The following is a 70,969-nucleotide window of genomic DNA, read 5'->3' on the forward strand; positions in this document are numbered from 1 at the left end:
CCTACCCTTCCCAGGAGCATCAGCTGCCTCCTACTTATTGAAGCAATTCTTTAATGTAAATCACCTGGGGGCTCAGCTCCAGCCCATGACCCAGGCAGTGGGGTTGTAAAACCTAAGAGAGAGTAAGGGATGCTCTTTCAGAGATCTTCTCTCCACCCTTAGGAGCGGGATGTGAGGTCTAAAGCCCTCCTGCAACGGGTTCACTTGTACAGATGCTGCTGTGGGCGTGGGAGCTGGCTTGCTCAGTGGCTGGTGCTTGCCAGCAGCCGTGTGCCAGAACTGGTTGGGAAAAACTTTCTTGTTGGCAGCAGAGTTAAGGATCAAGGCATGAACGAAAGGAAAAGCAGGTTTTTGACGAAGTCAGCAGGGCTCGCTGTAGCAGGCCCTGCCCAGGGTAGAAATCAAGCCCTTTTGTCATGCTGTAAGGACACCATGGTGACATGCAGAAGGAATAATGCTATCTGCAAAGCAGTGGCACATGAAATAGGGGCAAAGTGACATGACCAAGGCACTCAGGAGGTTTGTGGCAGGCTCAAGTCCACCCTGCTCCCTGCCACCAGCACCCCAATCCTTGTGTGAAATTACTTAGGTGTGGCTTTGACATGGCCACAAGCCCAGGAAAACCTCTGCCCTGCTACTGTGTCCTCCATGGCATTGTCTGTTCAAGGGAGCTTTCAACCAGTGGTGGACAGCTACCGTGGGTATTCTCAAGCCTCTGAGGTGGGGGGAGATGGAAACCCAGAGCTGTTACTGGAAGAGGCTGACCTGTAGCTGTGCTCTCATTTTTAGGGAAAGGAGATGCCCCAGGTCTCCTTTACCAGGATGTGCCAGCACTTTACACGGTGCATGTGGGAGTGTGCCAGTGGAGAAGATTTCTACCGGGGAGGGGGCTGGGGGAGGTGACAAAGGGCACTGCTGGACAGATTAAGCCCACACAGCAGAGCTTAAATCTGCTTAAAGCCTTTAAGGGAGGATCTGAGCTCATTCTCATTTTTCATGCCGATATTCGCCTGCGAAACCAAGCTGAGAGGTGGATGAGGTGCTCGGCCAGAGGGGAACAGCTGACCTCGAGGATGGGTTTCAGGCTGTGGGGATGTCCCCTAGGTCTTATACCAGCCCATACAGTGGGGCACTTTATGTCTGGACTTTGTGCTAGGTTTAGGGATTGAATCATATTGGGATAGCCTAGACTGAGGGTTCGGGGCTGTTTTGGTCCTGGATGCCTCTGGGAGTGTTGCAAAAAAAGCAATGGGAAACAGGCAAAGGGTGTTTGTGGGACATGGGTATGGAAGAGTTAACATGGAAGGACCAGGCTCTTCGATCTGGTGCTTGAGAGGGATTAACTCAGCCTGGAGCAGGTGCAGGGAAAAGGGCTCTGAAGCTGCTCAGAGGGATGGAGAGCTATTATACAAGGCTATAAAAGCCCAGTGAAACAAAGGCAGAGAGGGGATGTGCTTGCTGACTACAAATACATCCTACGGGTGAACTCCAGGCAGGCAGAAGAGCGATTTAAACTGGGGGCTGTGTTGGTGCTGGGGTGTGAATTCATTCAGTTTAGCTTAGGAGGCTTATCTAGAGGCTCTGCAACTGTGTCACATCAGAGGAGGGTAGGAGAGTGTGAATTAGAGCACATCACCTCTCTTGCAAGGTGCTTGGCTGTGATATAAGGAGGTCTTAACGTTTGTCAGTGTAGGAGGCCGGGACTCTGTGGTCCAGACACCCTGTCCTGGTGTCTCCTTTGGGAAGGGCTGTGTTAGCCAAGCAGATCTCACCATCTTCCTGATGTGGGACCAGACCAGCCATGAAGCAGATGAAGCCCAGCTGAGATAATTTTTTGTCTTTGATTATGCCTCAAAAAACTGAATCCATCTCTCCCTTGCCCGGTTGCTGCGTGGATTAATAACAAAGCATCCACACTTTAAAGAAGGCTTTGGCTCTGATCCCAAGAGGAGATTTAGACAGTGTTCGTGCTGGGGTATGATGTTACGGAGAACGGGTGCATCCTCTAAATCTGCTCACGCTTGTGCATTAATTATTGGATATTTTTGGCTGCCCAGAGATGCCAAGATTCCTCTCCTAATGCTTTCTCCAAGCAGGGCAGCATCAGGTTAATACAGAGAGAAGGAGAAGGATGCAGCTGTGCCTTGAAGGCTGGGATCAGGCGCTCCTTCTCTTCCTCCTCACTAATCTCCAGAGGTGTCAAGTCCTTTCTCTGCAGGTGTCCAGAGGTGAAACCCCTTCCACAGAGAAGCCTCCTCAGCCCACACAGAGGTGTTTGTTGTCCTCTGCTCGTGCTGTGGTGGTGCGGGGCACACTTGGGCACCATTTACTCCCTTATGTCTTCACCTTCACCTGCTCTTCTGAGGGGCTGTGGGGCACAAAGACTCAACTCTGGGCTTGCACTGACCTGCTCCAGGCCAGACGGTGCTCCTGCATCTCCCAGCCCCACAGGCAGTGTCATGGGTGGGGAATGAGGGGCGGTGATTACTCCAGCTCTGCTCACTTCCAGTTGATTACCCAGGGAGAAAGGGCCAGGCTCTGGGCACTGCAGAAAATGGACACAGACCCAGTGGCTTCATGGAAGCTACATTTTTCACCAGTCAAGCATCTGTCTGGCTGTGTTAACCCTTTACCTGCTCTGAGCTTTCCCCTTCACACCATAGAGACTTTTCACCCATAGCTTATTCCTACTAAATTGGCTTACACTTTAGGAGGCACCTCTTCGACATAGGGGTGACTTCTTGAGGTCATGGAGGGGAATAGGAATGGTTGCCATTGAGTTTTTCACCCTCTCTGGGAAAAAATCCTTTCTGTTCCACACTCTGTGGCCAAGAAGACTTCACAGTTTTTACTCTTCTGCATGATGCATTAGTTTTTCAGCCAATATTGCAGATCCTCATGCTTTGGGGATCTTCCTGGACTGGAGATGTGACAGATGATACCCCTGCAAAGCCGTGCTGGGAGCCCGCGGGGTTTGCAGCATCTAGGTCAGAGACTGGCTCCTTTGGGCCTGGTCCAGCCCTTCAGAGGGGCTGGACTGAGCTCCTCAGCCCCTGCCTGCAGTTTTGTGTCCCAGTTCAATAACACTTTGATGCATTTTGCCTTAAAATACTCCTCTGGCAGAGAAAAGCTCTCCCCGCCCCTTGGTTTGCCCTTGTGCAAAAATGACCAGTTTTAGTCCTCCCACCATCCATCTGAGCATCATCTCTGTTCCCTCCTGTCCTGTGACTTCAATCCATTGGGAATGAAGGTTAAAGGGAGAGGGGACTATAAAGCATCCCAACCACCTTAAGTCTGCCCCGTGCTGGGAGGCTGGAGACCTTATGTGAAGCTCTGAAATGCTATGTGGGAGAGGGCTCCTTCTCCCTACCATGCAGGGGCTTTCTCAGCTTATCAGAGCCCCCAGCAGAAGACAGATGGGTTGGAAAGACACCAGAAGAGGCCATGAGGGTGGTCAGAGGGCTGGAGCACCTCCACTATGAAAACAGGCTTAGGGAGTTGGAGTTGTTCAGCCTGGAGGAGAGAAGGCTTCAAGGAGACCTCAGAGCACCTTCCAGTGCCTAAAGGGGCTGCAAGAGAGCAGAGACATTTTAAAGGGCGTGGTGTGATAGGGGGAATAGCTTCACACTGTCAGAGGGTGGTTAAGATTAAATGTTAGAAAGAAATTATTTCCTCTGAGGGTGGTGAGGCACTGGCACAGGCTGCGCAGAGAAGCTGTGGATGCCCCATCCCTGGAAGTGTTTAACGCCAGGTTTGATGGGGCTTTGAGCAACTTGGTCTAGTGAAAGATGTCTCGTGGCAGAGGGGCTGGAACTAGATCATCTGTAAGGTCCTTTCCAACCCAAACCATTTTATGGTTCTATGATTCTATGAAATTTGCCCCTTGCCTGTCTGCAGCTCATCCTTACGTGAGGGAGCCTGCAGCCCTGGTTGATTCCTTCAAGGTTTATCCTGCAATCTGGACATAGCTATCAAACAAGGCTGCAGCAGACCAGGGCAGGGCTGTGCTGTGCTTTTATCATCAGGGAAAGGGACACAGAATATTGCTTCCTGTGTAGCTACAGCATGACAGGCAGCAGCAGGTCTCCCTGAGCTCCAGGTGAAAAGGGCAAAGCTCCAGCTCTGCTCCTGCCTGACCTTCCCTTAAACCACGATGCACTGTGTTTTTGTGGTTGTAGCTGGGGTGGTTTTGTTACATCTCCAAATAATCCATACAGTGATTTCTCTGGGTGACAAAAGGCATCCCTCCCTTGCAGCAAGCACCCTCCATCCCAGTTTTCATCACATTTTGACTGGTTCGAGCTTCCGTGCCTCCATGGCGCAGGATGCAGGTGGCTCTGGTTGACTCAATCCCTTTACAGCCCCTCCTGGGCTGTTCCACCATTTTTTCCAGTCCTGTATAGAGATGAAGGATGCATGTCTGTTTGTCTCTCAGGGTTTGGGGTTCATTTGTTTTATTTTTTCTGAGGCGCACCCTAGTAATCAAAAGCTTCATATGAAGTGTTTGCAGGCTTGTTGCTCCCAAATCCTTGAAGAGCTGGTCCTACCAGTTGTCTGAGCATATGTAAATACTGTGAGGATAGCTTAGGGGTGATTAAGGGAGGTGATTTCTCTGCTGAACAAAGGGAAGCCTTGATTTGATAAAAGCTGCAGCTGCAAACTCTACTTTTTCAGAGCCAGACCACCGCTGCTGCATGAGTGCAGGGTGGGGATGGGGATGGTTGCTGCTGGCTGCTTGCCCAGTAATTGGTGCCTTTGGCTTCCTGGCAGGTCTTCATGCAGGAGCAGGAGAGTGATGATTTGTTGCATCTAACACGGGGCTGTGTCAGGTTCCTGTCCCATGCAGGGGAGTGGAACTCCTCCCTGTGTCACAAGGTACATCTCATGCATACTCTGTGACTCGCTGCTCCAGCTCAGAGCTGCTGCAGCATGAGGGAATCTAAAAGGATACAAGAGCTGTAAAAGAGCAAGGACTTGCAGCAGGGTAATGTCTGGGAGACGAGGAGGGGTCTTAATCCTGATCCCAGAGTGCTGTGCTCAGCCCACAGTCTCCTGCTTGCTGCTCAACATGCATTAGGAACATGCTCTGAGCCACCTCCTGAAGACAAGCCAGACCTGCTTCGTGCAGAGAATCCAGACAGACATCAGAGCAGTGATGGACATTTTTATTCACGTGAGAGCAGGGTGATGGATCTGGCTGCCAGCTGTGGTAGCAGGAGCAAGCACCAGCCATGCTGGACTGCAGCAAAGCAGTAGGTCTCCAAAAGAGGAGGAGTCCTCATCTCAAAAGTGAGAGGTGTACCTGTCCACAGCAGAGGGTGTTGGACTTCATGACCTTTAAGATCCCCTCCAACCCAAACCATTCCATGACTTTATGATCTGGAACACTGAGTGGAGAAAATGTGCAGTGCTCAGCATCTCATCCATCTCCCCGGAGCGGGAGGAAAGCTCATGCCTAGTCCCTGCCTGCAGAAAGAAGCAGCCTTTCTGCTCCAAGGGTTGTATGGCAAACTCTTACCTCTGTGTTTAGAGAAGAGCAACACTGCTCAAATGTAGGAATAATGGGGGGGAAAGCTGGCTGGGAGGTTGGGGGAGTTGCAGCATCCAAGGCAGAAACACAGTTTGAAGAGCTCAAATTAAGACAGTGGGAACTTACATTCCAACCTTTCCGCTTGTAAGAGCCAAGTGGATCCAGTAACAAGGATTTCTAATAAATCTCACAGATTTGAGGTGGTCCAATCTGCCTGAGAGAGGCTACCCTGTTCAAAAGCACTAACACTATCAGTTGCTACAAGCCTTTAAATATGACTTTGGTGCTCATGATGCTTTAGACTAGTCACAGAAAGAAAAATTCATTTAAGACAGAGAGGGAAAAGGAGGTAAAATTAAATTTTAAAAAATCAGATTTGCTGGGCGATCCTGAAAGTTTTACAGACAAGGAGAATGTTCTTATCAGTCTGTACTCAGGTGTTGTCTGATATTTGCTGTTGTGGCTTTGGAATTTATAGGATATGGGTTCCAGGAAGGGACTGGCAAGTGGGTTGAGGGCCTATCAAAGAGAAAACTGAACATGGAGGACCCAAGTCAGAAGTGGACCAGAGTGTCTTGGTTCTTCTTTTCAGGTTTGGGTCAAGCAAAGAGAAAATTGTAAGATGTTTCAGGTTTATTAACCAAAGTTGTGAGTCTTGGCAGAGGTTTGAGACCTGACTTGAGGCCAGCAGCTGTAGGGCTGGGGCAAAGCTTGTGGTGTGGAGCCTGTTGTTAGAGGCAGTGGGGTGTCCCCATCATCTGGAATTGCAGGAGATGATCATATCCCACTTGAAGTGGAACTGGTCAAGGGATACATTCCTGGAATGGCCAGGAGCCTCTCAAGAGGAGACCTGAAGGACTTGGTTGTACCTCCAGGCCTCTGTGGGGATGGAGTTTTGGGCTCTGCCTGCAGCAAGGGGTGAAGGTGATGGAGAGAGAAGAAACCCATTGCCTTGGGGATGGTGTTGTTGTAGAATCACAGAATGGTTTGGGTTGGAAGGGTCCTTGAAGACCATCTCATTCAGCACCCTGCCATGAGCAGGGACACCTCCCACTAGACCAGCTTGCTCAAAACCCCATCCGTCCTCACCTTGAACACTCCCAGAGAGAGATAGGGCTTGTTATGAAGTGATCAGGGCTGAAGCTGCAAGAAGGATGCTCTGGATCAGCCAGAAGGGCAAACATCACAGCTCGCCTGGGAGGGATGATGTTGAAGGATCCAGCTGCCTCTCCTCACTCCTCTACAGAGTAGCTGCAGCCCTGTTATCTCTTCTGCTCCTCCTGCATGTGTCTGTGTGCTTCGTTTGAAGTTCAATTGCTTTAATCATCCCAGAGGCTGCGGAAGCTATTGAAGGCAGAGCATTTGCATGGAGACGTGCTGCATTTTATCTGCATTAATGATGAGTTTTCTGAATGGATTTTCCAGTTCCTCAGCCTCTTCAGTACGCACCTCTGTGACCTAACATGGCCAAGAAAAAGGCTCACATGGTGATGTCAAGCACTACCCTGTGACTCTTCTGTCCTTCCCTCTGTCCACCTTATAAAGGTACAGGCCTGCCTTTACACCATGGTTTTTTTGCCCAGCTGGCAAGAAAACCAGCGTGAGTGTATTGATGTGGTGCAAGGCTTCCAGTGGAGTCAGTGTGACTGGATTTAAAAGGAGCTGGTCTAGCTGTTCAATTAGAAACACTGAATAGATAATAGAAATACATGCTCAGTCGGGTCCTGCAAAGATAGCATCCTCTCCTCTCCTCTCCTCTCCTCTCCTCTCCTCTCCTCTCCTCTCCTCTCCTCTCCTCTCCTCTCCTCTCCTCTCCTCTCCTCTCCTCTCCTCTCCTCTCCTCTCCTCTCCTCTCCTCTCCTCTCCTCTCCTCTCCATCCAAATGGATGCTGAGAAGGGCACAGCTCTGTAACTTCATGGGGTGTGTGGTTTGTGTTCAACATGATCCTCATGTGGGGTGGCAGCCCTCTTGGGCTAAGCAGGAGCCGTGTGGCTGGATGACCATAGGTACAGGTGGCTTGATTCTGTATGTGTGAATCTGCTCTTCCTAGGTTGTATTTTTCCAGTGCCTGAAAACCTTCTCTGCGTGAGCAGTGTCATGTGTTGGACAAGGTTCCTGCCTTCTCCTGCACAAAGGTGTTTTTCTGGAGGCTGCATTGGCTGCTGAGTGAGCTTGGGAGTGCTTTGGTGTTGCTGGCACTCTGTGCTGCTCCTTAAAATTATTAACCAGGGTCAGGGTGTGCTGAGGCGTGAGGGGTTAGTGAAGTCATGGCTGTCTCCAGGGACTTGGCATTGGCAAAGCCCATTAATTTACCTTTTGTTGATTGTCTTGCAACTCCTGCTGATCTCCAAGGGTTTTTAACCCTGCTGTAGCCTGGGAAACAAACCTAAAATAACACAACCAGTAATGCTGGCTCAGGGACCAAACAGCATGTGGAAGGTACCAAAAACTTAGTGTCTCTGTTCTCCCCAAACCATGAGTGGATTGGGATGAGCTGGACCCTGAGTGGTGAATATATTCAGCCCATCTCTGCTTTCCCTCAGCCAAGGCTGCCTGCCTGGTGGCATGTTACTGCCTTGCTCTTTCCACTGCTTTTGGGGCTTTCTGTTGTTGCATCCCTCTCCCTGCTATTCCTGCATCCCTCCAGCCTCCTGCATTTTCTGATCTAGTGAGAGATGCTGCCACCAGCTTTGCTTTGAGCTTGTTACTCCTTCCTGTGCCAGGATGCCTTCAGACATGTGTCCTGGTCCCACCTGATCTTAAGAGTCTGTGCTGAGGGAAGGGCCAGTCTGGCTGGTGCCACAAGCCCGGTTTGTGTGCACCGCTCTGGCCAGGCAGAGCTGGAGCCAGCACAGGGTTATGAGAGTGTTCCCAGTGTGGGGCTGCCTTTTCTTCCTGCAGCTCCAACATCTGACTCTGTTTGCAAGCGGTGACTCATATCTGCAAGGAATGAGGAACTCCCGAGTCAAAGGCCTCTGTCCCAGCATGAGTCATCCAAGCAGAAAGGGAGCTCCTGGTCAGCACACCCAGCTGGTTCCTGAAGGAGATGGGTATTCAAGGATGCCCAGACCCTCCTGTTAACCCTGGCCTTCCCAGGAAAAAAAAATCCCAATCCTGTACATACATGCAGACCTGCTAGCTGGCTGTGTCTCTCCTTGTGCTGTCATCTTGCTGTTAAGCAATAAAGGAGTGATACTCTGGAGGAAAAAAATCCAGAGGAGATAAAGCAAGTATGATAAAAATTACTGGGCATTGCCAGAAACACCCTCCAAATGTGACATCTTGTATCCAGTTGATTTTGTGCAGGTGCTGACAGCCAGGTGTGTTTTGATATTACAGAGTCACTTGCAGAAGCTTTCTGCCAGGATATGTGACCCCGCCCTTTCCCTGGCCCCGGATGCAACTGCACTTTTTAATGAAAGATTGCTCTGGATTCACAGAACCATAGAATTGTTTGGGTTAGAAGTACCTTGAAGACCTTCTAGTTCCAACCTCCTGCCATGGGCAGGGACACCTTTCACTAGACCAGGGTGCTCAGAGCCCCATCCAGCCTGGCCTGGAACACTTCCAGGGATGGGCATCCACAGCTTCACTGGGCAGCCTCTGCCAGTGCCTCACTACCCTCGCAGGGAAGAATTTCTTCCTGATATAAAATCTAAACCTACTCCCTTTCAGTTTAAAGCCATTCCAGATTGTCCTATCACTACATGCCCTTGTCAAAAGGACACTTCTTTTGAGTTTATTTTCAGTAATAGCCAGCTGTTAGACAGCACCTTTCTTTGTAGATGTTGGAGTGCTTTGCAGAAGGGACCAGGATCTCTGCAGAAGGAGAGTGATGCTTCTTCCTGCTCCATAGAGGAGGAGGATTCATCAGGGAGCATTTGCTGTACTTATATGCTTGCAAAAAGCCATGTTGATGCAGAGGGTTTACTCACTTAGAACAAACAGCCCCCAACCCCATCAGGATGTTTTTTGGGGCTAAATCCACCTCACTGAGTTTCTGAGGGGGAACAGCTTGTCCCTGTGTGAGCTCATGTAAGATTAACCCTCAGGCTGAAAGGTGGCATGTTAAGGTGTCCTGATTTGGATGCCATCTGTCCTGCAGCAAATCTCTGATTAAAATCAGAGCTTGACATAAACATAATTAAGAGTAAAAATTATTATTTCACCTTTAGCCTAGTGGAGCTTTTAGCTCTTAAGTGAGAACAGAGATATGACCTGATGAAGAAAAGAGATAAAGGCCAGAAGGGGACATTCAGTGCTCTGTTCTTCATCAGTTTTATTTCAGCAAGTAACCACTGTAAATGTTCAGTAATTTGCATTTGGTCTGTAAAGATGTCCAACTGTGCTCAAAAACATCTGGAGCTGAACTACCTGTAACTTCCCACGGGAATTAGCTTCCCTGGTTAACCGCAGTCAATTTGAGAAGAAATGATGTCTTGTTTTCTAATTGCCATCAGTGCGGTTTCAGCTTCCACTCCTTGTGGACATTGCTAATGCAGGGTGCTGCACTGTGCTGCTGGCTCTGGGCCATGCCATTTGGGGTCCAAAGCTAAGCTACGGTGCATGCACAGCTGGGAGTGGGAAAGGGCTTTGGGAATGGCTCAGGTTTCCCAGAGGAGCTGCATGACCAGGCTTGGAACTAGACAGTCTTGAAGGTCCTTTCCAATCCAAAGCATTCTATGATTCGAAGACAGCTTCAGGCTTTTTTTTGTTCATGGTTGGCCAAGAGGTGTGGAGTGCTTATCTTGTGTTCTGGGTAAACAGTGACAATTCAAGTCCTCCTTCTTCCCTGGGTCCTGGAGAAACAGTGTGTAAAGCTCTCCTTGCATCGACAGGGATGAATTCCTTTGCTGAGCTGGACTTTTGTGTTGGTAGGTGTAAGGATAACCCTGGTGTTGCCCCATGTCTGTCAATAGAAACACCCAAGGAGGCTGTAAAAAATTGTTTAAATAACATATTAAGAAAAAGCCTGGTGGCTGCTCTGAACACCCTGCTGCTGAGCCCCATAACATTGCACCTGGTTGAGGATTGGGCAATCTGGTTCCTGCTTCATCTTCTCCTTGGCTGATCCTGCGCCCTTACAATGTGATATGGAAGCCCTCTCCTGTTTGGTGAGAGTGGAGCTGAAGGACAGCAGATCCTGTCCTTTAGAACAAAGTGTTTTGTCTGACCTGGAGGCAGACAACTGTAGGATCTAGAAGTAAGGAGGCTTTGCTCCTGGCCAGGCTGCAGCCTTGTGGTAACACAGGTGTGGTGAGCCCCTGCCAGCTACCCAAGGTGCAGGAGCCTCTGAGCTGGAAGGCAACGAGAGGAAGATGTTTGTAGGGGAGGAAGGAAGCTTCTTTCCGCAAGTATTTTGTCCTGGCCAATGCAAAGGCTTTCAATTCTTCTCCCTGTTACAGTCCTTAGAGCCGTGATTGTTACCAGCTGGCAGGAGCTGGAGCACTTGGATGATGCTAGAGGTGAAAAAGGGAGTCCACAACACCCCTGAGTCATAAGTCTGGCTCAGTCTTCCAACAAAATAGTTTCTTTAAACTCCTTCGTGGCAGGACTGAGGTTGGGATCAGACCACTGTTCCTAAAAACTCAGCTCTGCTAAGAGTGGTGAGTGCAGATTCCCCTCCCTGCTCACATGCAAACACATGCATATGCAGGTGTAGGGTTGTTAATTCAAATCAGGCATGAAAACACCCAGTTCTTGTGCTCCTGGAGCGTTTGAGCTTGGTGCAAGAAGGCAAAGAGTAATTAGACAGCCTTTGGGCATTTTAAGGTGGCAGAGGTAGAGTTCAGCCTGGTGAGCATGAAATGCTGCAAATTAGAGAGAGTAATGTATTTGAACACTGCCCTAAGAACATTCCCTCTGCCACTTCCTTTTAATTATTTAGCAAGGTGGGGTTTTTTTGTTTGTTTTTCTAAATGATCCTGAGCAGTATCCCTTCCTTTGTAACTCAAATCCATCTACACGCTGTCATGTGAGAGTAGCCCTGCAGCGAGGACAGATGGCTGGCAAGGTGACAGTCACTGTGGGGTGGGATAGCAGGGCAAAATTCAGGCAAATTTGGGTATCAGAAAGGCTGGAACTCCTTGGCTGAGATGACTGCGGTCCTGTTCTCATAGGGATGGACATTGCTCAGGGTCTCTTGTGAAAATCGGTGTTGCAGGGATCATTGGAAAGCACGGCTCCAAGCTGCAGGGTGTAGCAGTAATTTTATGAATGAGCAGCCAAGTGCCAGCCCTTGGCCATGGTACAGGCTGCAGAGCAGCATCGAGCAGCATCCAGCATCTCCTACATCAAACCCAAAACTCCTGCCTTTAACTCGAGCGTGGCTTTTAGGAAGGCTCCAGACCTCCTTCCTCCCCTCCTTTCCAGGCTCCCTCCCTAATCTCGCTGGTTCTTCCTGCACAACCTGCCAAGGAAATATCCTTTCCTGTCTGTCAGCCCACTTCATGCACCAGTCCAAGCCATTCACCTTGCATGTCAGCCAGCAGCATCTTCCTCCTCTCTCAGCCTGTTGTATTCCTGCAGAAGGCAGTTGCCAGCCATCCTTTCCCAGCACTGCTGCTTTCCCTGTGTCTCTCTGTAGCAATGAGTTCTATCACTGTGAAAGTCTTGCCTGATTGTCACTCAAAAGGAGCTCATTCAGTGCTCAGATGTCCCCATGACCTCCCTGGGTACATCTCCCTTATTTTTCACCCCTTCCTCTGCTGGAGATCTGAAGGCCAGCACCTTCCTTGGCCCTCTTAGCAGGGTGTATAGGACTACTGGCTGCATTCCCTGCCTGCTCAAAGGCCGACAGCCTTTCCACAAGTAGTAAATTTGGTGTATTATTTGGGGGTTTATAGCAGGCCATTTATTTTTAAGGCTTTTCTGAGGGCCGGTGATGCACTTGGGCCTCTTTGCAGCATCTGGGGTCTACAGAGCATCTGGTACTGATGGCAGGGAGAAAATCCCCACAAACTGCATTAGCAACTCCTCCTCAGAAGCAGAGACCTGTGGAGCAGCCAGCAAGGGGATTATTTTGGGTTCACTTAAGCTCTGAGTGATGAGCACTTGTGCTGCTAATCAAGCTGATAAATGCTGTCAATTAAAACCTGTGCTTTGCTCTTCAGCTTTCCAGAAGTGAAGTGGTTTCATCTCTCCCAGAGGAGAGAAGGCTGGCTGGGTGGGCAGTGCTCCTGGAGCATCAGAATGGGCATTAGTTGAGCTCTCAGACACCTACTTTCCTTTAGCTAATCCTAGTGGTTCATAAACAAGGGATGTGACACTGCTACTTAAATTGGTGCCAACTGTAACTGATCATATAATCCTTGAGATTTTGGATGTTTACAAATTAGCAGCTTCCAATTAGCCATTATCGCAACTTCATTATCCCACCACGTGTGATAATACCACAGCAAGCATAGGGTTTCTGTGTGTCTCACTAGGAGGGATGAGAGGTCGGCTTGCTGGATGCATCCACCCACTGCATGGGGCACCCTTAGTTTTACCATGTTGGAGATGAAAGCTGGGATTATGCCACTTAGGGACATGCTTTAGTGGAGGACTTGGCAGTCCTGGGTTAACAATTGGAATAGGTGGTCTTAGAGGTCTTTTCCAACCTGAATGATTCCATGATTCTGTGGTTACGTGGCACACGCGTTCCCATTTCTTTAGGAAAACATACTAGACATTTCCAGACTGAGGTCGCTAATGGCCAGCTTTTGAAAAAGGACATCCCGTTTTGGGGAGAGATAAGGATTGTACATGGCTGTTACAAATAAATACAGAGAAACTTTAGGGAAGGAGTTTTGGAAAAAGTCTGATTAAGTAGTGGGGAACTATTCAGAGCACCCATTTTCCTTGTGCCTGAGCAAAGGGGTTGGTACCCAGTGACCAAAAGGCAGGGGTGATGGACAGGTGCTGATCTCTCTCTGGGGGGCAATTGAGCAATGGTTTCCTGCTGTTGTCTGGGTTGCTAAATTCACATCTCTGCCCTGGAAGCGAGACACTTGTCAGGAAAGAATAATTAATCCAGAAACACGTGGTGCTCTGCCAGGAGACTTTGTTTAAAATTAAAACCAGATCTGATAAAGTTTGCTGAGAAATTGGCGTCTCTGACAAAATCATGAACTGCATGATTTTGTGAGTTGAGGCTCTGTGGTGGGGGTGCTCTGGGTAGGACTCAGCCCCCACAGCTGTGCACACCCATCTTGCAGGGGGTGTCTTTCCCTCCTTTGCCTCTGAGGGCTGTGTTTTTCCCACATGAGTTACAAATTTTTTAAGAAGCAGGACACCAGTTATCATCTACTACTATGCCTGGCTTGGTGTTGTTTGGCCAGCCTGAGGGGTAAATGGGAGTCCCTGTCCAGGGGGATCAGCAAGGTACACTTGGGCTCAGAGGTGGTTATCTTCAGCCACGATGTCTTGGTCCTGGCACGGAGATGTTGCAGAGGAGGATTGAGCATCCCTGGCCAGACCCTGCCCCATCTCATTGCTGCTCTGCCTGTCCTCCAGAGCCGCTGGGGAAGGATGTTTTCCTCGGTGAAGCCGTACGAGAACCAGCGCTATGCCTCTCTGAAGAAGGAGTGCCAGCGGCGGAAGCAGCTCTTTGAGGACCCGCTTTTCCCCGCCAATGATGACTCGCTCTTCTACAAGTCAAGGATTCAGGGCATCCAGTGGAAACGACCCAAAGTAAGTGCACCCATCCCCTTCCCCCTCCACACTGCTTTCTGCCATCTCTGCTCTCAGGTGTTCCTAAAAATGCACAGTGCACCCTTCACTAAGGCTGTCAAGCCCCAGTTAACATCTCTTCTCCCCGACAGCATTTATTGGCCCAGACCTGATATTGAGACCTTCTAGGGTGCCAGGAAGACCTGCTGCACTCAGGTCCAGACTTTTCTGCATCCTGTGAGGACCAAGAGCAAAGGAAGCTGTTCTGTGACTCAGTTTCCCCATGTATGAACCAGAGAGATGGTTTGCAGCTGGGTTGGTGTTGTGTACTCCTGTAAGGCTGGTGGGTCCAGCAAGGCAGAGTGTTACCTCTGAATCACTGGATGGTTTGAGTTGGAAGGGACCTTTAAGATCATCTATTTCCAACCTCCTGCCAAGGGCAGGGATACCTTCCACTAGAATACTCTTGGTGGTCCATTTGGAAAGGAAAAAGAATATTTGAGTAGGTGAGGTTGTTATGGAATCTTTAGGGAAGGGGGTGGTCATACCATCCTTCCTCTTCTGTGCAAAAACCATGTCCTCGGGAAAATGCTCTCTGCCTCTCCTCCGTGCTTTTGTGTTTGTCATGAAGGCAAGTTGTGGGAGGCTGGGATAACACTGTCTGTCCACAGTGTTGCCAGCCCCTCTTCTGCTGTCCTCAGTGCCAGCCCAAAGGATGCACATCAGGACCTCAGGGCACTATGGGGAATTTGTATGTCCTGTTATGGCCATCTGCTTGGAGTTGACCATGAGACCAGTGCTCTGACTGCCATGAAGCACAAGGAGTCCCAGGTAGCAGTGATAATTGTGGTTGGGGAGTGGCTGTATCCCAGCATCTCACACACCTGAGGTTACATCCTTCCCCGTGGGGAGCAGCAGCCCTCTCTGCCCAGCCCGTGCTTTTCCACACGTGACTTGGTGGCATTTCAGTGTTGTAGGGTTGCCTGAGCCGCCGTCATCGTCTTCGCCCTCGCTGACAGCCCAGAAAATCAGCTGGCCTTCCACAAGACAAGGCTGTGTCTGTCTGGATGAAGGCAGTCTGGAGAGGGGTGGACAAAAAGGCTTTGTGCAGAGGGAGAGATGGAACTGAACTGACTCTTATTGTGTGGCCAGAGGGGCTGAGCCCCCAGCATCCCGCTGGGCTCCTTGCGGGGGGAGGTCTCTCTTCCCTCTGCTCTGCCTTTGTCTCTTCCACACCAGCTCTGCCTGGACACTGGATTTGTGCAAAGTCCTGTGTATGTTTTAGTTTATTCCCCTTGTCTGCTGGAAGGAAAGGAGGCTCTGTGCCTTCTGAAGACAGGGCTGACCATGGTTTGGTCTCACTGTGGGGGCTGACATGAGCACACCTTGCATATCCTGTTTATACAGCCAGCAGGTGATGGCTGTGTGTTTCTAAACAACTTTCTCTGGGACTAAAAGGTGGGGATGTATTTGAGACCCCCTTGCTGGTTTTCAGTCAGGTCACACACATTAATTCAGCCCCATGTTTAAAGACAGAGGGTTGGGTCCCTTTGTAGAGGGACAAAGATTGCTTGTGTTCTGCTGAGCATCTCAGAGTTTTTCTCCATGTGCTTTTCAGGCTTTCATCTCGCAGCCCTTGGTGTTCAGGCAGGTATTATCTTCTTGCTGGCCTTGCTCTGTAGAGCATGAGGTCTTTCTTAGACAGCTTTCTGAACCTCACCTGCAAAGTGTCATGCTCACCTAGTCCAAACCCATCCCTGCTGAAGCATGGAGTGAATTCAGACTTTTTCAGACACCCAGCTCTGCAGTTTTGTAGGATCATAGAACTGTTTAGGTAGGAAGGGACCCTTAGAGTTAAAGTAATTATCATAGAATGCTGAACCAGGGCTCTTTCTGGCATGGGCTGTCAGTGGGAATGGGGGCTGGAAATGGGTCCCATGTGCCAGCAAGGTCCTGTAGCTTAACAAGGCATAGAGGTGGTCCTTGTTTTGCTGCCTCTGCACCAGACAAAGGAACTTTGCCAGCAGTTTGGGCACCAGAAGGAATGCATGCTGAGCAGTAGCAGACTCATGATGCCACTGTCTGGTAGGATTCTTTGATCAGACCTACTCAGCTGCCTTGACCACAAAATCACCATTAAAAAAAGAATTTGAACTCACACCTGCCCTGTTTACTGCTGAAGTTTCCAGAAACCTCTTTCTCAAAAGCATTTCTCTAGGTTCTTAATTGTTCATTTCAGCAAAAGTAACTAAATTTCATGGGGAGAATTGCTTTGTGCCAGCAGACAATGCAAAATGACACTTTTAGTTCTGGACCTGAATTCAGACCGGCTTTCTAAGGGAGAGAGTCCAGGAAAAATCCCAGCAAATTCTGCAGGAAAGCAATCACTATCGGCTTTCCCAAGCTAATGCAGGATTCAGTAGGGTCCAAAATGTCCATGAAGTTTAAATGAACTGTTCTGCTTGTGTGCTAGTGAATGGCATGGTGCAGTTATTAAACCACAGCATCTTGTTTCTATTACAACCAGCAATTCTTGTCTTAGGCAAAATCTTAGGCAGTTAAACATTTTTCAGGAAAAAAGCAAGTAGTGTTACTCCCAGCTTTTGGCAGATGCTGTTTTGGGGATTTCCTTACCCAGAAATGGAGTCCCCAGTCCCAGGGATACTGTCTGCAGGGAAGGGATGGTGTGTACATGCTTTTATCTCTCAGGGCCATGGCCGTGGGTTGTTTTGGAGAGTTTCAGCTAAAATTGTGATAAAACGTAAGAGCTCATGGTGTCTCTAGCTTTGTTGTGAGAACAGAGTGGGTGGAGAACGGAAATAAAATCTGTCCACTATTAAAAACAACCACTTGCATTCTCGGAAAAGTTGTCACTTGTGATCTATGAGAAGAAATCAGACATATGAGATAAGTCATGCCCTGAAAAGCTGTAGCTGCCTTATCCCTGGAAGTGTTCAAGGCCGGGTTGGATGGGCTTTGAGCAACGTGGTCTAGTGGAAGGTGTTCCTGGCCACAGTAGGGGAGTTGGAACCAGGTGATCTTGAAGGTCCTTCCAAGCCAAACCATTCTGTGATGTTTCAGATAAAGCACTTGCATGTGAAAAGTAACCCTAGTGAACTCACTGGGGTGCTGGGAATGTGCTTTGGCAGAGGCAGGATCTTATTTCCGTGTACTTACATGGTGCTGGTATGGATCTAAACAGCCCATCCTCTGTCTGTGCATCTCTACTTTCCCAGCTATTCTTCTGGCATCCTTTCTGTTTCTCCATGCACTCCCAAAGCTTGAGGCTGCTTTGGCAAAAAAACCCCAACAAAACAACAAAACCCCCAATCTCTGCAGTGCTTCCCCTTTCGCTTGAGGTTTTTCTGGGCAGAGGGGAAAAGGAGAGGCTGAGGAGCAGCTCTGGTCCCTTCCCTGGTCAGGCTGTTTAGCTTCAACTTCCTTCTGCATCCGGCACTGCAGCCTTTCCTGGAATGGGCTCAGCCTTATTATTTCCAGCAGGGTGTCCTCCCTCCCTCTCTGCTTTCCTTGGCCTCCAGCCCTGCTCTGGATGCCAGATCTTTGCAGAGGGAGCAGCTGTTTGAGCCCTCTAATCGTGTTTTGGCTCCGGTGGTTGTTTGCTGGATGTCTTCGTGATGCAGCCCCACAAAGCCAGAAAGCCAATTACTGGAGTGCTTCGGAGGGAGGGAAGCCACAGCATCAGCCTGAGCAGGGAAGGGGGTCCTGAAGAGCCCTGTTTAGTGAATCCACTTAAAAACAAAGCTGGCTGCTTGTTGCCTAGCCAAAGCAGATTTTGGAGCTCACTCAGGAAGCATCAGCGGCTCCTTTTGGCAGCAGCACTCAGCTGTTGCATTAGAAATTAAACAGAACTTTTGAGCTTAGCCCAAATCCCAACACCTTGCTTGAAACTTCTTTCCCTTGTGCTCTGTGTGCTGCCATGTGAAGGAGAGGGAGATCTGTATCCAGGCAAGTAGGACCACTTTTCCCAGTGGAAATCTTGGCCTGATCCTGAAGCTCTGAAGCTCTGAGTTTTGCCCTCCCTTTTTGGGACAGGAATGCTGGCAGTACACCTTAGAATCAGGAGGTTTGGTCTGTGCATTGGGTGAGCTGGTCTGGGTGTTTGGGTGGAGGGTAAATAAGGAGGGGTGGCACAAAGATGAGTAGAAGGGGATGGATGAGGTGCAGGATGGATGGCAAAACTAAGGAGAGATCTGGGGCATCTGCTGTGTCTGTTGATCCCCTGTAGAAAAAGCAATGATGGTCTAAGGTAGAAGAGGCTCATCTACCCTTTGGGAAAAAGAGTTCATCTCTTCTAATTATCCCAGTCCTAAGCTCTCTTCTTGGGTACAGATTGCTTCCAATGATGCCATGGCATTCGTACAGACTTCAATTAGGGTCTGTCTTTAATACCTCTGGGCCTTACCCAGGGCTTGTTGTCTCTCGGCAGCAAGGGGGCCACTTGGTTCAGGTTCAGCCTGCCAAGCTATGACCTGCTGCTGGGACAGGTCACCAGCCAGGACAAATTTGGGCATCACTGCACCTGTGGGAAGCAAATGAAGCCTGGTGAGAGGCTTACATAATGCACAGGTGCGATGTTGAACCACATAAGCTGCATGCTCTGATCCTTCAGCTCTTCCCAGAGAGCAAGGTTGAGCGTGGAGACAGTTTTTTCCTCCCTTTTCTGGGAGGCAGGTGGGCTGCTGTGTGCTGAGTGTATTCCTGTCCACAGCAGTGTGCTGCAGGACATTGCAGGAGCACCTCATGGTCATCCCTAAGATGCTGAGCGGCTGGGACATGAGATCCCAAAGATGCTTGGAGAGCTCCAGGTGGGATCTCAGTGCCAAGCTGAGCCAAAAGTGCTGTGATGAGAAGCTGTGACAAACACAAGGGTTTCCAAACTGGCTGTTGTCACAGTGACTGTGTGGCTCAAGGTGATATGTGGTTGTTGTTGAACCTGAGCTGCATCCCTGCTCTGTGAGTTCGAGCCTGGATGGTTGCAACCACCAGAGAAACGCTCTTGGATGAAGTCTACACCCTCCCATCTTCAGGGAAAGAGTTTTTCCCTCCATCCCTGTTTCTCAGTATTTTTATCTCTCTCCAGTATTTACTTGCAAGCGCTGAATTATCTCTGCAGGAATTAATTGTCAGGGGATATTGTCACTGATTAAAGAACATAAAAGTAGATTCTTGCTAAATGGTGATATTATTTTATCTGGATGAAGGCAATGTCATTTGAAGGGGAAAGCCTGAGAGAGTAGTTTTGGGGGAGAGAGACAGGCCAGATGTTTTGGGAAGGGTTGTAGAAGTAGGAGATCTTAGGGCACTAGAACCATGGCATTTTCAGGCCTACTATGGCACTGGGGAGACATGCTCTCAGTCACAGTCCTGAGTTTTTTTTCCCAGACATTCAAGGGAAATCTTGTTTCAGAAACCTAGAAAATAGGATTTTTCAATAGCCATTCCCTGCTGTCCTGGTATATATCTACCCTGACTTTTGTATAGGGGTTTTGCCCACTCACAGAACCATAGAATGGTTTGGGGTTGGAAGGGATCCTAAAGATGCTCTAGTTCCATGGGCAGGGACACCTTCCACTATCCCAGGTTGCTCAGAGCCCCATCCAACCTGGCCTTGAACACTTCCAGGGATGGGGCATCCATGGCTTCTCTGGGCAACCTGTGCCAGTGCCTCACCACCCTCACAGGGAAGAATTTCTTCCTAATATCCAATCTGAATCTACCCTATTTCACCTTAAAGCCATTCTCCCTTGCCCTATCATGCAGGATACATTATGTCCATTGTCTCCTGAATGGGATGTTGTTGTCTTTGGAGAAGGTGTTGCAGGATGGGAGAGCATCTCTTAGCTCCACTTTTTTTTACATTATTAAGCACTTAGCTCTTTTCTCTTGCTGAGTGAGGATTATACAGTCAATCCCCATGGGGGTTTCCTGGAAGGGGAAAGGAGTCAGTGAACTAATTCACTAAAAGCAGGACCAGCACTTCCCTGCTCACAAGTTTCTGCATTAAAAGGTCTTTTCCCCAGTGTGTAGTGCAGGCTGGGAAGCTGGCAAAAACACAAGAGTGAAGATAATGGGGAAGACAGAGGTTAAGTTCTTGCAGTTCTTTGCTCTCTGAAGCTCACCAAGAATTTAGCAGGGAGACACTTACATTGGCAATGGCCACTGGCTGCAGAAATCTTCTGGTGTCCCACTTGGAGGTTTTTCTTCCAGAATGAGTAAAATACTAACTTCTGTGCTCCAGGGGTGTCTTTGCTGAGCTTTTTGCAGTGACTTGGCCTGTCTCTCTCAGTTTTGGTTTCTCCTAAAGAATGCTTGGAGTTAGTGTTGGTGCTGGGGCTCCTCTGTGCTGCTGGATGGACTGAGGGGTCGTCTCCTCTGAACAGAGTGAACAGACTGTCTGGGATCCATCACAGGGGTTGAAATCCTTCCAGACCTTTGCATTTCTTGGCTTAAGAATTTATGAGCCACTTGCCTGTTAATTTATCTGCTGTTTTCAGTAAAACTGGAGCTGATTGCCAGTCTGGCTGCTCCTTGCCAGGAAAGGATTTGGTCATCATTTAGTGCAATCTCTGAATTGACCTTGTTTTTACGTTTTTAAGCCATTCATAGGCTCCCCCCATCCCTCAAGGATGAACAAGAGATTCATTGTTATTACTTGTACTTATTTTAAAAGGTCTCTACTCCCATTAGATGTGATGCTGACCCTGGCTGCATTCCAGCAGGTCTCGCCGGATCCTCCCAGGGCCGTGGCCTCCTGTTGTCAGGCAAACACACTCCCCCCCTTAGCCCCAGTGAGGACTGGGGTTGATAAGCAGTGCAGCCTTTGATAAGAAATTTCCAGCCAGTCTGCTCTGTCCTCAGCATCAGAAGGACGTGGCCTTAAAAGCAAAAGCAACAGTAAAATCCCTGGATTAGATTCATTGCGTGCTTCTTAGTGCAGCTGCGTGTTGGTGACAAGAACTTATTGTATTGGTAATGAGGAAGAGCAGAGCAATAGCAGAGGGTGTTGCAGAAAGGAGCCCTGAGCATCCACTGCCTCTGAGTTCCATGGGAGGGAGCGTGCAAATCCTCCTGGACTGGACTCTGGGGTCCTGCAGGGGCACGTTCAACCTGCGGAGCAGTTGCAGAGCTGCTTCTCATAGAATCACAGGGTGGCTGGGTTTCAAGATCACCTGGTTCCAACCTCCCTGCCATGGGCAGAGACACCTTCCACTAGACCTGGTTGCTCAGTGTTAAGGAAACTTCCTGTCTGACCATCCAGGAGCCACTCTGGCAGTCACACTGCCACCACCTGAGCTGGGACCAAAACCCCTTTGCAGCAGGTGGCTCCAGTGAGACAGTGGGTGCCCCACTTGACTCCCTACACTCATTGTCAGACCAGGTTTCTTTACTGTGACCCCAGCTTTCCCATAGCAGAGTCTCAGACATCTGAGTCATTCAAATTATTTAACCTTGGTGCAGTGATAGAATAATGGTCTGAGCTGGTGCCTCTGAGGAGGGACCATGAACAAAGGAAACCTTGGGATTTTATCCTCTCACAGTCCAAGCATAGGAGTCTCCAGTGTCCGGTCACGTGGATGGGCCACAGGTGCCCCTTTTTCCTTTGGTCAGCAGTTCACAGCCTCTTGTCTCAGGCTCAGGCTCCCTCCCCCCGGAGCTCAAACTGCAGCTGCTCACCAAGATACCTGCACTGAATGTGTTCCTCACCACTCAAAGCCCTATCCTAACCTTTCCTGGGGATGGGGCATTTACAGGGAAACCTGTGCCAGTGCCTCACTACCCTCACAGGAAAGAATTTCTTTCTATTATCTAACTTAAACCTGATTTCATTCAGTTTAAAGCCATTCAAGCTATTCCTCCTCGTCCTGTTACTCCACACACCTGTCAAAAGTTCCTCTCCAACTCTCTTAGAGCTTCTTTAGGCACCAGAAGGAGCTCTAAGGTCTCCTTCCATCCTCCTCATCTCCAGGCTGCACAACCCCAACTCTCTCAGCCTGTCTTCATAGCAGAGCTGCTCCAGCCCTCTGAGCATCTTTGTGGTCTCCTCTAGACTTGCTCCAGCAGGTTCACATCCTCCTTATGTTGGGGGTCCCAGAGCTGGATGCACGCTCTGAGTCAGCCAAGGGATTTAATCTTGGTGCAAGTTGGGAGTTTCTGCACTGCCTGTGAACTCTAATCCTTGAGCCCTCAGAGAGGATGGGAATTTGGGTCTGCATAAGAGCGTATGTGGGTGTGTAAGAATGTTTGAGTGTTTAAGAGTGTGTAAGAGGTTGTGTGAGTGTGTAACTGTGAGTGTGCGAGTGAGTGTGAGTGAGTGTGTGTGAGGGGAAATATAAAACAAGGCATCTTTGATATTTCTGGAACTTTGGGAAGAAGCCACTGCTCAGTGATGCACTCCTCCCAGTCCCTCTCCAAGAAGGAAAAAGATGAACAAACCATCTGAATGGGGACCGGTCATGGATGGTTAAATTTTGACTGTGGTCTGATGCAAAGGCCACTGACAGAGTTACATAAGAACTAATGTCCCTTCTCCCAGTTAGCAGAAGCTCATGACTCCACATTCCTAGAGGGCTGTTTTCTCATAAAGCAGGATTCTGTTTGCAAAGCTACACCCAGTGTATGAATAACCAGAATAGGTGTGGGCTGAAAGTACTTTCTTTAAATGGCTTAAACTCATGATAACCTCATTTTTCATCATCTTTGGATAGTCAGGGATTAGTTTAGATTGTGGTGAGGTCAAGTCCTGTTTTTGAATGGAGGTGCTGTGAATGTGACACAATCACAAACCAAAGGGTATTTCCTTGCCCTGGGACAAGGAAATGGAGAGAGTATGGCTCAAGGGGCTGTGGGAGGTGTCCCACAGAAAAGCAGTTAGGAGATTTTGATCTGAGACACGCACAATGGAGTGTGGAGGTAGTTTTCCTTTGCAGCTTCTTATTATTCTTTTCCCATGAATAACTTGACTCTTAGGATGATTAAAAACAAACAAACAAAACCAACAAAAAAACCCTGCACAATTTAGATTTCTAAATCCTGTTTTAGAAGGTGGCTTTCCATGAGACACAGGATTTGGGATTCAGGCAGGGCAGCTGCTGAATTGTGTTGCTTGGAGGCAGAAACAGTGCAGCTGAGCTCATGGCCACATCAGCTTGCTCCAGGATTTCACATTAGCTCTGTGATGAATGGCTGGGTTTGGACCATTCCTTCCAAAATACTGTAGTTTTTCACAGCAGGACCTACTTGAATAAGCCCTTCCCATTCCACCAGCATGGCCCCACCACTGTGTCCTCCAGGATGGGGATTGATGACTCAGAAGTGGTGCAAGATGTGGAGCATCCGCAGGGCTGCTGCCTGTGGTTCATGCTCCTTCACTTGTACTGCATGACTGTGATCCTCCAAGTCTAAGGCTTGATGCATCATAGTTTCAAGCCAAAGCAGTTCCTCTGCTTGAGGTTAAACCCCACAACTAAAAGTGCTGGGAGTAACTGAGAGCATGGTGTGCCATGTGAGAGGACAGGCTTTGGAATGTGGGTGTATTTTAAACTCACAATACTGCCAAACGAGGGTTGGTCTTCACCCTGCGAGTCCTTCCCAAAGGAAGCTGGTCAAAGGAGATCTGTAGGAGAGCTCAAAACTGGGATATGACGGAGGATGGGGGAACTTGGGTGGAGGTGGCCAGCAGCACTGTGCTGAGTCGGAGAGGTGTATCTGTCAGAGGATGTTAAACAGCTTTGGGAGCTTTTTTTTTTACCTCCTCCTCCTCCACCTCCCTGGTGTAGCTCCTAGAGCCCATGCCTACATGGACTAGGATTTAGGGAAGGAGATCCAGGTGGAGCCGTCTCTGAGAGCTGCATTTGCTCAGTGTCCTCTCCACTTCTCAAGACTGTAGTTGTGTGCAGCTGTAAGGGTCAGGCTGGCTCAGGCAATGCAGCATGAAAAGGAGCCAGGTGACATCATTTCTATGAAGGAAGGGTGGCTCCCATGGTGACTGGGCTGTGCTGGGACTGGAAACCCAGGGGGACCACTGCTGCCTCTGGATGGGGTGACCTGTGGCATGCCATCTCACTGCTCTAAGCATTCTACCCCCTAGTTTGTCAGTGAGCCATGTGAAGACTTTCCTGCTTTGGCAGTGACTTCTGCAGACCTCAGGGCTGTTGGTATCCAGGGAGTATTTTTTTTCTTAGTGGCTTTGCAACCAGACAGAAGCACTTGCTGTGGGAGAGATGGTCTAGGAGAGAGAGAGAGAGAGGGCTGTGTCTGGATGTGTGGTGATTCTAAAAGCCAGGCCGTGCCAGCCTCTGCATTGGTCTTGGCTGGGTAAAAACTGAAGTAGTCCTGGGCTGAGTAATGGTGTGACTTCCCAAGAGTGCATCCCTGGAAAGTGTGTGTGGGAGGAATGACAGGTCTGGGGTCTCTGTACTTGTGCCATTCTCCTTCCCATCCATCTCCATCTGCTCCTGGGGAAGTGCAGTACTCGCACAGGCTCTTGTGTCTCTCCACTTCTCATTGCTTTATCCCTCTTTGGTGCCTTTGTACTTTGGATACCAGGAAAATAAAACTGCAGAGGGACCTGTCAAGGTCCTGCAAATTGACCTTTAGATCTTGTTTGCCTCTGTTCCAGGTCTTCCTGGTGCCAAAACAAATGCTGTCCCCACTCTTCCTGGTGCCAAAACAAACACCATTGCATGGTGCTGTGGTACACAAACTGAGTCGAGGAGTTTGTGGGGAGCATGTTTTTGGGATGCCTCCCTTCACAAGCAAGTCCTGTTTGCTGTGGGTGGAGTGTCCAGTGCCCTCTGCATGGTGTGGGAGCTGATAACAATACAAATGTGTATACACTGAGATACTGTGAGTGGATTAGCATTAGGGATGGCTGAGTGAGGCAATACAAACCCCCACAAACAGTTCTGTAGGGTGTAGATATTCCCAACCAAGCCTATCCTTCCATGTGTGTGAAGCTGATCTGCCAAGTACATATTTTTTAGCAGAGCCTGTAGCGATAGCATGAGGGATAATGGTTTTAAATGGAAAAAGGATGGATTCAAAGTAGATATAGCAACACAATTTTTTATAGTGAGGGCGGCAGGACATTGTCACAGGTCGCCCAGAAAAGTTGTGGCTGCCGCATCCCTGGAAGTGTTCAAGGCCAGGCTGAACGGGGTTTGAGCAATCCGGTCCTTGTGGAAGGTGTCCCTGCCCATGGCAGGGGGGTGGAGAGAGACAATCTTTAAGGTCCCTTCCAACCCAAACCACTCCATGATTCTGTGATCCTATAATAATCCATCTGAAAGCTTGGCATTCTAAATTCACTCCATTTCCCTTTTCTCTGTCACCCTGGTGCAAATTTTTTGTAACTCCCCTTTTTGTACAAGCACATCCCAGTTGCAGGTACCTGCAGCAGGGCAGCACGGGGACCTTTGTGTCTGCTCTGTCACCGTTGCTCGCCATGCTTGGGCGCCTCTTCCTCTCTTGTCTGTGTGAATGACATTTAAGACAGGATCCTTTCAGTTCCCAGTTGGCCAGAAGGGAGGGAGGAAGCGCAGCCATGCTAATAGATTATTTTGCTGATTTTGCAAGTCTGAGTGAAGGCATTGTTCCGAAACAGCCAGGCTCTGCAATGAAATTAGACCAGTCTGTTCCTTACAAAATCTTGTTAGAAAAAATGCTGCATGCAGCAGATGTTGTATCTCTCATGGTTATTCCTCCTCCTGCCATAGCTTTTCCCCACCCCACATCTGGTTTGACATCATCCAGATCCCCAGTGAATCTCAGTCTCAGAAACCAGCACCAGGAAACATTTGTGGTAAAACAGTTGCCAATTATAAAGCCAGTTAGAGAGTGATTTTCTCCTTAAAACCCTGTGTGGAACTGGACTGGGTGGAGAAGGCAAGGAAGATATTTTCTGCTTTAAATGCATTTGGAAAAAAATTGTGCATATTTTGGGAAAGTGTACCAAAAGGGACAGCAGAGGAAAAGACCACATGCTTTTGGGTGGGAAGCAAAAAACTACAAGATAATGCTCTGATTGGGTCTTTTTTTTTTTTCCTTAATGGACTTCAAAAACCCAAAGCCAGAGGGAGCAAACTGCCCCAATCTGGGTTCCTGTGAGCCAGACCTCTGCAATCAGCCGCTCATCGACAGGGACCTGCTCTGGCCCTGATTTCCACCTCTGTCCCACATCCATTGGAGGAGGAAGGATATGAATCACCAGGACTTTGAATCGCTATTTTGGCCCTCTCTGTATTATCTGTCAGAATCTTTCCATAGAACCATCTGCACAGGCTTTCTCTAAATTGTGTTTTGTTGCCTGGAGCTCAGCAGGCATTTCAGCAGACAATTTTAGGGAGAGAAGATAATATCTGATGGTGCCTAGGATTCTTGGAATAACCATCTTCAGAAGTGTTCAAAAAACATGTGGGTGTGGCACTCAGGAACATGATCTGTTGATGAACATGGAAGTGTTGGATTAATGGTTGGACTTGGTGATCTTAAGGGCTTTTCCAGCCTGAATGATTCTGTGATTCTTGGGACCCTCCAAGACAGGTTCTCCTTGGGGGTAAAGAGACATAGATGACTCCCTTGGCCAAAGGAGAGTTAAGAACAACACATTAAAGTCATAGCTTCCCTGCAGCCATAGCTTTTGGCTTCCCCTTCCTGTTTCTTCCTGTTCTCCATCTGTATCCAGACTAGGAGCAACCAGGGCCCAGGATCTGGCTATGATAAATGAAGGACAGAATGGACTCCCTGTCTGCTGAAGCCTCAAGTGGCAAGAGGCAGTTTGAGCTGGTTCTGTGGTGGCTGAAGCCTGAGCCCAGAAGGCCCCAGGGTGTGTGTGGGTGTAATGTTGGTGTGCTGCCCTCTTCTCTCAGGGTCATGGTGCTGGGAGGGTGACGTGGTGTTTGCTGCCTGGATAAATGTTATTGCTCACCTGGTTTCTGTCTGTTCCATGGGAGGGAGGGGAGAAAACCAAGGTCATGACCTTCTCTGATCGGGGAAACTCTGCTTCTCTCCTCCCTTTGCATGTGCAAATCCCAGGCCCTGTAATTCCATCTGGCTGCAGAACAAGCTCCTTATCACTTCCAGCACTTTTCACAGGAAAAGGAACACTAAATGTTCCAAAGCTTCTCTTGGCTTTTTGACCTAGTTCCCACTGTTACCTTGTTCATTACCCACCTCTGCACATGGGCATGATGCTCCATGACTCCGAGTGTGCTTTGCATCACACACCAGGGCCCTGCTGTGCTCCACGAAATCCTGGGGCATTGCAGCCTGGCTGAAGCAGTGCCTTGCTCCTTGGCTCCCATCTCAGTACAGACAGAGCACACAGGGAATGTCATCCCATTGGATTGAGGCCACACAGTCTAGACCAGGTACAAAATGTGTGAGTGGAAACTCAGCAGCTTCAATGAGGACTGAAGAATCTGAGTAATTTAATATTGGTAAGCTCCAGTCTAAGGAATATGGCAAACCTTCCCAGGGGGTTTTGCTGGGGAGACTGACCCATGGATGAGACTTATTCTGATCGAATCAGTTCCACAGCATTAAAACAAGGAGGCAATGCTGCCTTCCCCTTTGCAAGGATTGGATATTAAGAAAAAATTACTCACTGAAAGGGTGGTCAAGCATTGGAACAACCTGCCCAGGGAAGTGGTGGAATCACCATCGCTGGAAATGTTCAAGAAAGTACAGATGTGCTGAGAGACATGGTTTAGTGGTGGACTTTAGTGCTGGGTTAATGGCTGGATTCCATGATCTTAGAGGTCTTCTTAATGATTCTGTGATTCTTTACTCTGGAGAAGAGAAGGCTCAGGAGGATCTTAACAATGTCCATAAATACCGGATAGCCAGGAACGAAGGAGACAGAGCCCAATTTCTCAGTGGTGCCCAGTGACATTACAAGAGACAGTGTGTACAAGTTGAAAGTCAGGAAATTCCATTTAAACATGAGAAAAGACTTTTTTACTGTGAGGGTGGTCCAAAAACTGGCACAGGCTTCCCAGAGAGGTTGCAAAGTCTCCATTCCTGGAGATAGGCAAAACCTGACTGAACACAGTCCTGAGCAACCTGCTGTAGCAGACCCTGCTTTGATTAGGGGGCCTGGACTGGATGGCACCCAGAAATTCCTTATTAACTGCATTGATTTGGTGATTCTGTGCTTAGGATCACTGGGAGTCCACTGGGACCAGGCTCAGTCTGAGGGCTTGAGTGTGGTGGGCCTTCTTCAGAGGGGCTTATAAGAAAGATGGGGACAAACTTTTTAGCAGGGCCTGTTGTGATAGGACAAGGAGTAGTGGTTTTAAACTGAAGGAGAGTTGATTTAGACCACCTATAAGGAAGAAGTTTTTTACAATGAGGGTGGTCAGACACTGGCACGGGTTGCCCAGAGAGGTGGTCGATGTTCCATGCCTGGGAAACATTCAAGGTCAGGTTGGACTGGGCTCTGAGCAACCTGATCCAGTTAAAGATGTCCCCGCTTATTGCAGGGAGTTGGACTAGATGGCCTTTAAAAGATCCCTTCCAACTCAAACCATTCTGTGGCTCTGTGTTTCTCATGATTTGATGTTCTCAACTGTCTCTGTAATATCAAGTGACTCCTTTATTGTATTCTGCAGATCCCCCCCAAGGGCAGAAGGGGCAGCTGTGGTCCTCAGGTGGGACAAAAAAGGTGCCTCTGCTCCCCAGAGCAGGATGACAAAGAGCTGATCTTGCAGGCACCCCCACCACTGACCAGACACATGCCCAGCTGCTGGATGCTTCCCCGGTGCTATGAGCTGAACCCCACTGCTCCTCTCCCATCCCTGCCTGTGCTCAGCGATGCTGAGAGGCACAGGTGGCTCCTGCCCTTGCTGGTGTCAGCTTGCCTCCCCCTAGCGCTCATCCAACATCCTGCAACACCAGCGTTAGGGGCTTAGTCCTTTTCCATGGGTCTGATCCTGGCCAGTTTGTGTCAGGTTATTTTTGAGGTATTTGGTGCTGGCTGGGCTAGGTGGGAATAGCAGGAAGTGCTTATGGTTCCTTCTCATCCCTGCGATGGGGCCCTAGGCAACGTAATCTAGTGGGTGGGGTCTCTGCCTAGAGTGCAGGGGTTGGAACTAGATGATCTTTAGGGTCACCTCCAACCCAAACCCTTCCGTGAATCTATGGGTAGAGGCAATAGAAGTCCTCATATGCAAAGTCCTGGGGGGGGGCATATTATTCTGGGTACAACCAGCCTGCAAACCTGGGAGGTGTGGGGGAGGAGGGATAATGTGCTTTTCCTTTTTCCTCTTCAAAGTAAATGTAATAACAAAGGGGAAAAGATTCTTTCATCTCTTCGTCTGTCCCATCTGCTCCCAGCCTCCAGCTGGATGTGATGTTACAAACTGGATTGAGCAGGAGAAAATACATTTTAAAAAAAGCAGTGTGTCACCTGAAGCTTCCCCAACACCCTCTGTTATTGAAGTGCTTTCTTGGCCGGGCTCTAAGTGGGAGTGGGAAGCAGGGAGGGCAGCCTGGCAGAGAAAAGCCGATGGTCTTGGTGCATGGTTGGAGGGATGAGCTCACCTCCCAACTGCCTCTTACCCAAGTTTCTCCATTCGTGGTGTCCGTGCACAATCCACCATCCTGGTTTTGGTGGCAGAATGAGTGTTTAATCCTCCTGGCCCAGCTACAAAGCTTTCGGCTCACCGAATTTTTTTCATCTGCTGTGCTAGGATCTGGAAGGGCAGATCCCTCACCCTTTGTAAAACGGTCACAGAGTAGAGGCATCTGCAAGAGGAGACTTAGAAGGGCTGTAATGGTGTGAAAGCATACTATTATCAACAGGGATAATTATAACAAAGCTGCACTGGTTCTGGGACAGAATAGGGAGCTGGTCTAGTGATGCTGCCCATGTCCTGGTGAGAGCAGAAGGCAGGACAGGCTCCTTCTGCCACCAGCATGATGAGCGAGGCCAGCGGAAAGCTGCAGGTCAGGTTTACATGGAGTCTGAGGAAGAGAGGAAGTGACTTTCCTTTGCCAAGAAGCCCTGCTTCTGATTTCCCTGTCTGCTCACTGACCCAGTGTGTCTGGTTTTCTCCTGTCCCACAGGAAATCTGCAATGATCCACGTCTCTTTGTGGATGGGATCAGCTCCCATGACTTACACCAGGGCCAGGTCGGGAACTGCTGGTTTGTGGCTGCCTGCTCCTCCCTGGCATCCCGGGAGTCTCTGTGGCAGAAGGTGAGTGGTTCCCCATGCCTGTCTTCAACACCTTGGCTTTGCATTGTGTTTGTCCAGCTCAAAGACTGTTTCTCAGGGATGCCTCATGTCCTGAAAAGCTGATGATGTGCAAAATCCTCCCTAAAAGAACTGTCTTTCAAAGAGAATTAGTCATCATGACTGCAGTCACCACACTCCAGCCAAACCCTTGGCCAGTTTCTCCTTAACCAAGTGGATCAAATCCCATCCTGTTTTTCAGGTCCCAAATCTGACCCTTTGAATTCCAACATAACCTAAAAATTAACAAGAAGTACAAAACTCAGGATGCTCAGCTGCAGCATTTGGCCCCGTTTCCCTAGTTCCCATGGTGTTCTCTCTTTGGCTGTTTACTGTGTTCCCACCTTGGCACTGAGACACCTCATGCTGGGGCTGATAGGCTGATTTCAGGGCGTTAGCATCTCTCCCAAGTTCACTGCTTGCCCAAAGCATCCAACCCTGGCATGTCCCATGGCTGGATGGCACCATATGGCAGTGTTCCTTCAAGTGTAGGCCAGAAAGCCACCAAGGAGCTGCACCAGAGCAAGGGGCTGCAGACCTGGGGAGCAAGCAGAGAGGTTCAGGGGGAAGGAGGTGCTCAGTGCCACATCCCTGGACAGTCTGTGCCCATCTCCACCATGTCCTCAGCTGTGCAAGATGTCAGCCCTGTGAAAGCCAAGGCAGGTACAGACTCTGGTACAGGTGTGCATCATCATAGGGCAAGGGACCAGCAAGTTGCAAGCAACTTCTCCAGATTTTACTGTAAAACGCAGCCAGTCTGTGCAGACAGCACCACCTACTTCACCCACAGCCTCCCATACCCACAGGTCTGAGATGGTTTCCTCCACCCCACACCTTTACATCTGCTCTGTGTGCTGTGGTTCTTCCAGTCTCTGTTTCCTGTGGTGAGCATAAACAGCAAGCTCAGGGATTTCTTGCAGCATCCCCATTTTTTATTAAAATCAAGGTTTTTCTTTATACAGGAACAGGATAGCTGTTGTTGCCTTCTAGATAAGCAATAAGGCTTCCTGCTGTGGTGGTGGTGGTGACTGCTGTGGCTCTCATTACAAGGGTGATGCACGGGGTTGTTTAGCTTGTTCCTCACCATCAACATCCCCCAAGGGTGAGTGGGCAAGTTGTCTTCCTTCCTCACCATTCACTTCCAGCTCTGCCCTGGGAAATGCCAACCAGAGGCTGCATCCCTTTGGACACTTCATTATTTCAGTTTGTCAAGCATTGTTTTTACTCCCTTGGCAATTTGGCTGTTGGTGTTTGTGACTTCTCAGTTTCCATTGCTTTAACTCTCACAGGCTTTTTTTTACCTCCCCCCTCTTTTCTTTCAGAAAGATTTGATTTATAGAATTGTATAGGTTGGAAGGGACCTTAATGACCATTTAGTTCCAGCCCCCCTGCCATGGGCAGGGACACCTTCCACTAGACCAGGTTGCTCAAAGCCCCATCCAACCTGACCTTGAACTTCCGGGGATGGGGCAGCCACAAATTCTCTGAGCAACCTGTGCCAATGTCTCACCACCCTCACAGTAAAGAATTTCTTATTTGCTGAAGATGTCAGAGACAGAAATAATGGGCCACTTGGTCCTCAGTGTGGTTACACATGCAATTGTGATAACATTGCTGGACACCAAAATGTCTCTGTTTGGGGTCTGGCAAGAGCTGAAAGATGCTGATGCAGGCTTTAGTATCTCTGAAATATCAGTCCAGGGATCTTGTCCCAGGTTTTCCCCTGCTACTAGAAAATGTTTTCCTGGTGTACACCAGGATGTTACATAGGCTCTGCATGTCCCTTGCTCCATTTCACACAGTGACACTGTCTCTCAAGTGTGGGGAGGGGGAATACCTTCAAGAAAATAAGGCAGGCCAGCACATCCCTGTGTATCCCAGGAGGTTATTTTAGTCAAACATTTTCCTCCACCTTGCTTTCTCCATGTCCCTCCCTACTTCCCATTATGCCTGTGAGTCACTGAGTTGGAGTGGGGTACTGGAATTTAGTTGAGAGCTGTTTTCTAAACTCCTGAGCCTTGGCTGACCCTACATGGCTCTAGGTGTGATCTGGCTCTGTAACACCCTTTCTATGACCCTTCAGATGTGTCTAGCTTTTATTAAAAGAAATTGAGACATTAAAATGGGGGCAAAACCATGCCAGGATGCTGGTGCTGACTTGCTGCTGCAGGAGCAGTGTGGTGTCTGACTCCTGCCAGCTATGCTATCCAGAAAAGGACATGATGGTCACAGTGGTTTGCTATTCATTGACTTATAGTCAATCCATCCCTTGGGACCCTCATGTGCTTTCCTGGATGGCACAGCCTGATGGAGGCCACCAAAATGGTCTGGAGGAAAGTGGGTTTGTGCATCCAGGAGGAGAGAAGGTGAAAGGGGAGCTTATTGCTCCGTGCAGCTACTTAACCATAGAATCATAGAATGGTTTGGGTTGAAAGGGGCCTTCAAAGGTCGTCTAGTTCCAACACTCCTGCCAAGGGCAGACACACCTTCCAGTGGACCTTGTTGCTCAGAGCCCCATCCAGCCTGGACAGGGGAGTGTGGACATGATGGAGCCAGGCTCTTGCAGGGATGCAGTCAGAGCACAAAGGACAGCAGCACAAGCTGCAGCTTATCTTCAGCATGAGCTCAGTCAGACACTGGAACAGAGCCCACAGAGGCTGTGGAACCTCTGTCCATGGAGATACTCAGAGATGGACTTGCTGAAGCTCCAAGCAACATGATTAACCCTGAAATAAGTCCTGCTTTGAGCAGTAGGTTGGATCAGACTTCTCCAGAGTCTCATTCCAGCCTGAATTATCCCATGAACCTACACTTGGAGAAAGCCACTGCCCCTCATCCCTGCCAAGGTGGCATCCCTGGCTTTGTTTTGGGATAATGAGCCATGGTTGTCAGGGAGGTTGCCAGGGAGGCTGACATCAGACATCCCTTCCCTGTAGATTACTGTGCACAGCAGCACCAACAGTTCTGAATCTGCAAATGAGTTGGGAGGGCACTCAGGGGAAGTCCCAGAGGTGTTTTGCATCACTGGCCTAGGTTGCCTAGCACTGCTGGGACTGTGGAGAAGGGACACCAGCTCCAGGGGCCTGTCTGATCCTTCCCCTTGCGTGTCCTGTTTGAGAGCCACACACTGCTGAGGAGGGAGCAGAGGAGCAGCCAAGGTGATGGCAGCTGAGGCAGGGATGCTTGAGCTGCCCTTCACCCGCGACGAGCAGCTCACCCAGCGCATGTGGCTGCGATTCCAGAGCCTGCAGCAAAAAAACACGAGGCCCCAGGATGGTGAGAAGCTGCTGCGTCCCAATGAGCACATCTACCGAGTGGATTTCATCCAGCAGCACAGACTGCGCTTCCTCCGCTGGGAAATGCAGCTGGAGAGACCTGGGAAGGTCACGGTCACTGGCACCTCCCAGCACTGGACTCCTGATCTCACCCACCTCATGAACCGGCAGCTGCTGGAGCCGGTGGGCATCTTCTGGAAGAAGCTAGGGGCCAAGGAGGTGGAGTGCAATGAGGCAGATGCCCAGGAATTTGGGGAGTGGATAGCGGAATTAGCCCAGATCCGCAAGGTGATGTATTTCCTCCTCACTTTCACTGGCGGCCTCGAACCAGCACAGCTGAAAGGCTCCATTGTTTTTAAAGCCTGATCCCCTCTTGCTCAGCTTTTCTATGCTTCTTTCAGTTCAGTTCTTTGTTCAGTTTCTACAACTGTCTTTTTCTTTTTTTTTATGAGAGACAGCACTGGTAAAGCAGAGAACAGCTCAGTGCTTCTGGTGCCCCTCAGCCCTGTGAAATATTCCCCAAACGTGCTGTCCTCTTTCTGAATGATGGGGAGAAGGGAACCATGCGCTTGCTGCTGCTTTTGCCTGGAGTGTAAGACTGTGTGCTTGTGAATTCATCAGGGATTCACTCAGGGTCTTGCTGGCTTGGAAATATGAGGTTGCCCTAAGTCCTCTCACTGTAGCAACTGCACACCAAAAACCCGCTGGAAAAATAAGTAATTGCCGTACTGGAAAACAGCAGGGACCCCTGGAGAGAGCCCTGCTTTCCAGTTTCAATTCTAGCCATTAAAAAGGGAGGACTTGTTTGTGATGGAGTTCCTCTCCTTGCAAGGTGCTGACTGCTTGCAGGGTCTGGTGACTAGTGCTGCTGCTGTGGCTGCTTGAAGTCTCTGAAGACCAGTCCCATGGAGAATCCACCTTGCTCTGAAGCTGAAGTACATTTGGACTCACTGTATTCTGCAGATTGCAAACCCACTGAACTAATGGGGAGGTTGGACCAGCCTTTTCTGACCACTGCCTCCATTTCTTGCTCAGGGGAGGGTGGAGTGTGTTGGTCCAAGAAGGGTTGGAGCAGATGTGTGTGTGTGCAGAGCTAATTTGTGCTTTGTTCTGTCCTTAAAGCACCCGTGAAAATATTTGCTCTGCAGTATCTACAGAGAGCCATGAGGATGCAGAGCACTTTGCAAACCGCAGAGCAGGAACCTGCTTCTGCTTCTGTCCCTGAAAAGCAGTGTCTCCTGCCCTCTACAACACGTGGAAGGGTGTCTGGGTGACCATGGAAGCAGAGGGGAGTGGTACATTTATAAATACTGGAATGTGAGAGTGTTTTGTGCTCATCTTGCCCCATGACTGCGAATAAACTACTAACTTTGGATGTTTCCTTTTCCTCCACCAAAATATGGAGAGTACTGCAATGAAGCTTCTTGAGACAGACAGATAGAAAAGTCCCTTGAAAGAGTTAAGTATTCTTACAGTTGGTCCTTTGCTCAGATTTCACTCAAATGTGTGTGGGTACTCCTCAAGTTGCAGCTTGACATCTTCCCAAGATGTGTGAGGAGAGACCAGTGATGGAAAAGCCAGGGCAAGGTGACTTTGTACCTGTGGCCTGCTGACTCATGCAGACCAGCCCCAAAAAGAGTCCAACCTCTTCTCCAAAGCCTCCAGAGATGCAGACCCTATGCCTTCCCCAGCCCAACAATAGTGTATAAAATGATATGCACAAGTCATGCCAGGCAGAGAGGAGAAAGAAAGCAGGAAGATCAGCTACTGGCTGGAGAGATGGTGGGAGCTCTGAGTCTTGCCCACAGCCAAAGCTCAGCAAACACCAAATCCTACAGCCATGCCGTGGCCATTGCCAGAGAAGTTGACGTCTTTGTTTAGACCCCAAGAAATGCTGGACTTGGTGAGTAGAGAGAAAAATGGATGCATCCCTGCTTGGCCAAACACACCTCTAGGGTCCTAGCAGACTTTCCCTCCTTGTATATCCCAGAGCAGAGTTCCTGACTAGAAACCACTTTAGATGAAGTAACAGGAGCCGCTGGCAACATCCAAAGGGGGTTTTGCATGCCAGGTCTCACAATATGCCATTGCTACATTGCTGGGGTAGAGTTCTTGCTGCAGATATCTTGCTGGGTATTGGTGTACCACACTAAATAAAATCCTAGACAATGGGTTCCCCTTAAGGACTGAGGCTGTTTGTGTCTTATTCATGCTCCCTTTGGAAGCTACCCTAATCCTGCATGCAATAAAGCACCAAATTTCAACTCAATGCTGGTATTTTTGAGCCCCTTATAACTTCCTGTAAAATGTAAGATGAACATTTACCTTCTTCTCTCCTGGTGTGAAAGGCTTCATGGAGTTTTTTTGTGGTTTGGAGAGGGGTTTGAAGCTGGGCATAGAAGGGGAAATGATTCTCAGGTGGATCCTTGTTTTTCTTCAGAGCTGGGGAGAGAGGTGAAGGGGGCAGTGTGATCTCTCTCTGCTGCAAGGAAGATGAGCCTCTTTTTACCAGTCACTGAAACTATCCCTACACAGTTTCAGCATCCCATAAAGACTTTCAGATACACCACCCTGTCCCACCTCCCAGGGGAATTTCATCTGAGTTTGTGCCACAGTTCAGCAGATTGGTACAGCTGGGTGCCTCTCTCCTTATCCTGAGTTGACCAGTTCCCAGCAGAAGGCTTGAGAACTTGGTGTGTACCAATTTCTTGTTCTAATCAGGGACATTTTTTCCAGGGCCACAGGTGCCTTTTCTCTTAATTAGCCACTCTTAAGAAAATTGAAAAAAGCCCTAAATCAGCTTAGGGAGGGGAACCTGGTGTTTCTGAGCTCCCAATTTACCTGTCTCTGAACCTTTTCACTGTAAATTTGTCACACTAAACGGTGTTGCAGCTCCAGATTTTGTGAACCCCTAAGGAAAAAGCAGCACAGTTGGGTGAAGGAGAAGACGTGGTTTCCACTGCCCCAGTGTCACGCAACCAAGCTGAGTCCAGGACTTGCTGGGATCCTAGGATGGGTGGTCCATGGCATCCTCTCCAGCAGGGAATATCTCTGGAGATCAGACTCCTCTTGGGTCAGTGTACAAATACAACCCATCCTTGCTCCTGGACCCTGCTCTGGATGAAAGCTGACTGCTTGTGCTGCCTTCAGTGGTGGAGGGTGCTCCCAGAGTTGTCCCCAAGTGAAGGGATGGAGGAGGATGGTCTCCTGCCAAGAATGACAGTAAGAGCAAATCTCAGACCCAGCCAGCTGGAAGCTGTCACTACCAGCTCTGGCTGACAAGCTGCCTCTAATCAATGCTGGGATCATTTCTAAGCCCTCATTAATAGCAAGTTGATTATCATGATGGTCCTCTATGACAATTCATTAGGATGAGCTCCAGCCAGGAGGGAATCAATGGGCACTGATGGAGGGTTGTCTGACCTTTCCTGGCAGTCTCCAGAGGGGACTCTGGGACATTGGTAGCACTCCTATAAAACACCAAACCCTCCAAATGTGGCTCTTTTTCATGGCTTTGTCTGCTCTGATTCTATTGATTCAGACAACTCAAAGAGTTCCAGTGAGCTTGCAGGGCTGATGGCATGATTAATATTTCAGTGTAGGAGCAATAAGAGCCCTGGGCTGGATCATTGCTGGTAGCTAAGGAGTCGGGGGGCTCTTCAGAGGGAATTCTCTCTGCACAATTCCTGCTTTGTGACAGCAGACAAAAAAAAAAAAAAAGGGCTCTGTCAGCTGGACAAGGGCCCAAAGCACAGTAAAGATGGTTTCACCATGTCCTGTGACTTCTTGAAGAGGCTCTTTCCATGCAATGTAGCTGTGTCCTCTCCTATCCCACCCCAACATGCCCAGCTCTCCACAGGACAGTGATTATTTGGTGTATTGGAATACAATACATGCTTGCATGGACACCTTGGGGTTTTTCCTCACTGAGCTCATGATCCTTTGGGAGCGGGTAAGTGAAGCAGCAGGGGTGTGGACAGTCAGTCACATTCCTGCTGCTGAATAAGTCAGTATCTGTCAGCCATCAACTACAGTAAATACACATGGCCCCACAGCCCGCCCTGGCCATGCAGTAAAACCACATTGCCTCCACCCTCAACAAAAGCTAAACTGCAGTGGGGTAGTTCCTTGCTGTGTGCCTCTGTGTCCTGGTTCTAAACAAGATGCAGATCCCCCTACGTGTAATGTCTGTGCCTGGCTGTGCTCATTTCTGTTGCAGCTGTTGGGTGAATTTTCCATCCAAAGCAGAGCTGGTGGTGCCTGCAGCCATGAAGGGCTATGGACTTTGGCAGTTACCCTTTGCTTGTGCCTGCCCTGCTGGCAGTGACACCAAACCTGTGCCTCCTCAGACCCCTCAGCTGCTCTAGGGTTTCTTTCAACTCAGGCCTTCTTTTCCTTCTTTCATCAAGTCATCTTGCTGTGCTTGCTTGGATGAGCATGGTAGCTCTTGACAGGGAAGAATGGAGACCTTGAGGGAATGGGGATCCTGCTTTTCCCACTTTTATTTAACAGTTCATACAGAGTATCTGCTGCCTGTTCATTGGCAGTAGGTAGATGAATACAACACTTGCTCTTGGGCCAGTCAAGTCACACCAGAATCAAGTAGGAGAATCAAAGAAGGTGCCCTTTGTTAGTACCCTACTGACACTAAAAAAACAAAAAATGTGTTCATAAAAATAACCACTCCTGGTTAGACAAAGAACTCTTCTGCTCCAATAGCCTGTCTACAGAAGTAGATGGCAATAGATGTCCAGGGCAGGGTTATAAGAAAGAGGACAAAGGTCTTTAACTCCACCTTCCGAGGGACAGTGAACTCTAAGCTATTCTAGTCACATTAATCTAGTCTGCATTGGTGGAACCAGGTCCAAACTCTGGCCCCAGCAGACTGTAAGCAAATCCATCCCCCTCATATTCTTCCTTGCGTTTGATATTGTCTGCATTAGTTCCAGGATGAGAGTCAATCCCAGGAAAAAAGGGAATCATTTAGATATATGTGCCTCTTCTTTCGCAGGTCATCCCAGACTGGAAGGAGCAGGAGTGGAACCCTGAGAAACCCGAGAGCTATGTGGGGATCTTCCACTTCCAGTTCTGGCGTTTTGGTCAGTGGCTGGATGTGGTGATCGATGACCGCCTTCCTACACTCCACAACCAGCTCATCTACTGCCACTCCAACTCCAAGAATGAGTTCTGGTGTGCCTTGGTGGAGAAAGCTTATGCCAAGTAGGTACCCAGGCAGTTGTAGGATGAAGTGGGACCTGAGCACTCTGTTTTTCCTCTCTGTTCATTCATCAGCTGGCTTGCAGCAGTGGAACCAACATCTTTCCTGTGGACAGGAAAGTAGTAGTGCATAACTCAAACAGACAAAAAATAAGGAAAAAAACCCTTCTCTAGCCTTAATTTACCCTTAAAGCAAAATACCCTTCAATGTTTCTTTAAGCAATGCCTATTCTAGAGATTTCAAGTTCATTTTACTTTGGTCCTGTGGCAGCAAGAGTGCTGCAAGGAATGTGGGTCCTATCTTTTCACCGTAGTTTGCTATCCTCTCCCACTTTAAGTTCAACTGCAAATCTCCATTCCCAAGGCTGCCCTAAGAATTGTCCCAGACCCCTTTGCCATCCCTGTCACCCTCTTTCAGGTTGTCAGGCTGCTACGAGGCCCTGGATGGAGGCAACACTGCTGATGCCCTGGTGGATTTCACTGGTGGGGTCTCTGAACCTATCGACCTGACCGAAGGGGACTACATCGCTGACGAAGCCAAGCGAAACCTGCTCTTCGAGCGCGTGTTGAAGGTGCACAACAGGGGAGGCCTCATCAGCTGCTCCATTAAAGTAAGCAACGTTACCAGTATGGTCATGGTCCCCTGGGAATAGGCGTTTTAGGAGGCAGTTGTCTTACACAGTCATAAACTTCTAAATTAGATTGGATAAATTGTGGCCAAGGGTTCCAACTTCTTGATCGCAAAAGGAGTTAATCCTGAATGCCAGCCAACCCTCTTTATTTCTTGTTGCTATGTCCAAGAGCCCAGGTTCATCCCAGTACCATTTAAATGCTAGGAGGTGATCCACTCCAGAGAAAGGCGTTTTGGTGTCTGCATCCGGGCGTCTCTACAAATGCTGGTTGCCAGACCTCCCAGTATAACCATAAGGATGAGCTTTATTGGTTGCCAGTATGGGAGCTCAGAGACCTCATGAAGCAAATGAAGAAAAGGAGGGATTCAGCACATAAAATGGCATCTGAGACCTGTGCCAACTGGGTTTTTCCCTGACCATTGATGCTTTTCATTTTGGCTTGAAGAAACCTGCAGGGAAATCTGAGTTCCTTTCTTTCCCAGCCCCTGCAGAGGTGGTCATGTCCCCCTGGTCTGAGCACTGTCTGTGTCCTCCTGCCAGGCCACATCAGCGGCTGACATGGAGGCTCGCCTGGCCTGCGGACTGGTGAAGGGCCACGCGTACGCGGTGACGGATGTGCGGAAGGTCCGTCTTGGCCATGGCCTTCTGTCCTTCTTCAAGTCGGAGAAGCTGGACATGATCCGCATGCGCAACCCATGGGGCGAACGGGAGTGGAACGGCCCTTGGAGTGACACGTGAGTTGGGATGGACAGCTTGTTTCAGTGGGAAATTCTTCCCTGTGAGGGTGGTGAGGAACTGGCACAGGTTACTCAGAGAAGCTTGGATGCCCTATCCCTGGAAGCATTCAAGACGAAGTTGGATGGGGCTCTGAGCAACCTGGTCTAGTGGAAGGTGCCCCTATTCATAGCAGGGGGGTTGGAATGAGATGATATTTAAGGTCCTTTCCAACCCAAACCATTCTGTGATTCCATGATTCCATGCTCGTTTGTACTAGCCAAGGATGTTTATAGCTCACCTTTGTGCTCCCAGTCTTTTTGCAGCAAAACAAGCACCCAACAGAATCAACCTCTGCCACCAGTGGCTGCTGTGATGGCTGTAGATGAGATGAGAAACCAAGGGCTGGTGCAACCAGGGCCTTTGGCCAGAGTCAATTTTGTTGTCTTCACGGATAGGGCTGTGATTCTTCTGGCCAAATAAAACCTTGCTAGGCTGGATTCACCTCCACTGGTCAGGAAGGAAGTTGAAGTTCCAAGCTGTGCTGCACTTTCCCCCTGTTTGGCAGATGACCTAACCGCAGCAGCATGGGGACTGGCTTTATATACAGTCCTTGAGCCTCAAATTCTTCTGTGTCCCTTACCTTTGAGTAATGATCCTGTTCTCTTCCCTCAGCTCTGAGGAGTGGCAGAAAGTGAGTAAAAGTGAGAGAGAGAAGATGGGAATGACAGTGGAAGATGATGGAGAGTTCTGGTGAGTCCCTCCTGGGTTTGTCACCACAGGCCATGCCCACAGCATCCTCCCACCCCATGGAGCATGTACATCATTTCCATGCATACAGCTATCCAGAGGAAACAGGCTTCCAAGCCATAGGATCTCTAGTGAAGCCCTCTCCTTGAGCCCATGGGTGTCAGCTTTGGATGGCCGTGACCCTGGGATTGCAAGCTGCTCTGTATCACACAGGGGCCAGACCATTTCGCCAAGGTACTGAGAACCTGTCATAAATGTGCTGAACTTCACAGACTCACCAGGAACATTTCAGTATCACATTTACCCTTGGGTGGGGAAAGGGACACTGTGCTGCTTCTCCTGCTCCAAAACACAGAGATCTGTTTTTTAAACTCAAGAAGTATTTACTACAGGCATAGACAAAAGTATCTCCATCTCTTCTGGAGATATTTTATGAATAACTTTTGTTATTCATCAGCCATCAGAGACAACCCACACTCTCTAACAGATGATCAGGAAAATCCCTGCAGTGTACTTTTCCAGGGAATGAAGCAGCATAACCCAGTTCTGTCCTGATTCAGGATGACCTTTGAAGATTTCTGCAAATACTTCACGGACATCATCAAGTGCCGTCTGATCAACACCTCCTACCTGAGCATCCACAAGACCTGGGAAGAGGCAGTGCTACATGGGGCATGGACCAGAAGCAGTGACCCCTTGAAGAACCGCTCTGGAGGCTGCATCAACCACAAGGACACCTTTCTGCAGAACCCCCAAGTGAGTAAGGGGGCAGAGGCCCTTCTGGAGCCTTCACATGTGCTTCCAAGTGTTTAACTGTCCTACAGGTACCTAGAAGACTGAAATGGCTACCAAACCTCTAATAGATTCTTTGTGCTTATGGCAATTCTCTGGCTCAGCATGACCAGCACTGAGGCCAACTCTATTAACGTTATCCCTCTTATCAGGGAGACTGCATCCAAGCACCCTTGGCACAAGGGAAGAACAAGCTGTGCCACAGGGCATCAGTGTTGGCTGGTTCCAGTCCAGGAGTCATTTCCAATAATCTGGATGTCTGAATGACCAAATTCCAGGTTTTCTGCCCAAACTTTGACACTGTTAAATTTACCAGGACAGGTGTAGCCCATAGAGCCACTTCCTTCTAGCTTGAAGTTCATTTCCTGGAGCAAACTTTTCTGGAGAAAAGGAGGCTCAAGGGGACCTTATGGCTCTCTACACCTTCCTGAAAGGAGATTGTATCCAGGTGGGAGTCAGTTTCTTCTCCCAGGTGACAAGTGGTAGGACAAGAGAAAACAACCTCAAGTTGTGCCAGGGGAGGTTTAGATTGAATATTAGGGAAAACTTCTTCACTGGAAGGGTGAAGATGTTAGAAGAGGCTGCCTAGGGCCATGGTGAAATCACCATTTCTGGAAGTGTTCAAAAGGCATGTGATGTGGGGGACACCCGGCGACATGGTTTAGTGGTGAACTTGACACTGCTTGGGTAAGGGTTGGACTGGATGATCTTAGACATCTTTTCTAACATAAATGATTCTACAATTGTCTTGTCCTGCTCTGAACTGGGATTCTCAGTATCACAAGTGAGGACCTTTTGTGTCCTTCATCTAACAAGCAGATGAAGGATGGTCTGGTCCATTGCAGGAGTTGTCATCAAGGATGTGGGAGAGTTGTTTCCAGCTTCCAGCTCTGTATTAGCCTTTTTGTTAGGTCTCTGAACATCAGTTCATCCTTCCATGCCTTATAGGAGGACTTCTGGCAGACTGCAGGGGGTGAAAGTCTCTGATATAGGACTACATCTAGACTGCTTGGATTCTGCTGAGCAATTCAAAGACTGGATTTCGCAGTATTTCTCTAAGATGGGCCAAAAAGGTCACTGTCTTGGCAAGTTGATGCCAGGTCCCAAGAAGAGAGTGTATGGGCTCTCAGAGTGGGTACTGAAGCCAGGCTGTCCCTGCATGGAAGTGGATGGAGAGAAACTGATGTTAAATCTGTTAAATCCACCCCCACCCATGCCCAGGGATCCTGTATTAATCAAAATCTCCCTTACCTTCCTCTTTTTGCTTCTAGTATGTGTTTGATGTGAAGAAGGCAGAAGATGAAGTGCTGATCTCCATCCAGCAGAAGCCCAAAAGGACCAGTCGCAGAGAGGGCAAAGGAGAGAATTTGGCCATAGGCTTTGATATCCATAAGGTAGGCTGGGGTTCCTGCATGTTGGCCTGAATGCCACTATAAATTTGTTGGTTGTGGAGTGGTACATCAGTCCTGCATGACCATATCGCTCATTTAAGCATTATCTGGGTACTTCTGGGGTACCATCAGCACAGCCTGCCCTCCTCTGGAGATGAAGAGGGATATCAAAGGGGTCAGCATGGAAAACAGGTTGCCTCGAGCAGCTGTGGATACTCCATCCCTGGAAATGTTCAAGGTCAGGATGGATGTGGCTTTGAGTAACCTGTTCTAGTGGGAGGTGTCCCTGCCCATGACAGGGGATTGGAACTAGATGATCTTTAAGGTCCCTTCCAACCCAAACCATTCTGTGATTCTGCACAGTTCTTGCTAAAAGCAATGATTAGTCTTTTCTCTCCAAATATTGAGATCTGTTAGACTAATCCTTACGTGTTGTTTGCTGGGTCCCCAGTGTTAAGCTGTGATGCAGGAGATGAGTCCCTGAGCCAAAAGAATTGGGAAAGCCACATCCACACTTGCTTTCCACCCAGCACAGCTGGGACCAATTTGCTGGTTGTCTTAACTCCAGGTCTCCTGGCACTGTGGACTCAGTCCTTGCAGTCTTTCCCCCTCCGTGGTGGATACCAGTTCATTTTCAGCCAGTGACAATGTGCTGACCATCCCACTGTGGTCTCTGCCCAGGTGGAGTTGAATAGGAACTACCGGATGCACACCCTGCAGCAGAAGGTGGCCAGCTCCATCTACATCAATTCCCGCAGCGTCTTCCTGAGGACAGACCTGAAGGAAGGCCGCTACGTCATCATCCCCACCACTTTTGACCCTGGTCACGAAGGCGAGTTCCTTCTCAGGATTTTCACAGACGTGCCTTCAGATTGCCGGTAAGGAGCATGAGCAGGGATGGGGAGGAATTGGCTCTTTGGAGACAGCCCTGTGCTTTTGATTTGTGGTTTTTCTTAATAGTCACAGCCTTGCCTGCAGCTGCTCTTTGGCTTTCTGTTAAGGGTGATCAAGAGACAGGACATCTTTACAGGTCTCTCCACAGACATGCAGAGAAGCTCCCACTCTGCTTCTAAGCATGATATGGGAGGGCATCCCAAAACCAGGTTGAGGAGATTGGAGTGGGGAGCAGAGTCTGACAGTGGACAGTGGATAGTCATAAAACCACAGAATATTCTGAGTTGGAAGGGACCCACAAGCATCATCCAAAGATCATTGAGTCCAACTCTTAAGCAAATGGCCTATACAGTCCTTCATTGTGCCAGAGCAAACTCCTTGGGGTAAGATTAGGCACCTCTCAAAGGCCACGTGTTTTTCCTTGCAGAGAGCTGACATTGGATGAGCCACCACACACCTGCTGGAGTGGGATGTGTGGCTACCCACAAGTAGTATCCCAGATCCATGTCCTTGCTGCAGCTGGGCTCAAGAATCAGGACTCCCAAGGAGGTACTGGTCTTTCCCTACCTGTTGTCCGGCCCCGGAGGAGTTGGGAGGTGATTTATGAACTGGGACGTGGCTGGAATTTATATTGTTTCCTTTCCCTGGTCTTAAAATTAAGAATCAAACACGATTTAAGGGAAAAAGGGTTTTTTACCTTGGTGTTTATTTAAGGAACCTTAAGGTGCACCACTTCATCCAGGTGGAATGCACCGAAATGCATGCTGAAATGCACCACGATGATAGATCACGTCTACAGTTTATAGACCTTGCAAATTAGCATATCTATCAAAGATTCCCCAATGAGAGGCTCAAACAAACCCCCCATCCCAAGGAATCCCCCCCTGGATGGGCCTATCTTGGCTTACAGGATGTTCTAGGGAAGACCTTGGTTTCTCAGGATAGCATAGGGGTTTCCGGCCTCCAACTGCAAGGCCTCCAGGATGTTTGGTCTCCTGGCTTAACGGAATATTGGGTCTAAGCTAAGTTATCAGACTTAAGGAATTACAAATATGCATGCTAAAAGCACTGGGGATACATAAAAGCTATATTAAAGGGTATATAAAAGGCATATATAAAAAAGGCAAAAAAATCATCATGTCATCAATGTCCTCAGATATTTTTTTCAGTGAACATGCCTGATTGAGACACCAGAGGAGGAGAAAGTCCATGGAGAGCCAAACTCACTTCTTGCAGTGGACATGATCTGGGAGCTGTTATATTTAGGCTGTTATCTGAGACCCTCCCAAAACTTCCCCAAAGCCCTTAGCAGTGGTCCTGTAACAACCCAAGCATTCCTCTCAACTATGAGCAGCTGTAAAAGCCAGGAATTGTATTTAAAGGCATTTCAGTAGGAAGGACAGAGAAACAGCCTGATGTGTAGCATTCATCCCTGGAGGCTGGATAAATGTCTTATCAGTAGAGGGTATGTCAAATTTAGGTCACTTTGGGATGGTGTGGATCTAGACCAATTCTGACATCCACCACTTTTCTTGCATGGAAGATGGCAGCAGGACCATACCTCCCCCTGTCCTACAGCCACACAGAGGCTTATGGCAAGAGCCCTATGTTCTGTCTGCCTGGAGCATCTGGACCAAGAAACCCAGTGGCAGTGATAGCTTGTACTGGGAGATTGCTAAAGTTGGGATGGAAGGTCTAGAGGTTGCAGTTACAGAAGCAAATATCTTTCCACCATGGAAATAGACCAGATCCTAGCCTTTCTCCCCCATTTCCTGAGTCAAGGACATGTGGTGGTTGTGGCAAGATTTAGCCAAACACTTTCAAGCCAAATTTAAAATATAAAAATTAAAAACTTAGAAGATCTAAATAAAACCCAATTAAAATTGTAATTTTTTTCACCCAAGAATTTTTATTAGGGCTGCCTATCACTATATCCCTGAGAGTAAAGAGCAGGATCTTTCCTAAGCAAGGACTAGTCAAATGTGCTTACTTCCCACATGCCACAAAGGGAGTTCTTATGCCCTATCTGGTGTTTGGGGAGGGAATTTAACCCTAGGCAGGTGGTTTTTTCTTGGATTATTCACAACAGGTCAGTGCACCTGTAGCAATGCAGGGAAATCGGAAGCCAAAGGTCTCTGAACTGTTCACAGAAACAAGGAGGTTTATCTTTCCTTCAGACAAGAAGACGTGTGGATTCTGGAGTCACAAAACATTTTCTCCACAAAAACCCCTTAGGAATTGCTTTCTTCCAGCTGTTTTCCAGCTGTTCAGCTCCCACCACCAACAGTGTGTTTGGTGTTTTCCAGTGCAATGGCATCTCTCACACATCCCAGACCAGGCCTTTCAAAACACTTTGGAAATTGTGATTTACAGATAGGAATTTGGCTCTGGCTGATGGAATCTGAGGATTCAATGGGACATCCCAAAAGACAAGGTAATTTGGAAAAACAGCTGTGAAATCCAGCAGCTGTGTTTCACCAGGGGAGCCAGATCCTTGCCAACAGAAAGCGAGCAAAGAGGTGGTCTGGAAATCAAAATCCCTGGCTGTCAGAAGGGGCTGGTTTGTTCCTCCTCATTTCCACATTTCCCTTGGACAAGAAAACTCATCCAACAGGTCTGTGTTTCCATCTTAGCAACTAAAGTTCATGGTAAGAAAAAGCATTCTGGCAGTTAAATTTCCATAGCAATAGCTCTTTCTCTAGTGAAATTCCCCAAACAAGCACTTTGTTTGGCAAGATGAAAATATTCACTAATGAGGGACTCTTTCCTTCTCCTGGAAGCTCAGGTACCATCCAGCTGTGGGCTGGTAGTATGTAAACTTGGTAACTTAATCCTCTATTTGGTATTTCCTTGTGTGAGCCTCTTTCTCTTCTCCATGGTTTTAATTCTGCCTCTAGGAGAGCAAATCCTGAAAAGAGGGCTGAGTAGGATGGTGTCCTCCATGGAACATTTACTTCAATGGTCAGGAGGATTTGGAGTGATGAAGGAGTGTTTCTGTAGAATATGGGGACAAGAGAGGTGGCCCTTTCATAGAATCATAGAATTGTTTCAGTTGGAAAAGCTCCCTAAGATCATTGAGTCCAACCCTTAACCCAGCACTGCCAAGTCCACCACTAAATCCTGTTCCCAACTGCCACATCTGCACATCTTTTAAACCCCTCCAGGGATGTGACTGTACCACTGCTCTGGGCAGTCTGTTCCAGGTGCTTGATAAGCCTTTCTATGAGTTAGTTTTTCCTAATATCCAGTCTAAACCTCCCCTGGTGCAATTTGAGGCCTTTTCGTCTCATCCTGTTTGTTTCCTGGGAGAAGAGACCAACCCCCACCTCATTACATCCTCCATTCAGATAGTTGTAGGAGTCATAAAGTCCCCCTGAGCCTCCTTGCCTCCAAGCTAAGCCCCCCCCAGCTCCTTCAGCCGCTCCTTATCAGATTTGTGCTCCATCGAGACCCTTCCCCAGCTTCATAGCAGTCCATCAACACCTGCTGTGCAGGGACAATGTCACCCAATAGAATTAAACCCAAACAGCTGAGCTCCATGGACATCATACAGGGTGTGACAAACGCTTTGGCAGATACCCATCTCCTCTGGTGGGATATGGAGGCAGAGTACTGCATGACACCCCTGGAAAAGGACTCTAAGGAGTTACAGAAGCTACAACAAACCAAAAATTCCCTTTTCTCTCCTCAGGAGCTGACCCTTATGTGATCATCAAGTGCGAAGGGCAAAAGGTTCGCTCTCCAGTGAAGAAGAACACAGTGTCACCAGAATTCGATGTGAAAGGGCTCTTCTACCGCAAGAAGCCAGGACAACCCATCATTGTTCAGGTACAATTGTACAGGCAGGCAAGCAGTGGGCTGAGGGATGGAGACCCTCTCTCACTTGGACCCGCCCCCCGCCCTCTCCTTACACTGTCCACAGCAGATCTGTTCATTAGTTAATGCAGCTCAACCTCTCACCACCATGGTGACATCTGGTAAAGGCATGTCCTTCACCCGTCTCACTTCCAGAATGACACCCTCACACCTCACCACCTCCCTGGCTTCAGCTCAGGGCACATCCCCAGTAACCCCTTCTCTCCAGTTCATGAAGGTTGGCTGCATCCCTGAAGGAGCTGCTCTCATCCCTGTTCTGTTTCCGCAGATCTGGAACCACAACTTGATAAGTGATGAGTTCTTGGGCCAAGTGGTGCTCACGGGGGATCCCAGCGACCGGCAGTCGGTGCACACACTGCACCTCCAGGACAAGGGGAACAGGAGGTCAAACGATCTCCCTGGAACCATTGCTGTGATGCTGCTCAGCAGTAACATCCTCACTAATGTCTGAGTACTCAAGGATGACTCTTCTGGTGCCACATATGTGAATATAAACATGCACACATACATACATATATAGAGAGAGACACACAGAGCCTACCTACCACCTGCAAAGTGTATTTGAACCATGCATGCATTCCACTCCAAGGAGCCAATCTTGTGTTTTCAATGTTAAAAAATGGTGCCTTTTTTGGGGAACCGCAATGATCCTTCTGCTGGCGTCCTCTGCAGCCCCCTGGCTGCCACTGTGGGACCTCTGTGAGCATGCTGTGTGTCCTGACAGCCAGAGCACGATGCCCTGGGGCTGTTTGTTTACACAGGCTGGCACACACACGTGCCACCACGCACACGTGTGGCCACCGCGGTCCCACCAGCTGCTTCAGTGCATCTTCAGTGTGTCTGCTTGGGTTAAGAGTAGTGTGCATGGAGTTTTCTCCCTTGAAATTACCATGTAATCGCTTATCTGTGGAGGCACCACAGCAAAGGAGAAGTGGAAAAACCGATCGGGGCCTGCTGGATGTTTTTTGGATATGGGTTTGCATACTGCAACTGCAAGGAAAACGCACCAAGGCAGCCCAAATCCCAAATCCACAGGGGCAACAAGACCAAAGGCTCCATCATTTTGGGGACAAGCTGTCTCCACCCAAGTCTTGTTCAACCCCATGCAACTCTGAAGTATATAAAAATAACAACAGCTGTGGTGGGATAACTGTTCTCTGGGGTCAAGTTTCGGAATCAGTCTGCACCCGGCTCCCGTGTGTGCCTCTTGAACTCCCGTGGTGCCTGCTGTCTCCATGTCTCCATGCCATCTCCATCCCAAAATCTCATGCCAGGAGCTGGGGTGGGTTGTCTACTGGGGCAGTTCAGTGTTTAGGTAAGAGAAGGTTGGTTCCTCTGAAGGCTGAAGTGTCAAGTTCAAGGGATGGGGAGCTTTGCTCCATGGGCTTCCATGGGCTCCATCTGTACTGCTGCCTACAGTGCATCATTTCTCAGTGCCTCGCTTTCTCAAATTCTTTTTAAAAATAGTGGGATTTTAGCTTGTACTAGAGGAGCACTGCTCCCAGTGCAGCCTGAAAATGCTGGGAATATTTCATTCATACCAGTGTCCATCTCTCACCTTTAATTTTCAGTCTCCTGTCATGGAGTATGAGTTGCACAGTCCTAGAGCCAGTCTCACAAGCACAACCCAAATGCATCCTCGGGGATGTGTCTAGGGCCACAGTGTGCTCCTGATTTCCATGAAAACTGGGTTAATCTTCCTTATTCCACTGGGTGGCAGAATCTGGCTTCTTATAAATCATCCCAGATAAACCAAACAACAACCCGTTGTCTGGCCTTTCAGCAGCTGACTAGGACAAGTTTCAACCCCTTTTTTTTTCTCCTGTTGTTTGGGTTTTTTTATTCGTGTGCCTTTAAAGTGGTGCAAGTTAAGGGATTTTTCGGTTAGATTTTCTAACAAGCAAATATTTTGCAGTCACCTGCATGCAGGTGGAAATTAATACAAAATCTTTGAATCTTGGTAAATTTTGACCTGACCAGAGTCCTTTTCCTGCAAGAAAAGTGAACAGGAAAGCCTTCTTTTGCCATAGCAGATGGTTTCTCCTTGTCCTACTGAACACCCATGTTTGTCCTGCAAGTCTGTTTGGGGTTTTTTTAAAAGTACCTAAAGGTCTGCTAAGTCTGAAACATGGTGAAGTGTTCCCCAAAATCACAGTACCTGCTAGCTCAGTTCTTGGTGCAACCAGAAGCTGATGGTGCAACTGCAGTGATTTTTGCAGGCTGCTTTTCCCCTTTCCTCATCTTCACAGTCCTGCGGTTATGAGTTGTCTTTTTTACCACATTTGCTTATGTTCTTAGGTCTTGTTTTCCAGGACTTAAAGGCAAGCAGAGGTCCCCATGATGCTCTTTCCAGATCTCAATTACTCCTGGCTTGCACCGAGCACCCTCCAGCTCCAGGTGCCATCACTGGGACCAAGTTTGGTTCAGCATCTTGCAGAATTGACTTAAATGCTCCTAGTTAGGTAAAGCAACTTTTTGATCCCAAGGTCAAAGCAAATCCTTGAATTTGGGAAGACCAATGCAGAGATATTTTGATTTTATCCTAGTTTTGTTTATGAGACTGATCACTGAAAATAAATGGAAGCAGGACTGTGGGGTTAGAAGGTATGATTTGGGTCTTAGGAGAGGATCTCTCAGGCTTATGTTCAGAGCGATATGTGAGAGGGATGCCCGAAGATACCTCACCTGGCAGGGGGATGAGCTATTTGGCATCGCAGGAACGTGACAGGACCATCATCAGCAGATGGAGGTGTCCTGCCTGCCTGCATTAGCCTTGTTTTCTCAGGAAATCAGGCTGTGGGTGGCTGCAGCAAAGGAGAGCCGTTTGTCCAGGAGCGCCCTGCCATGTGCCAAATGGCACCGTGATCCCCAAGGAGTGGTGCCAAAGCTCACCAAGGAGTTGTGGTGCCCTGGTATCCATGGGCAGCCTCCTTCCTCCCTACAGAGAATCAAGCCATAAAGAGAGGAAAGGCAGCTTTTTAATAACGTCTTAAAAAAAAAAAAAAATCATCTCTCTGTATCAGGACAAAATTGTCTTAATATCAGTATTATTTGTCCTTTTTAAAACAAAAAAAAAAGAGAAAACTTTGGAAAAGTTAGAGCAGAAGCCTTCTTTCCCTACATTTCAAATGAAATGACAAAAATTACCTTTCTTACTCTTCTTTTTGTCTTATTTGTAGAGCACATGAGGGAAGGGAATTATTGAAATGCCATTCCTATTGTTGATGCCTTTTCTCTTTGAATGAAGTAAACAGAAATATTCAGGATTGATTTTGTTTTGTTTTTTTTTTTAGAGGAGGGCAGGTCTGAAAAACACTTTCCCGTCCCTCATGAGTGGGGTAGGACATGTGTCTGATGTATTTCACATTTCTTTTGTTAATCATTTCAATGGTTGCAGGCAGCCTGGCATTACACTCTGTGGAATTCATTTCTTTTTGACATCTGCCTGTTAAAACAGGCTGTGACTTGTCTTCATCTCCAAAGGCACTGACGTGTCGTGCTGCACAAGGTCAGAGAATGGTCCAAACAGAAAGCCAACATTGTACAGCTGTAAACCTCCTATAAATAAATAAATTGTGTATATTTTATTCAGACTCCTTGCCTTTGAACTGCTTTGTTCTTCCAGAATGCTTTTGATGGGCACAAGGTGGCTCTGCAGAGCCTTTTGAATTTGCTTGATTCACCAAACTCCATTCAAATTATTTTCTCTGCGGACTTTGAGACTGAGACAAGGTGATCTGCATGAGGCTTTCACACAAGGTTACACTGACATTCACAGAGAAAATCCACGGAGGGGATGGGTAACCTCCTCTGACTATAAATAGCCTTTGCATCCTATACCTCAGAGTCACCACAGTGCAGGGCACTTGGGTTTTTGAGCCTCACCTGACTTGGAAAAGAGCTCTGCAGATTGCTGAAAAAACAAAAGGAGGGGGGGAGAGTTTATGGGTGAAGTAGAAGGAGGAAGAGGGTTTTGGATGGCTTTCCCTCAGAAAACAAACCTGCACAATGCACATCGGAGCGTTTGAAAAGCCTGGCCCTGCCCATGGGTATCTCCAGTCTTGCTGCTGCAGCATACAGACCCAAAGCTCTGGCACTGGGATCTCGCTTCCATCTCGGCTTCCCTCCACCAGCTGCCTGTGCTCAAAGGCTTTGCAGCAGGAAGAAGCTGTGTGCTCCTGCAGCCCACCCTTAGGAGCCTGGAGCAGACATCTGGAAAAAGCCCTTCTATTGTGGGGTGGAGGTATCTTCCCAGACCCTCCAGCCTTAAAAGGACCTTTCTTAGGGGAAAAGCCTCACAAACACCTCAATTCTCCAAACATCCTGATACTCTCATGGAAGGTGTCCTGAGCAGCAGACCCAGCTGGGCACATATGCCGCCGAACATAGCACAGGAGCTCTGGTGTAGACCAGGCAGCTTTACTGAGTCTTGCTTGGTGCACATTTTAAAAAAAAGGTCTATGCAAGCCTGGGTAAGCCACAGACTATCATGGAGGCATGGAGGTTGTGCTTTCCCACCAACATCCACACCTTGATTTTGCTGGTAGTGGGGCAGTGGGCTTAAAAGTGTAGGTTGATTTGCAGCCCTGCCTGTGTCTGTGCTGATGGTGCACACCAGCACAGAGATAGGGATGCTGGAATTTGTGTGGGAGGGCAGCACATGAGTGTGGAGATGTGCGGAGACTGTGCATGTTTGGAGACCAGCAGCAAGTAGTAGAGCAGTGTACAGCTCCAGGCAGGATCCACCCGAGGCTCACCAAGGGTCCTGCAGCATCTCCTCATCCCTACAGCACAGTCATTTGCCAGGGATTTCTGCTCACAACATTAATTTCATATAGTTTCATATCAGTTTTTGTAGGGGGCTTTTTTTAAGGACTTTTTGTAAGGGCATGTTTTGATAGAACAAGTGGGGAATGGCTTTGAAGTGAAAGGGTGGGGTAAGATGAGATACCTGGAAGAAATGCTTTACTGTGAGCATGGTGAGGCACTGGCACAGGTTGCCCAGAGCAGTTGGTGATGTCCCATCCCTGGAAGTGTTCAAGGCCAGGCTGGATGGGGCTCTGAGCAACCTGGTCTAGTGGAAGGTGTCCCTGCCCATGGCAGGGGTTTGGAACTAGGCGATCTGTAAGGTCCCTTCCAACTCAGGACATTCTATGGTTCTATGATTCTATGGTAAATTGGCAGTTCAGGGTCTGCCTTTGACCTGAAAGTGCATCTTCATGAAGGAACAGACATCCATCCTATGGCTCAAAGTTGATGCTGAAGTATTTCTTCTTGCAGCTGGATCCCCCATAGGCACCATCTTCCCACCTTAATGCCTGCATACATATGAATATGAGGCTCATACCATATGAGCCTCCTGCCCCTCAAAAGGATGAGGGATTTCCAGCAGGAAGGGCTGCAGAGGCAGAAGGGCCTTCAGCAATGGGACAGGTTCATTGCCTGTCCCTCAGAACTGTTCAGGTGCTGCCACATCCTTGGCCAATAGCCCAGGTTAATACCAAGGGATTGGCCACTGGAGTCTGTTCTGAGCAGTTGTCTGAAGGCTCCTTGCAGTCTTCAAATCCCACCTCCAAACCCAGTGGTGCAGTCAGGAAGTACCTGTGTTCCTGGCAGAGCCTCCCTCACTGCCTTTCCACACATGCATGGGTCATGTTGGGCCCAAGAAAAGGCTGCCCAAGCCTTTCCAAGCGCATCAGATGCAGTCCAGAGCAAAGCCCAGACACAGCCAGGATCTGCCCTCACATCCACACCAACTATATTGACACAGTGAGGAGGGCTTGAGTGAAACTGGGCATGGTGGTCACAAATCATCTGTCTTGAGCTCAAGGTCAGCTTGAGTCTGTTCATGGCTGAGGACTGGACAGCAGCAGGGCATTTCTAAGGGCTGGGGAAGGGACCAGGTGACTGTGCTGTGACTTCTACACTTTGAGCAGAGTTCCTGGTTAGCTTTGAAGCAAGGATGCTCCCTCTTATTGCTCCTTACTTTTGCAGCATCACCAAAAAAACGCATTCAACAGGAGGATTTCCAGCTCCCTCATTCCTAAGTGGAGCTTAGAAACAAATTTTATGATAACACTGGCAAATGAAAAGGTGTATTTTGCAGCTTTCAGTAGCTCAAATGACAAGCTTTATACCTAAGTAAGAAACCTCAGTAATGTTTCGTAGCTCAATTAAAATCCTACCCCACCTTTCTCAGCAGGAAGGAAAAAAGACACTAGCCCAGATTTGGGCAGGGAGTCACCAGGTCAGAGTTAAGCTTCTAGGCAAAATCTCAGCTCTGAGTTTCCTGGTCCTCAAGTGTTTTCCTGTCCCAGTTTTCACATTTACAAGTGCACAAGGCTGGTGCATTCAAACCATGATGCCTGTCAGCTCCTGGCCTCACCCCACAGGACCTCAATACAGTCCCTTGCACAGGCCAGAGACCTCAGGGCAGGAGTACCCTTCCAGCCACCCTTTAGCCCAAGAATCTGTCAGGGCTCCGTACAACGAGGACTTGGAACTGCAGATAAACCTGTAGCAGGGATCTTTATGGGTGCCATGAAAACATTTTACATGAGCAGATAGGAAAAAGGGGGTATAGTTTTAAACTTAAAGAAGGGAGACTTAGATTAGATATTAGGAATAAATTTTTTTACTGTGAGCATGGTGTGGCACTGGAAGAGGTTGTTTGCCCAGAGAAGCTGTGGATGCCCATCCCTGGAAGTGTTCAAGGCCAGGCTGGATGGGGCTTTGAGCAACCTGGTCTAGTGGAAGGTGTTCCTGCCCATGGCAGGGGTTTGGAACTAGGTGATCTGTAAGGTCCCTTCCAACCCAGTTCATTCTATGATTTTATGATAACATAACCCGGGGCAGCCTCCAGGGATGCAGGAGGACGCATCCTTGGAGAGTGGGGCTGCTGCGGGAGCGCGGCGCTTGCGGTTCCCGCGATGGAGGGACCACACGCACACTCACACACACTCACACCCCCACACCACACCCACTCCCATACCAGGGGCTGGCTGTAGCCCGGCTCCTCCCCCGCTAAGAGGCTCAGCCGGGGCAGGCGCTGCCCTCGCTTGGTGCTGGAGGCAGCGCGGCTCTGCGCCACGCACCCGTGCCCCGTCCCCGCCGCCGTCCCTGGCCATGCCCCGCTAAGGTAAGGCGGAGCGGGGGCAGGCGGCACCCGGGGAGCCAGGCGGGGGACTGGGGATGCTCCGGGTGGGGTGCAGCGGGGCTGCGGTGGGAGCGCTCTGGGATGCGGTGGGGCGCGGTGAGGTGCGATGGGTGGGATGGATGGAGGTGCCTCCGCCGGCGCTGCGGGCGGCGAGCCGGATCAAACCTGGGGAAGAGGCTGCGCTCGATGGGAGGGGGGAGACGACACGACCGCAGACCTGCCCTCAGTGCCCAGCAGCCCCGAGCCAGCTCGGCTCCTTCAGCATGGATTAGTGGCTCGGTAATTTCTAGCTGCTGCTTAATTTGTCTGGGGTCACCTAGCATTGAGCTGGAGTGAAGGGTGGAGGGCATTGCCCTCCTGTGCTGTGTTGTGCAGCCCTCCACCCATTTGCTCCACAACCCTTTCACATTCAGGGATACCTCTGGAAGTGCTTAAACATGGGGAGAGGCTTTGGGGCATGTCCCTGGTGCATGGATCCACTGACAGTGCCACAAGACCCCAGGTGTCTTCCCAGTCCACCTCACCCTCTTCCTGCTTTCATGCAGCTCCAAATACACCATTTAGGTGAAGAAAGCACAGCCTGCTCTCAGGTGGCTGCTGCTCTTCGGGGAGCAGCAGGAGATTTCCTTGGCTGCAGCATAGCACAGATTGTGCCCAGGTTGGTTTTGGGGGGGTGTCCCCTGGGTCACACCAGTGCTGGTAAGCAGTACCCAGGGCCTTCCAGACTATTTAAATTATTAGGACCATCCCTGGGAAAGGACTGAGACTTGATATGGCATAGGCAATCCCCACAAAGCAGTTTGCATTTTACTGCCTGGTTTGGGAGTATGATGTACATGGGCTGTGCTGGACCAGCTGAGCACAGTCCCAAAGGAAAGTCCCAGGGTTTCCTAGGATGTTTACAATTACATTATCCGAAGGAAATTGGAACAGAGGTATCTTGGTGTCTCTGGGAAGACTGGGGTGTATGGTGGAGGACCTGTCATGTAGGCAACATGGAGGGGGAGTTTGAAAGGCAACACGCCAGTGGGTCTAAGATTGCCTGGTCACCCCTTGCTCTTAAGTCTCCCCTGCAGAAGGAGGTGGTAGAAGCTAGAAATTATTTTCTCACAGCCCTAGGCTGTGGTGCTGGTGTGAGTGCTTCTCTCTATTGTCTGGGCAAAAGCATGTCCAAGAATCAACCCTGTGGGGTTAACCTATGCATTACATAAAGATGGCAAGGACAGGGTTGTTGCAAGCAGACTCCTCTCCCATCCTCCACTGTAGGATGCTATGGGTCTTACTCTTCCCATGAGGTGAGGGACTGCAAACTCCCAACACTGGTAATGTGAAGCTATGGAATGGTTTTGCAGCTTTGACTGAGCTTTGTCAAAGCTTCAGTCAAAACCTGCATCCCTGTGAGACCCTCTGAAGTCTGTTCCCTACCCTGTGCCTAAACTGTCCCAGGGACAACCAAAGAGGGACAAACAAGGGTAAAAAAGCCAAGACAGCACTTCCCTCTTGTTCATTGATGGTCAAAATTGTTTTTACCTGTGGCTTTGCGATGTCTGAGCCCTTACAATTCCCAAATATGTATATCTAAATTGTGTTTAACTTTGTGGTGATGGCCTGGTGACAAACTGTCCCTCTTCTCTCCCTGACCTGTTTGAAGCTTTGATCCTCTGTAAAACTAAGATGTAGGGCCAAAGTCTCTTCTAGGGCTGTTTGGGGTAAGACTGGAGTAACTTCATGAAGCTACAGGATATCCCCATGGAGAGGCATTTATGAGATCTGAATCCTGTCCAGGGATGACCCTGTTTTCAAGGCAATATTATTTCTAACTCCTTTTCCCTCCTCAGAGCAGCCAATTCATCTCCCTAACTGTTAAGTTTCCCCGGGCAGAGGGCTGCTCTACAGTGTTTCTGTCTTATGCTTGCTAACTTGTGACTTCGCAATCCTTGGGTTGCCATGGAAAGGATTATGCTGTGATTAATGAAGGCATTGTCAGCTAATAGTTTTTTTCAAAGCCTCTCCTGGAGCTGCAGAGAACAGCTTCCAAGCCTGGCAGAAAGGGGCTGACAGGATAGGTGGCTGCAGGCACTCAGTCCTGGGCACATTTTTGGTTGTCCACATCAAGACCATGCTGTCGGTAGCTGGGTGCAGTCACTGTCACATCGGCTCTCCCAGTCCCTTTTGAGGGTGAGAGGAAAAACAGGGGGGGTTGTTGTTCTCTTGGAGCAGAGCCAGTGTTTTTTTGCTCCCAAAGCAGAGTGGGACAAGTGTCACTGTACCAAGGGTTTGGCAGGATGTGGAGACGGCGTGTAAGACGGCTTTGCACTGTGAAACCCTCCTCTCTGCTAGGCAATGTCCAAGGAGAACTGCTGTGGGATGAACCTATGTGTTTCTGACTTTCTAGTCCCCCAGTCATGTGCTAGGTAGAGGCAGAAAGCTTATCAGGACAGCACTGCCCCAGTAGGGTCCATGTTTATGCTGTCTGTCCAACCCCAGTAGACCCTCCCAAACCCTGCTGTGCCTGGAGCTGTGCACGGAGCCCCTGCTCTGAACTGCAGAAACACAATGGTTGGAAAAGCCCTCTGAGGTCATCAAGTCCAACCCTCAGCTCAGCACTGCCAAGTCCGCCACTAAACCGTGTACCCAAGTGCCACATTTACACATCCTTTAAATACCTCTAGGGATGATGACTCCACTACTTCCCTGGGCAGCCTGTTCCACTGCTTGACTGCCCCGTCTGTAGAGAAAGTTGTCCTAGTATCCAGTATACAGCTCTCCTAGTCAGGCACTAGTAGAGAACAGAGTGCAGTTGTGCCCAGCTGCACAAAGGGAGTGCAAAACATGGCAATCCAATGAAAAACAGGCATTTTAAGTAGATTGAGAACCAAATGAAAATAGAAAAGTTAGAAATCCATGGCCAGAAATCTCTGTGGACTCTTTCATTTCTTGGCAGTGTTGGATGAGTCCCCCCCAGACCTGCCCAGCCTGAGCAGCTAGGTAGCAGCTTCTACCTCAGCCCAGGTGGAATCTAAAAACTGAGAACTTAATCCCACTGTCAGCCTCAGTGGCCTCAGAAAATCATTGAGCTCTTCTTGGACTGCATTCCCAGCAAATGCCTTTCCCAGGATGTTGGTTCAGCTGCTGCCATCCCCTTTCCTGCATTTAACCTGGTGTAATGACACAGCATTTGCCCGGGGTGCAGATGACCTGAACACAGTTTCATGTGCATGAAAGGAGTTAAAACTTACACTGTAGGTTGACTGGCAGGTGCCTGGGGGGAAAGGTTTACACTGCTGCTGTTGCTGCACAACCAGCCTGGTCTCCACCTTTATGGGTATGGAGGAAGGAAGGATATGCCTGATGTTATGTGGAGTGCTGGGAGAGTGGAGCCTCTGTGAATCCTGGTTTTGTCCTCTCTTCCCATCTGACACTGGCTTGTACAGTGGGAGCTGTGCTTGGAAGGGGCTTCACCCCATCAGAAAAAGCCACTCTTTTCAGCTGTTCCTGACTTTGGAAATGGGAAGATAAATCTGGGATCATGGTAGCTGTCAATGTCTCCATGTAAATGTAAAGACTTTTAGGAATATTGTAGAATCATGGAATGGTTTGAGTTGGAAGGGACTTTAATGATTAACTCATTTCTACCCACCCTGCCGTGGGCAGGGATGACTTCTACTAAACCAGGTTGCTCAAAGTCCCATCTGACCTGGCGCTGATCACTTAGATTTAGTCTCGTAAGGCTTGCAGGTTGCAGCTGTGAAACACCTTCCACCTGAGCAGGACTCACCTGCCCAAAATGTCAGGGCACAGGGGAAAGGTGCTCTGGGCTGTGCTAGTTTGAGACCAGGACCCAAATATTGGGACCAAGCCCTTCTGTGTTCCTCCTCATATCTGCCATTGTCCAGAGAGCAAATTCCACTCTTCTGCTGATTTATCTCATTTCAAGTAATCTAAAACAAAAATGGTTCCACCACAGAGAATTCTGAGAAAGGAAAGATGGTCAGAGGTTTGAAACACCCTCCACAGGAGGAATGATTGTTTAGACAAAGGCTCCAAGCTGAGAAGAGATGGGAATAAGGTATGTTATAGATCCTGAAAGATCATGTTTGCATGGGGAATGCAAAAGGAAGATTTTCCGTAATTTTCCTTTGAAATACAAAAATTAGGGAGCATCAAATAAAGCTTATAGAGACCAGGCTCAAAGATAAAAAGAGTTTGCACAATCTGGCATCTGTGCTGCTCCTTATGGCAGAACCTCATGGATTCTCAAAGTATTGGGTTAAAAAAAAGCACTCAGACAAGTTTCATTTACAAAAAACCTCTAAAAAACTATAAACATGTCTATTTAAAAAACCCCTACAATTTTTTGGCTCTAGAAGTTCTTGAGCTGCGAATTACTAGTTTCTGGGGGAATGTTGCAGAGTAATGCCACTACATCTGCTTTTGTACTGCTCCTTAGGCATCCTCTGTCAGAGAACTATAGTAGATGGGGAGCCCATCTACTATGTATATATGTACTACTATAGAGACTGGATCCAGTGCTATTTTATGTGGAGCTTACCTCACTAAAAAGTTGTTCATGCCCTGAGATCCTCCTTGAAACAATTCTTCTGAGATATTGGCCTCGCTGCACTTCTTAGTTGTCTTGGAGAAGGTAAAGTGTCAGCTCATCGTTTTAGTACGAGTGCCATGTGTCATGCAGGTCGAGGGAAATACAACAAAACCTGTTCTCTTCTTTTTTCATTGAAAATATTTTTATTCCAGCAGATACAGAGAGGAACTTAATGGGATTTCTTGCAGGTTCTGTATCAGCTTTCCTGAAAGCCATTAGGGAGTTGCCACAAAGATATTGATCAGCTAGATCTCTGCTAGAAAAGCTGGGGTTTGTGTGTGGATTCCTGTGATTTCCAGAGCTGACCCATGCTTTTGTTGGGGTCAGGCTTGCTTTGTAAGTCAGTTTTCCATGTGCCTGGTGTGTGTTGGTGTACAGGAGTTTGAATTCATGCCAACAGGAGAGGCTGGGAGAAGAAAATGCTTTGCCTCTTGGTGGCATCGAGTTCCCAGCCCAGGCAAAGCTCCCACTGAGCTCAGTGGGCTCCAACAGCTCCACAGTAACAGTGGGGCTGGAAGGGAAGGGGGAGCACCCACAAACCACACTACCTCTCATCACCAGAGGTAGGGTCCCCTTCCCTGGCTGAGGCTGGGGGGGAGAGGCAGACCTCCTGCACTGGGACAGAGGAGTCTAGCACGTGTGTGCTGTGGTGAGGTGGAAGGAGCTCTGCAAGCCTAGCTGGAGTGCATCAAAGTGCTGCCTCCCACGTCTGAGCCTTTGGGTGTTTCCCAGCATCAGTGGAGGTTGCTGTTACGTTGTGATACCCCAGCTATTTCTGTCCTGCTTCCTCTCATCCCTCAGCTTTGCTGGATCAGTGCCACCAAGGCCAGCAGATTTACCCTAGGCTGAGATGAACTCCAGAAGCCTCACACACACACACCCACACACGGTTTGTCTCTCCTACAGCCCACAGAAGGTTTTGGTCTGGAGAAATAAAGGAGTGGTCATTTCATCTGTAATTTCTGTGTAAGAGCCTTCCTCAAGCCAAGTCTACTGAAAGTCCCCATGAGTTCTCCATGATGTTAGTGATACACCTCCCAAACACCCCAGGCCAGGCTGGTGGTGCTACTACTGCATCCCTGATTCAAAAAAAAGTGACAAAACTCTCCACCAGTCCTTTAGGATTTCCTTTCATTTCTGCAGGATTTGAGAGCTACCAGCTCTCTCAGAGGACTTGGGGTGCCCAGACACAGTCTGCCCAGGGATCAAGATCCACAGCAGGAACTATTGGATCTTTTATGTAATTCCTTAAAGCGGTGCACAGAGACTTATAAACAATTAACGAGCAGCTCATCCCAATCTGCTGCCTTGCCAGGGAGGGCTCTCAGAGCAGGTATTCTGCAAGGAGACCATCCCTCCCATGGAAGGTATTGTTCTTCTCCAGCACAAGACAGGGGAAGCTTTGCCTGCTGATGCCCCCAGTGCTTGTGGGTGATGGAGCAGGTCCTTATAGAGTCATAGATTCATAGAATCATTAAGGCAGGAAAAAGTCCTCTAAGATCTTGGACAAATGATGAAGTAAATCAGGGCTGCAGTTGATTCTGTTTAATTGTACCAATACGAGCTAGGGTGGTGGGTAACAGGGAGTGAAAGCTGTTAGGTCAGCCTTATTGGTCTTAGAAAAAACCCTCTGGATCTGCCCCAATGCCCTGTCTTATCTGTTTTTCTCTCAGGGCAGACTACTGTTTAGAGTAACAAACTAGGTCCTGTCCTCCCAGCCCCGAGCTGAGCAGGCAGGGAAGATATTAAGTAAAAAGGGCTGGAATGAAAGTCAAGCTTTTCAGGTGCAGCTGTGATGTTGACATCAGCTGGGGAAATGAGACTTGTCTCCAGAAACTACCGATTTCTTAAGTGTAGCTGAGAGCAAATGACAAATATCAACAGCTGACCCCTTTCTTTGTGTGGGTGTCTCAAAGTACTGCAAAGAAAGGTAGGAACAGAGCAACTTGTTAATGCTGGAATAAGCTAAGGACCTGATTAAAGCTGGCTTTCTCATCTAGGCTCGTTTCCATAGGAAACAAGGCTTGTGTGGCCACTCCGCCTGTCCCTTTAGATGTGTCACCTAATCACAGTAGTTTGATGATGAAGTTCACTTCAAATTTGAGCTGTAACAAGGAAACAAAGTTCCTGGACACTTCCTGAAAAGACACAGGTGAGCATGGGAGAAATCTGCAGCACGATGCCAGCTCCTGTTGGACATCTCAGGTGGGGTGAGAAAGCTATAATGGATACCCCACGTGCAGGAAAGTCTTCTTAGGAGGGGCTATGCCCTACTGACCATCTAGAAATCTTATTGTTTGGAATTTCGTCATTGTAAATTAGGCTTTTGTTAGCACTGCTCCTCACAGAGGAAATTCTGTCTGTTTCTGGCTCTGCTGTTTACCAGGTGGGAACTTGTCATGGAGCAAAGCCACTTTACTTCCTGGACACTCCACTTCTTTTGTCCAGCCAGGCTGTTTCAGGATGCAATGACTTTTACTTTATGCCTATGCAACACCTAACATATAAAATCATAGAATGGTTTGGGTTGCAAGAGACCTTTTAGATTATCTCGTTCCAACCCACCTGCCATGGGGGCAGGACATGGACACCTGCCACTAGACCAGGCTGTTCAAAGCCCCATCCAACCTGGCTTCCAGGGATGGTGCATCCACAGTTTCTCTGGGCAGCCTGTGATAGTGTCTCACTAACCTCACAGTAAAATGTTTCCTCCTAATGCCTAATCTGAATCTACCTTTTTATGTGCCCTTTAGTCTAACTCTGCTTTGACCTATATGAGTGACTTCAGCTCAGCCAGATGATGCCCTTTAGAGCACAGAGTATCCCATGCACCGAATAACATCCAGCGAGGAGAGCAGTAGATGGGCAGCAAACGGCCCCTGTGACTCAGAATCCCGAGCTGAAAAATTAATATAACTTTCTGCATGTGCAGCCAGTGAGTCAGGGAGTGTCTGTCCCCCTCTCATCAGGACTATTACAGGGCTGATGTCTCCCAGCACTGCATGATACTGCCCTGAGGGGTGTGATGGTGACTGCACCAAAGGCACCCTGAAAGGGCAGAGCAGAGTCTCCACTTAATTTTACAGTCCCTGTTCAGGCAAAACAACCTCAGGAGTCAACAGGAGTCTCAGCAGATAAAACAGGGTTGGTATCTTATGATTTGAACCCACTTAATCCTAACAGCTCTTGCATTTGGAGGCTGACCCCGGCCTCTTGAAGGGCCACCCCGAATTTCTCCAGCACCATGGAAAAATAAGAGGATAGTGTTAGGGCAGGCAGAAGGAGGATTTCACAAAAAATCCCAGCAAAGGCGTTCCTGCTGAGACAAAAACCCTCACAGGATTACAACAGCTTGCAGAAGTCTTGCTCCAGCCAGCATTAGCAGCACCAAAAGGAGAGAGCCAAGGCCAGACCATTAGGGACTAACAAGGGAGAGGTGAGACAACTGCTTATTAGGCCAATTTAAGGCTGGAGAAGAGCAGAGGAGCTGCCTTTATTAAAGACATTCTGATCTGGAGTCATAGGCACAGACTTGGGTGCCCTGGTTCTACTGCAGGACCTTGAGGAAAGTGACATCCTCCCTTGATGCCTCAGTTTCCCTCTGTGTGAAATGGGGATGGCATTAGCCCCTCCTCCATAAATAAGCTGGGATTCAAAAAGGAATAACACAGGATAATATCTCACTGGAGTTGTTGGTAAAACAGTTGCTGAAGTAAAGACTCCTTTAGTGCACACTTCTGTAGGAAAAAAAAAGCAGAAGTGGATTAGTAATTAATTTACTGAGCTGGGATTAGTTCAGATCTTACCTCTGCCATGTATTGTCTGGGTGGTGGAAGGTCATCTAGAGACTGCAGTAAAATGGAGCACCTCCCCTTAGATTTCTGGTTCCCAAACTTTGCAACAGGCTCCCCAGATAAAGCTGTGGATGCCCTGCCCCTGTTGGATGCCTCCTTGAGCAACCTGGTCTAGTGGAAATGCTCCCTGCCCATAGCAGAGGGGTTGGAACAAGATAACTTTAAGGTCCCTCACAACCCAGATCTTTCTAGGATTCTGTGACATTTACAGAGTTGTTCAGATAAGAGTCTTTGTAAGTGCCTGAGCAATACAGCCAAAAGGTTACACCTGCATCTAAGCTAAGGGCTAATGTCTGTGGTTCCACTGCAGGGCTGGCACAGCCTGGGTGGCTCAGAAGGTTGTGGCCTCCTGAACTTGGCCCAAAACAGGATGTACCATGCATGAATCTCCTCCCAAATTCATGCATTCGGTGCATCAGGCTGAAGTCAACCACCTTGTCTGTGTGTATCCCTTGCTCTATAAATGACAGGGATTTACCTGCCCATGAAGGAGCAGGTCCATGGCGACCCCACTGGCACTTTCTGGTCTGCTCAGTCGAAGCTAGTTGGGGTTCTCTGAGCCATGGGTAGGCAGGTTCTGAGCTCTGGCCTTGGCACAGTGCTGTCCAGAGATCCCAATTTGCTCAGGACTAGCAAGCGGGCTTCCAGTACAGCCCAGCACTGTGGTACTCTGAGGAGGAGAATCTTGAGAGCATGTTCATGTCTCAAATCCCCCCTCAAATCCTCCCCTTTGTTTCAAACAAAGGCTTTGCTCCTAATTTGTTGTCATCTGCCAGGCCCTTTGTGTAGGGGCAAGACTTGGGAGTTCATCTGCAGGTAAAGAGGAGAAGAAAACAGTTGCAAACACCGTTCAGCCAACCTGCAAGTGCAGCATTTTCCCTAGATCAGCTCAGCCTGCTGCGTCTGGATTATGCTGAAATTACACCTGACCTCCTTGCAAAAGGATACTTTATTTGATTAATTATTGTGGCAGTTGAAAAATACTCAATCGCCAGTTGAGGTTGGTGCACAAAAGGAAATTACCCTCCTCGGGAGGCTGTGCTGAGTGCTCTGCAGAGAGTCGGGATCGGATACTGCCGTGGTCCATTGTTCTGCTTGGGCTGTGTGAAAGCACAGTGAGGGAGAAAAGGTCAGGTCTTTTGTTCAGCTCCTCTACCTGCTGGACTTTTCGAGGAGATTGAATGCAGGGCAAATCTATTGAACTTCCTGCTGAAGGCTTAAAAAATTGATGCCTGTTTCCTGACCACTCTCAGATGAACAGAGGCTACTGCATATTGATTCTCTGACTTTCCAGAGGGGGGAGTTTTCTGTGATTTCTTGCTTTAATGTAACATTTTGGCTGGGACTCATTCTGCTGAGGTGTGTCTTTCCCTGGCACTGCTACCAAAACCCTCCAAACAGAGGTTTGGGGATCAAACCCTCGCTGTCAACTAAGTGCTCTTTTAACATATTTGCAGCTGCTCAGGGATGGGAGAAAGGAGGGGACATAGAAATGAAACCAGTCACCTCAGGCTTCTTCTGTAGCCTACGGAGATAAATAAGCCTGACAGATGGAATGAATTGGGCCTTGGAGGCACTAGCGTGTCCCCATAGTCATGGGGGTGATCTTAGAGAGTCATAGAATCCTTCAGGTTGGAAAAGACCTCTAAGATGGTCAATTCCAACCGTTAACCCAGCACTGCCACGTTCACCACTAAGTGATGACCCTAAGTGCCTCATCCACATGCCTTTTGAGCACTTCTAGGGATGGTAATTCCACCACTGCCCTGGGTAGCCTGTTCCAATGCTTGAAAACCCTTTCAATGAAAAAAATTTTGCTAATTTTCAATCGAAACCTCCCCTGGCACAACTTGAGGCCATTTCCTCTTGTCCTGTTGCTTGTCACTAGGAAGAAGAGACCACCCCCCCACCTGGCTACAACGTCCTTTCAGGGAGTTGTAGAGAGAGATAAGGTCACTCCTTTTCTCCAGGCTAAACACCCACTGATCCCTTGGCTGCTCCTTGTCAGACTTGGGCTCCAGACCCTTCAGCCTTCCAGTCTTTGTTGACTTGATTAAACCCAATGTCTGCATATCAGCTCAATCCCGCCTTGGGTGTTAGATGGGACTTGGAACATGAAAAGAAAAGAATGAGAACCACAAAGACACCTAAATGACAGCACTGTCATGGGAGAGGAGACAATGGGTGCTGATTTGAGGCATAAAGCCACAACAGAGAGATACAGTAATGGACTCCCGTTCTGGGGTTTGCATGCTTACTCCGTGGTCCCCAGGCTTGTGTGGATAAACACAGTGACAGGTGTTTGCTCCCAGCTCTCCTCTGATCTGTGGCACAGCCAGGAGGAGGCAAGGAAATGTTCAGGCATTGTTTTGCACCATCCCTAGGTAGTGAGTGCATCACAAAGCAGGCTCTTGCCTTTGTGGAAACTTTTGCTTCTGTCGTGAGTTCTACTTAAAATCACATCCTGATGTCTGCAGTGTTTTGGGGTTAGTTTTTGGGTTAGCTAGCTTATCACCTTTTGAGACATGGTGTCAACTCAGAGCGTTGCACTCTTGCACAGAATAACAGAATCAGTTAGGTTGGAAAAACCTCTGAGATCAAGTCCAACCTCTGACCAAACACCACCATGTCAATAGACCATAGCTAGTCTTTCCTTAAACATTTCCAGGAATGGTGACTCCACCACCTCCATGGGTAGCTCTTTCCAAAATCTAATCACACTTTCAGTGAAGAAATTCTTCCTAATGTCCAAGCTAAACTTTCCCAGGAGCAGCCTAAGCCTATGTCCCCTTGTCCAGTCGCTGGTTGCCTGGGAGAAGAAACCAACGCCCACCTGGCTCCATCTTGGGTAGTTGTAGAGTATAGCTCAGAATGCACCCCCAACATAGCTAAACACACAGGGGGGTCAGCCTCTTTGGGGAACGGTCTTGTCCTCATCTGAAATATGAAAGAGTTTGGGTGACTCTGTTAGGAGATTGGTACTGACAAAGCAGAGGATCAAATGGGCCGCAGATGTTCGTGAAGATGCTCAGAGGACCAGAGCACCTCTCCTATGAAGACAGGCTGAGAGGAGAGAGTTGGATTTGTTCAGTCTGGGGAAGAGAAGGTTCTGGGGAGACATCCTTTCCAGTACCTAAACGGGCTAAAAAAATTCTGGAGAGGGACTTTGGACAAGAGGATGTAGTAATGGGACAAGGGGAGGGGAGTTGATTTACACTAAGATATAAGAAAGAATTTATTTGCAATGAGGATGATAAGGCACTGGCACAGGCTGCCCAGAGAAGTGATCAATGCCCCATTACTGGAAGTATTCAAGGTCAGGTTGGATGGGGCTTTCAGCAACCTGATCTAGTGGAAGAGGTCTCTGCCCATGGCAAGGGGTTTGGACCAGATGACATTTAAAAGGTCCCTTCCAATTCAAACTATTTTGTGATTCTCAAAAAGCTCTGAGCCCCTGCAGCTGGAGTTGAGTCTCCATAGTCCTTTCACTGACCATTGCAGTGCTTTGCAAAAGCAAACAGTGTGGCACAGCCTGGAGCTGTCATCACAGGCTCTGATTAGTGCTGCAGCTCTTGGTGGAGGAAGGCACAGAGGATCACATTCCTTTCTCTTGCTGTCTTTTCAAGCTCTTCACAGTCTCAGGAGGGATCAGCACCTGAGCATTTCATGGCACCGCATTTCACAGCTTGTGGAAATCAGCACAGTTTCAACCAAAGTCATTTTATCTCAATCATCTGATACTGCTGGGGACATGGTCATTGAGATTTTTAGCTGGGTCAAAAGAAACAACACTGTTTGCATTTTTAGCTGATCTGTAGTCAGCCTGATTAATGAGGTGAGCTCAGCACATGGTTTATAAGTGCTCAGTTTTCTGGGAGAAGCCACGTTTTTCCTATTGTTCATCTCTACCCAAGGTCTGTTGAAAATCACACCCTATTTTTGGGTACTGAAATCTTTGGCCTGAAACGCTGTCTCCTGCACAGCCCCTGGCACTCGTCTGTCACTCATGTTGAGTAGATGACACCCTGTTTATTGGTGGTTTCAGTTACGAGCATCATTTCCCTGGGTTTTAGTTGCACTTGCAGAATGACAGACTGCAGTGTGCTTTAGCACTGCACTTTCTTCCTGGAGCTACTTGCATGGAAAAGAAAAAGCCTGAATGTACGGAAGTGCAAAGTGTCTGTGTATGTAATGCAGCAAGGCTGCTTCTGTGCTGGGCTGTTTTACTACAGAAAGCCACCTTGGTGCCTGTGGTCTTTTCATACTGTAGTTGTTTGGCTCATTGATTACCTGGTTGTCCATGTTCTTTTGTGTAGGAAAGATGGTTTTTTACTCCAAGTAGCTGCAGTTTTATGGGTTTGGAGATTCCAGATCTGCGGGATAGCTGGAACATCCTTTTTGCTTTAAAAAGAAAAAAAAGTGCCAAACAAAACCCCACCACAATAACGAACTATCAGGTCTTCCCTGCAAACAGTATCCACCCACGAGAAGGAGAAGCCTGACGGGAGTACCCTCAAATCTAATTAGCACCTAATCCTGTGCCTTTCATCACTGTAAGGCTGAGTGTTGCAGGAATAGCTAGAGAAAAAGCTGCACATCTCCTAAAAGAGCCCTTGCAGGCTGTTGTTTAGTTGCACCGTACTTACTGCACACCAAGGAGCCCTTCTGAGGATCCAGGGCTTCCTCATGGATCTTTACCCAGCCTGCTATCAGATACACCTTTACATGTCAGCTTGCAGCTCCGCTTGAATTTGTCTTTTTCCCACAGTTGTCTGGGAAGTTGGATCTGCAGCTGATAGGGAGGTAATTCTTTACACCAAAATACACCTCTTATTCAAGCAGCTGTTCGTCTCCTGAGACCAGCATTCACTGGAAATCTGATAATCACTCAAGTTCTGTTCCAAAAGCTGTAGGAAAGGCTTTTCTTGACCTTCAGTGAATTTGGGTCAGAGCTTTTCCAGGAAAACAGGCTCTGTGCTGATCACAGTGCATGCTGAGCCCGCAGGCAGGCTGTGTCATGGATGCACCGCTCACATGAGCAGTGGTAATTCCAATGTTTTCTGCAGCTTATTGCCACTGTGACCTGCCTTGCTGAGGTGAGAGCTTCCTCACATTCCTCACGTCATTTGTCAGCCTGACCTCAAGCTGATCTGTCTGTGCGGAGGTGGCAATTAAGGCATAAATAAGGGAACTTTCTCAGCACGGTGGCAGGCAACATGTGGCCAGGTGGTGCTTGCAGTGTCCCCACATCCCCACCACGAGAGTCTTGTGCTGTTTGCTCACTTGCAGAAGCTCAGGGTGTGCTGTCCTGTGTGTCAAAAAACCAGTAAATACTTGAGGTGAATTCCTGTTGCTATTTATTGCACTCTGGGCAATACCATTGCTTTTCATGAGAATACATCTTTTCTCCATGTTAAAGGAGATAATGGGTAACAAGACCAGAAGGCTGGATTTTACTTTTCTGGTGGAGTTAGAAATGACCATTTCTTCTTGCAAGGCTGAAGATACATGTGCCTTGGGAAGGGAGGGTGTAAGTGAATGGCCACTACCATGACACTTCAGTCCAAAGCTCAGATGGGAGAAATGGGGGAGATCATAGAGTCATGGAATGGGTTGGGTTGAAAAGGACCTTAAAGATCATCTGGTTTCAACCCTTTTGCCATGGGCAGGGATACCTTCCTCTAGACCAGGCAAAACCCGCCATGTGGGCCCATCTGTGTGGTCAGTTGTAGTTGGTAAGCTGTGACTGCCTCAGGTGAGAAGCCAAAGGCAAATACAGAAGATGAGAAGATATTTAAATAATTTTTAACACTAAGAATTGTTTGAGCTGGAGCTAATTACCTAGAGAAGTAGTGGGTTGTCTCTGTTGAGGGCTTGCTTGTACTGATCAAGCTAGTAGGGAAGATTGCTCTTAGTCAAGAAGAAGATGAATGGCTGCCATATTCAGACCGACATCTTCTGACCTGAAAGCACTGGTTGCCATTCAGGGCTCTAGGAAAAGTGCAAAAATACAAACTGTCATAGCTTCCCAACCATACCAGCTTCCAGATGGACAAAGACTAGGAGGAGTGGTATGTAGGGACGCTGCCTTCTTCCTTTCTGCTCGCTGTCACCCACAGTCAGTGGTTAGAGATCCCAAAGACTGGCGGGGTTTGTCAGCTTAACCGCATTCAAGAGCCATTGTTTTCCTTCCTGACTGTAATCCTGGTTTTGGTAAGGACAAAGGTGCTTGCCTCTGAGGGTGTAGGTCTGACCTTTTTATTTGCCATTTCTCAGATGAGCAGTAAAATACACTGGAAAATCCTTAATCCTTCTCAGATCCCTTGCAGGAGGGCAGGAGGTGAAAGCAGTTGTGTGCAGAGAGCACTGATGTTAAATCTCTTTGCTCAGCTAAGGTGACAGACACATGTTTCTGCCAGTCAAGTGAAGTGGATATAAGACAAATGAAATTCTGGTCTTTCACGCTATGAAGTGCACAGGGTGTTCTCCAAAAGACAGGCTCTATACCAAGATGGGTATAGACAGGTACAGGCATGGAATGTGAATGCACACACCCCATAAATTAATTATTCATTTTCCCCCCCCTGTATTTACATTCAGGAAAATCATGTAGGGCACAGAACTTCAGGAGAAAGGAATAGAGTGAAATACCTGAATTTCTTCTAACCAATGCTTAATAAGCATGTGCTCTGGAGGATTAGCACAGTGGAGTGATCCCCCAGGAAGTATGGCCAGTCATGTGGTTGGACTCTGGTCCTGAAGTGCCAACAAGGAGCACAGAAATGCCAGTTAAAGAGATTAGAGTAGCAACCCCCTTCTTTGCAATTGCAGGATAATGGCTTCGTCCAGGTTCCTCAGACTTTCCCCCTCCAGAGTCAAACTCCATCAGGTTCCTTTTGTATTTAGGATCTCTTCAGAACCAGGAAAGCCATGCTGAAGATCACTGTGGTGCAGACCTCATACTGAAACACTCCTTGGTTTCTGTTGACCGCAGCTTGCAAGCAAGTGGCATGTTCTGTGTGACACATCATTCTGCATCCAGAAGTAGTTTAAAGCCCCTTCAGCCTCACCCCACTGCTTCCCTCAGACACTCAGTTCAGATGATGTTCAACCAATGATGGCCACAAAGCTGAAAAATTAACCCAAATTACAAAAAATACACTTTCCAGAGGGTTGTTTCTGTGCCCTTATGTATGAGTGGCTTGGAAGAGGTGCTGGGTATGTTTTGTTTAGCCCACCTCCCAGACCATCTGTAGAGCTTCTCACAGGAGTGGGATTGAAGTGCCCTACACTCACCTGCCGGCAAGGGTCAGAGGGTCCAGGTGGCTGTTTTGTTCCACCAGGGCCCCCATGAATTAATAGGCAGCTGATCTCTTTG

The 70,969-nt window shown here is 48.5% G+C and overlaps 2 protein-coding genes across 2 annotated transcripts; both read left to right on the forward strand.

Moving 5' to 3' along the window:
- Window positions 1-14,027: 14,027 nt before the first annotated feature.
- CAPN5 (calpain 5) lies at window positions 14,028-48,429 on the forward strand (the record flags this gene model as incomplete). The annotated part of the gene is made up of 12 exons (XM_082278306.1): window positions 14,028-14,204; window positions 30,270-30,401; window positions 38,724-38,932; window positions 39,348-39,540; window positions 40,102-40,295; window positions 40,951-41,028; window positions 41,586-41,781; window positions 43,089-43,211; window positions 43,890-44,086; window positions 44,530-44,651; window positions 47,794-47,930; window positions 48,247-48,429. Exons 1-12 carry the CDS (start codon window positions 14,043-14,045, stop codon window positions 48,427-48,429), a joined length of 1,926 nt encoding a protein of 641 aa, XP_082134432.1. The 5' UTR covers window positions 14,028-14,042.
- OMP (olfactory marker protein) lies at window positions 33,599-34,078 on the forward strand (the record flags this gene model as incomplete). Its single annotated transcript, XM_082277952.1, has 1 exon — window positions 33,599-34,078. One exon carries the CDS (start codon window positions 33,599-33,601, stop codon window positions 34,076-34,078), a length of 480 nt encoding a protein of 159 aa, XP_082134078.1.
- Window positions 48,430-70,969: the final 22,540 nt, after the last annotated feature.

This window comes from Coloeus monedula, assembly GCF_965178545.1.
Source record: "Coloeus monedula genome assembly, chromosome: 3".
In the NCBI taxonomy this organism is placed as follows: domain Eukaryota; kingdom Metazoa; phylum Chordata; class Aves; order Passeriformes; family Corvidae; genus Coloeus; species Coloeus monedula.